Source organism: Pyrus communis, chromosome 16, assembly GCF_963583255.1.
Source record: "Pyrus communis chromosome 16, drPyrComm1.1, whole genome shotgun sequence".
NCBI classification, from domain to species: Eukaryota; Viridiplantae; Streptophyta; class Magnoliopsida; order Rosales; family Rosaceae; genus Pyrus; species Pyrus communis.
In genome coordinates this window covers 14,237,134-14,309,222 of record NC_084818.1, presented here as the reverse complement: position 1 = coordinate 14,309,222, position 72,089 = coordinate 14,237,134, and the positions used below count along the sequence as shown (strand labels likewise).

The 72,089-nt window shown below is 37.7% G+C and overlaps 4 protein-coding genes across 4 annotated transcripts; 1 reads left to right on the top strand and 3 right to left on the bottom strand.

Annotated features, from left to right (window-relative positions):
• Positions 1-15,861: 15,861 nt before the first annotated feature.
• LOC137719858 (uncharacterized) lies at positions 15,862-16,269 on the bottom strand. The gene has a single exon (XM_068458858.1). It carries the CDS (start codon positions 16,267-16,269, stop codon positions 15,862-15,864), a length of 408 nt encoding a protein of 135 aa, XP_068314959.1.
• Positions 16,270-42,379: 26,110 nt separating this feature from the next.
• LOC137720606 (AP2-like ethylene-responsive transcription factor AIL6) lies at positions 42,380-47,139 on the top strand. Its single transcript, XM_068459694.1, has 9 exons — positions 42,380-42,586; positions 42,916-43,513; positions 43,820-43,902; positions 45,194-45,202; positions 45,306-45,394; positions 45,512-45,585; positions 45,673-45,723; positions 45,856-45,932; positions 46,231-47,139. Exons 1-9 carry the CDS (start codon positions 42,433-42,435, stop codon positions 46,680-46,682), a joined length of 1,587 nt encoding a protein of 528 aa, XP_068315795.1. The 5' UTR covers positions 42,380-42,432; the 3' UTR covers positions 46,683-47,139.
• Positions 47,140-47,567: 428 nt separating this feature from the next.
• Positions 47,568-48,209, bottom strand: LOC137719857 (uncharacterized). Its single transcript, XM_068458857.1, has one exon. The coding sequence runs from the start codon at positions 48,207-48,209 to the stop codon at positions 47,568-47,570; it is 642 nt and encodes a 213-aa protein (XP_068314958.1).
• A 259-nt stretch (positions 48,210-48,468) lies between these two features.
• Positions 48,469-51,687, bottom strand: LOC137720607 (receptor-like cytosolic serine/threonine-protein kinase RBK1). Its single transcript, XM_068459695.1, has 8 exons — positions 51,306-51,687; positions 50,437-50,895; positions 50,096-50,359; positions 49,845-49,999; positions 49,668-49,747; positions 49,438-49,573; positions 49,130-49,279; positions 48,469-49,044 (listed from the first exon to the last, which is right to left on the bottom strand). Exons 1-8 carry the CDS (start codon positions 51,316-51,318, stop codon positions 48,880-48,882), a joined length of 1,422 nt encoding a protein of 473 aa, XP_068315796.1. The 5' UTR covers positions 51,319-51,687; the 3' UTR covers positions 48,469-48,879.
• Positions 51,688-72,089: the final 20,402 nt, after the last annotated feature.

Genomic DNA, 72,089 nt, shown 5'->3' with positions numbered 1-72,089 from the left:
ATAATCGGAACCAATCAATATCTTGTCTTCATTTGAAGATCATCCTTACAAAATAATCATTCAAATCAGATATCGTTTAGTCATTCAAATTTATCAAATAAATCAACGGTATAGGTAGAAAGTAGCTATTCATGATGAACCGCTATTTTATTCTATATATTTAGATGACTAATACACGATTCGAATAATTTTTTGTAGCAATGAAATTCTAATAAAGACTAGAAAATTGAACAGTTCCCAATTGTAAAAACTTACAATGAAGATACATTACAAGTAAGTGGGAGAATAAGCTCATTCCTTAGATGGGAATGTAAGCATTATCCTTAGAATAATGAACTAAGATGTTAAACAAGTTTTCTTTTTTTTTCGAACTTAGAATCTCGAGTGCATTGGTAAAAAAATTTAACAAACTAAGTTATAAGAGAATGTTAAGGAGACTCTCTCAAAGTGATACTCTTCATGGATTGGACGACTAAACCTTATACTTCTGCTGAAAAATGAGGTGCCAAAAAAGTTCATGGAGAGTCCCACTTTTGAGAGAGTCTCCTTAGCATTTCCCAAGTTACAAAACTCTTGCGTTGTTAAAAAATTGTTAGTTTGCTTTCATTTGAAAACTTAAAAAGTTGCCCAAAAAGAAATGAAAACATAATAGTTAACATATGCACCTTAGAGCATCTCCAAATAAGATGTCAAATTGTTCAAATCAGCAACAATGGTAACAAAAGACAACATTAATGTTTTCCAACCGAGAAGCCAAATCTGATGTGGCATGACATGGATTGATATCTCTCCCCCTTGTTGCCAAATTTGACAGCACCTTTAGATTTTTTTTTAATTAATTATTAAATGCATTTTATTAATTTTTTATTAGTTTAAAGCATTATCCTTTTGTTTATTTTCATTCCCAATGCAAAGAAAGTACATGAATTATTATTTTATGTTTAAAATTTGATATATCGGTTGGAGAACAAAAGTTTAAAAATGTCAAAGTGCCATGTAAGCCTTCAAATTTAAATTTTAGGATTAAAATTTGACATCTCCTTTGGAGATGATCTTAATTAATAAACAAATTTATCTGGTTTCGTATTATTATTCCTAGGATGGTACTTGTAACCCATCCATGCGAAAATGTACATATCACATCCCTTGCGAATTGCCTTATTTACCATACAAATTTCATAATCGAAACGGTTTAATTTTCATCATTTAAAAGATCATTCTTACAAAAAATTATTTGAATTGGAGATTATTTAATAATTTAAATGCATAAAATAATTGGACAGTGCATCATGAATATGTTATTTAGAACTCACACTGTCAATTTGTTTCATCCATTTGAATAACTAACCCATCTTTGATTCGAACATTTTTTACGAAGATAATTTTGAAATAAAGATTAAGAAATTAAATGGTTTCAATTATAGAATTCATATAATAAAAAGATTTTATTCAAAAAATATGGAAGAAGTGCAATCTCTTATTGGTGGAAAGCAAGTATTACCTTCGTTCCCATCCAGTGCTTTATTCCGTGTGCCAAACTAGGCCTTAATGGCGCGTTTACGTAACCATAATGAAAAGATGAGGAATTGAATTGAGGAGGAATTGGAATGAGGAGAAGTCAGAATCGGAATCCTGCTGAAACTGTTTACTTAAATGTTCTGGAATCGGAATAGAATTCCATAAAGCTGTTTACTAATTCAGCAGAATCGGAATATAAACCAGTATGATTACTAAATTGCCCTTGTCCCAAATCAAATATGTATTAATGCTAGCCAAGATAGTGTAAGCCACGATGAATTGCGTATATTGTTTATAACCTGCTCTTTGTGCTCGATGTTACTTGAGCTATGCTTAGGCGTGCTCATTTTGTTCTTAGGATTGTGTATGTCATGAACAGTTTGAAATTCCACATGGTGGAATGATACATTTTTATAAATGTGTTAGACAACATAACAACTATTCAGCTTATGTTTTAGAGAGTGAACTGATGAAAATTTTCCATATCTTTGGTGGTATCAGGGCAGTCTCAGCCACCATGCCACATTTCAGTGTTTCTTGAAGTTACTGATTCACAAAATACTTCCAATGACTAGAGTTATTTTGTGAGCCATCATTTGTCAGTTGTTAACCAGAAGATAGAGGAGAAGTCTGTGACAAATGAGTCTCAGAACAGTTACTCCAAAGCTGTGAACGACTGGGGCTGGCATGAATTTTTTATAATAGTAAATAAATGAAGGAAAAACATTAGGAACAAACAAAGAGTAGGAAATAACTTCATTTTAAGTTAATATTTTACATCAAAGTACATCTATCTAACCATCATAACCAACCTAAACAAACTAGTCATACCCTGCCTAGGCATCATATTATAAACAAAATATTCATAACCTGCCTACACATCAGATTGTCAACAAAATATTCCTAACCTGCCTAAACATCATAATATCAACAAAAAGTAGTTCTTCACCATCATGGTGTCATCTAATCAGTCATTAGATTTACAAAACGTTTACAATTTCCCCTGATATGTCATTATGGTAGCAAGCATGTCATAGCATTAGCAAAAAACTAGCATTCACATTCTTTGGAACATCACTTAGACGTCATTATGCACCCAAGTCTGCAACAAAGTAGTCACATATGCACTCTACCTTTCATCAGACATGTTGAAAAAGACCCTCAGAAGGTCATGTTCTTTGGCCAAGAAGTTGGTGACTTGAAATAATTCTATGGGAGCCAAAAACTCCATTTTGCTCAACTCACCGTCAAGTTTTTGTTGCATTTCTGTTAGGTTTATATCGGTTGACAGTGCATGAGCTAGACCATCAAGCTTAGGTCCCACATCGGCTATAGCTTTCGCCATAATAGAGAATTGCTTAGCCATTTCATCCCCTACTCTTGCCCTCTTGCGACTACTGTTTGATGTGTTACTTTTTGCATTCCTTTGTTGTTGGGTATTTGGTACTGAGAAAGAAGTATCAAAATCATATCCACTTTCATCCTCACCTTCATTTTGATTGACATTGGCATCTTCAAGTCTAACTTCTTCTTCATCGTCATCAGCATTACCAGCATTTGCACCCACAACACGATCTTTTGCATAAATCTCTCCCAAACTGTGGTAGTGCGGAAAAGGCTTATCGTACAATCCACTTGCATCCTTTTTATCCTACAAACAAAAAACACAAAATACAAGGCACATAAGAAATGCAACCTTGTGTTTAAAACTTAGTTTTCATGATTAAAGCATTTTTTCTCAAGTTTCAGTTTTCTCGCTTCTCGATTCTTTTAAGGCCACAACTGTCATTGGAATGTGTAGGATGTTTGTGTGTCATCTCCCAGAGTTGCTTTGGAGTTCTATCGGGCTGCTAGGGATGCTCTACTTCTATATGAAGTTGTGGTTCCTGTCAAGGTTAGTACATGGAAACCAGTTGTAAACTTTACCTACTGACCTTTTTATACATTTGCTAAGCCAATCTAAAAAGGTGCAGGTGGGATGGTTATGTCTATCCTATTGCGCTGTCTATTGTACTAAATTTTTTGAGAATCCGAACCCGGCTACCTTCTCTATGTCCCTTTCTAAGTTTTATTCATCAAAGATGCAAAAGATGTCACTGACGACAGTTGATGTTATAGTATCATTATGATTTTTATGTCATTTTTCTGATGAACAACCACGAAAATCATTCTAATATTTCCATATGGTATAATCTTAAATTAGCAAGGGCATACATATGCATACCTTCGTAGTCTCATCATACACACTTTTCTCACAAGCCAACATCATTTTCTCTTCATTCCACTCAAACCTACTAAGAGCTAGCAATTCAGTTAAGGCAAACTATTTTGCCTTCAACGTCTTGATGCATGATTCAATGTGGGGAGACGTCTTTAATCTGCATCCTGGGAGTTTGGCTTCCATCATAGCTTCTATCCTCCCCAAATAAACATTTTTGAACCCAGTGTCAACTCACCAAGTCAGGTCATTATGCAACTCAAGCAAGGATTTAACCAATATTGTATCCTCAATAGTTGTCCAATAATATTTCTGTTGTCCTCTTCCTCGTTTCGCAGATGAAGCAGACACCATTCTACATAACAATATTAGAAATCATAAGCATTCCAAATGATTTCAATTACAAATAGGATGTCTTTCTTAACTTAGAAACAAATACAACATTCCAAATGTTATTACACAAACAATATTTTGATTACAAATACTGATGTCTTTCTTAACTTAGAAACAAATAAACCATTCCAATGTCATTACACAAACAGTGATGTCTTTCTTAACTTAAAAACAAAAGAAGCATTCCAAACGTTATTACAAACATTATAATATAAAAAGACATACTAATGTCTTCATTAAATGAAAGGACATATCAAACACCCACTCAATAAATCGCCCTATTGTTCCACATTTCTTGGGCAAGGTTATCCCTCCATGCAGTCCACTCATCTGAGGACTCAACAGTGGTAATATAGTTATTCGCATCTGAATTCCCATCTTGAAATTGCCCGTTCGCTTTAGCTTCTATAGGATCGACAACCATCTCCCTCCTTATAAAATTATGGAGCATACAACACACTGAAATTATACGACAATGTGTCCTAAAGTCGTAAAAGGATGGGCTCCTAAGAATTCCCCAACGCATTTTCAATAGCCCAAAACACCTTTCAATGACATTTCAAGCACTTAAGTGTTTCATATTAAAAAACTCAGCCGGTGTTGTAAGACAATAACCATCTCTCCACTCATTCAGATGATAATGGGTTCCTCTATAAGGTGCAAGAAAACCTTTTCCGTTTGTGTAGCCACCATCAACTAAATAGTAACAACCTATTGTTGACAAAGAATTAAATTGTCAAACTTACAACTCTATATCACTTGCAATTCAAAAGCTAAGAATTTTAATTACTAAAAAAAGTTGTGAGTGTTACCATTAGGGACTTTCAATCGATTTCTCCTAATCACAGCATCTCTAAGAACTCGACCATCATGTGCGAACCCTTCCCATCCAGGTAAAACATATATAAACTGCATGTCTGGAGTGCAGACTCCCAAAACATTCGTTGCTATTTCATTTTTCCTTGTTCTGTACTTTGGTTTATCACATTCTGGTACATGCACCTTAACCGATGTTCCATCTAGTGCACCTAAGCAATTCTACAGTATATAGGCCACTAAATTAACAAACTAAACTATGAAATAAAAAACTAGTAATTACTAAGTAGTGTAGGCATGTAGATACTACATACCTTAAACCATTTCCACTTTGGGTCAGTTGATTTCTCAGGGATAGGCTCAGGTGTTTGCCAGAAATCATTTTGGTATCGAATCATTGCTTTAATACACTCATGGAAATACTTACTAATTGTTCGACCAGACCTTCTAAAGTGGTGGTTAATTGTGCGATTCTTAAGATGGTGTGCAAGAATGTATAGAAAAAATGCAACCATCTCCTGTATAGACACATTTCGAGTAGCTCGTAGCTGTCCTCTAGTCACAAGAACTTGACATAATCTATGAAAGGATCATCTATCCATTCGTAGTCCAGCAATACATGTCACATCACTCTCATAAATTAAACCATGTAAGTATTCTAATTGCTTGTAAACTCTTATAACTGTTTGAGAAGTTGAGGGACTTCTAAGGCGCTTTTGGAAACGATACCAAGAATAGAAACAAGAAGTAGCACATGCAACAAATATAGTTCGAAGATAGACAATCAATACATTCAACGTAGTATGTAATTTCTTCTTTGTGGACAAACTTAGACGAGCCATTGGTCTACTCAAAATAATGAAGAAAAAAAAATGTCATGAAGGACTTCAATTAACAAGTTAATAAATATATCGGCAAACTAAAATAAATTAACATTACAGAACACAATCAGTCACAAAAATTTATATTTTTTTTCCTCCATACCTAGTCTCACAATTAATGGAAAAATAATAACATAAATCATAGTATACCTGCAACCAGTGAAGAGAGCTCAACCCACAACCTTGTCCTCACTCTTCCTAATTTCATAAAGATGATGAATATTTGATTAATAAACATTTGTGAGCATAAAGAATTAGGGATAAAATACTCTTCCTAATCAATACAACATTTGTGAGCATAAAGAATTAGGGATAAATTACTCTTCCTAAACAATACAACATTTCAAAGATCACATGTACTCAATAAGTTCCCAACAACCAAATAATTCAAGTAAATTACATAAATTTAGAACATGCAACAAAACAATAGATGTCCAAAAAGACCAATCATAGTGATTTGCATTAGAATGATTGCAACGAGAACATAATGATTGATATAAGGCCAATATTGTCCACACGTATCATAAAAAGTCTTATAAACATTTTCAATCTGCAAAAGAGCTGAAGTTTATAACACATGCCATTGATATCAAAGTGCACAAAATGCTCAGCTCTGGTGCAAAATAAATTATAGCAATTAAGTTTTTAAAGACAGAGATAGTAATTAGTAATTTATAACATTTTATAATTGAACACAAGCGTCTAACCCCCAGGGCAAACCTCAACCAAAGGCACAAGACAAACTACCTGTTTTGATAACCCATATTCCCCAGACCTCAACCAAAGGCGCAAGCCAAACTCCCTGTTTTGACGACCCATATTCCCTATTTTGACGACCCATATTCCCTGTTTTGACAACCCATATTACCTAGACCTCAACCAAAGACGCAAGACAGACTGCCTGTTTTGACGACCCATATTCCCCTTCTCACCTCAGATTCCAGAAAATGTCTACTTTTTTCCAGCTACATTCTCATGCAATCATTCACTTATTGGACTGAAATCAAACCCAATTCACAAATCCAAAAACCAATAACAAAGTTTTCAACTTATTGAAATTCTTAAAAAACTTAGAAGAACTAGTGGGCAAGAATCAACTCAGCCTCTCTCTCTCTCTCTTTCTTTTTCTCTCTCTCTAACAAGTGAAGTGAAGTGAAGGAAGCAATGAAAGATTCAGCAAGATGCGAAAAATATTGGAATTGGATTCCAATTCAGCCAAATATTGGAATTGGATTCCAAAATTTGTGTGGGACCCACTAAATTTTGATTCCTCCAGATTTGGTAAACACCGGAGTATGCCGTAATTGGAATTCAATTCCGTTTCTTGATTCCGATTACCTTTACGTAAACGTGCCATAATAGTATACTATTTCCTATTGAATAACTAAATGAGAAAATGATGAGGACATTGACCCACTTTATACTAGGCCAATGGACTTTGATGAAGTAAATTTCACCAGCCTTTGGGTAAGAAAGGCTGCTGCTAGCAAAGGCCAATGATATTTCTGTCGATCTTCTACTGGTCATCGGCTTTGGACAGGTCATAATCATCAACCAAATTTTGGAGCAGTCCAAACCCAATCCCAATACATGTTACAAAAACACTTCTAGGCCTGGCTATTATATATGCCTGCCAACTGCCTAGCCTGCCATCCTATAAATTATGAGGTTGGAATCGGATAGCATCTCCAGCGGTTTATCTAATGAATCTATTTGGCTATTTTAATATATAAAATAATGTATAAAAATCAAGCTGTAACAGAAAGAAATTAAATTTTTGTTGTTAAGTTTAGGAGAAAACAATATTAAACTATTTTAACTTAAGCATAGATGTTAGTATTGTTGGAAGTGATGGCTAGCTAAAGTAACATTTGAATTATTTATTTAGCTATAATAATAATATAAAATAGCTAGTATTGTTGGAGATGTTCTTAGGGGTGAATTCGGTTTCTTTCAGTTCTGTATTTTTGCCAAAATCGAAAACCAAACCGAAATATTGTTTGGTTCGATTCAGTTCAATTTTTTTTTTTTATTCGATTCGGTTTTTATTTCGATTAGGTCAAGAGTCCCAAGGGGAAAGGATTTCTCAACCAACGGCGAAGGGTCGATCGAAAGGAGGTGAACAAGGATGACAAAGAGGCATGTTCACCGTCATCCCCGTCCTCTCTACCGTCGTCATTGTCGATGCAAATTTCCGTCGTCTCTAACTTTGATGAAAATGCACCAACAAAACAATCAACACCTTTGATCAATGACCTAAGCCTCATTCACCCACGAGGTGGGTGAGGTTAGGCCAATGGATCTCTGATGCCTAAGTTAGTTTCTCTAAGAAAAGTAAAGTGTTTACGGCTTTTTAGGGTAGCAAAAGCTGACCGAAATTTGGTAGAATAAGGGGTATATAATATATATATAGGGGAATGGCCGAACATGGTGTTAGGGTTTTAGCTACCCATGGCGGCATCCTATTGGCCAAGGTTTTACGGAGAAATATTCTCAATATATAATATCTTGAGATAATGGAGCAATTATCCCTAATTGATTTAAATAGGGATTACTTACTTGAATGGAATCAATCTTCAATTAGGAATGTATTAAAGATAAGATTTGGGTAATTAATCCTTATCTTTAATGCTTTGACTTTTCCTTGCCAACGGCAAGTGAGCTGTGGGAATTTGTATTCAACTACTTGGACCTTCAGGGGTGTAAGCTGCGCGTGGGAGTATCTGAGGAGCCTGCCCATTTAATGAGGGCAATCTTGTCTTTCTTAAGCAAAGATCCACGTGTCGCCTCTAGAATTTTTAGGATTATTTTAGGCTCCACAAATGCCCTCACACCTGCTGAGCCACGTAGAAAAATGGCAGTAGGTGTAGAAATCCTAAGCTGCGTAGGCCTGTAGAGTTGTTTAATTTTGCCTTACTTGATGGCAAACTTGATCTCTTTACTTGATTTGGAGACAAACTTCTTCTAGGAAAAGGAAACCAATTGCCCCCAATACCTATTTAATTTTTCCTTAAGTAGGGGATTAAATAAATTTGGAGAATAATCATCATTCTAAAAAGGAAGAGAGAAACCAAAGGAAGTTTGTTCTCCCTCCCTTAGCTTTCTTCTTATCTTGCCCTTGCAAAGAGTTGTTCTACTGCTTCGTGCTTCACCAAGGTAAGAAAAATTTGAATTTTCTTCTTCTTAATTTTTTTGGAACTCCAGGGCTTGAAAAATTAGTTCGGCAAGGGCCAAGGGGACGTAAGAAACGTGGTAGGGGTGCCACGGGGCTGCTGCGCTGTAGTGGGCAACATGGGCTGCTAGTGGTGGGTGCCGGAATCGATTCAGCTTGAATCGAGATGCTAGAGGCGCGAGTAAGGCTCGGTGCGCAGCTAGCATGGGCCAGGTGATGACTCGGCATTTACCGAGAGCGTAGGGGCGCAGAGTTGGGCTGGGCCTGCTAGAGCTTGGAAGAAAGGGAGAGAAGCGCGGGGCGCTCGCCCCTCTTATTGGTGGACTGGGCCAAGAAGCCCTTGGACCGGTAGTGGCGTGCTGGGCGTGAGAGAGAATGAGAGCTGGGGTCCAAGCCATGGGGTCTGGCATGCTGCTGGGATCATGCGATTCGGGCCCACATTGGAGGAGAGAGAAAGAAATATAGAGTAAGGGCTAGGCCCTCTTATGGCCTAGCCGTGTAGGTGAGCTGGGTCGTAGGGCTTAGCACTTGGGCGTTGGGCTTTGCGGTCCTCTCATTTTTATTATTATTTTTTGTTTCTCTTCTCGCGAGCTACCTTCCAAATATTTTTCTTTGTACTTTTTGCAGGGATTTTGAGATGTCTTCCTCCGATCGCAAAAGTGACGAATACCTTCCATCTTTTACCGTCACAGTGGTTCTTCAGGCAAGGTAGGCTACTTCAAGGCTGCACATGTCAAGATCAATTTCGATGAGCTATTTCGGGATTTTCTTGAGAAGTACAAGCATGCGATTCCATTAAGGGTTTGCGTCAAGCGGGTGAAGGATGATAGTGGCCATAAAACGTGTGGCGAGGGTGCCACAACTAGGATGAGGGCTATCAAATTCCATCCGTATTACTTTGTGCTAAGATTTACTTTTCCCATGCCGTATATTTTTTAAGAGGTGATTTGCTACATGAAATGGGCGCTTGCTCAATGTTCCCCAAATGCAATTCGTGCGATGATAGGGTTATCGAACTTGGGCAAGTTCTTTGATATTGGCTTGACCATAATGAGTTATGGTACTTCTTTGAATTTGGCCACAAGGAAGGCATGGGGCAACTGAGGTCTCGCCATAGGCTACTTGATGCTTCCTGCAAAGGCGATCATGAGTGGGCAAGAAATACCTTGGAGTTAAATGGAGAGTAAGAGTCTGACTCCTCTCTTGAGCTGCGTGTTTCGACTGTCTTTATCAGTGGTAAGTGAACTGCTTCATTCCTGGCTTGCTTGAATTTTTGATGAGCTGCTTCATGACTTCAGTTTATTGATCGTCATTTTTACTTTATGTAGATTTAGAATTTGACTCAACTTCAAGAACTTGGTGAATATGAAGAAAGTGCACATCACCTTAGGCATTCCTGCTAAGTACCATGAGTGGCACTGGCTGCTCAGTCATCTTCATTGAGAGAAAGGCAGTTTACCTCTGAAGGAAGAGATAAAGTGGATAAAGGATTAGGCACTTGCTCGCCCGATCGCTATTGTAGAGCCTGCTGCCAATAAGGGTGGAAAAAATAGATCTTCCTCACCTTCTTGTGAGCCTTCAGCTGAGAAGAAGCCAATGACTTCTTCTGCTACTCATGAGGGCTCGTCTATTGCTGAGAAGCTTGTCATCGATCTGACTTCTCCCAAATCCGAAGGTAGCCATGACCATTGCTGAGAGGATTGCCCAGCAGAAAGGTTCAGTGGTGCCCCTAGTGTCTCGGTTTGCGTTAAAACGCTCATCGGGAGCTAAGTATGGTTCGGCTTCTGAGAGGCTCGCCACTATGGAAAGCGGGAATATGGATTATGCTACTAAGGTGGCATCTGGGCCTATTTCTTCTTCTGTTGCGTTTGATTCGTCTGCTGAGAAAGGGAAGTCTACTCGCACGGGTAGTTGTGAGAAATCTACCGAGTCTAAAGCTAGGGAGTTTCCCAAGGTTTATGCACTGCTGAAGGCTGACCTGCTTAAAGACATTGATGTATACACCAAGTTTTGTTGATAGTGTTGTGAAAAGTTTCGTCCACTCAGGCTCTTTTGCGAAATATCCTGCATACTCGATGAGGTCCACCTTGATTGCTACAATGTATAAGACTTTGATCCTGGTAGCTGAGTCTATGCACGTCAATCAGAATGTTGTCGAGTATGCTAAAGAGGCCAAAGTGGCATTAACGACTCAACTTCGCTTGGCTGCTGAAAAGATTGAGAAGCTCGAATCTAAAATTGCCATTTTGAATGGGTCTGATGTGTCTACCCTCACTTCTATGCAGCTGGAAACCATTTATTAGGAGGTCATCAATTTGAAGGCTAAGCTTTGTGCAACTCAGGCGATGTTAGAAGCTCCAGAGAAGGAAGTCAGTCGTGTTGCACCGGTGATCAAAGGCCTTGAGCGTATCAATTCGGAGCTGCGATCTACTTGTTTCACCAAGGACAATGATCTTTTCTTCATGCATGTTGAAGTGTCTTGTCTCAAGGATGTTGCCAGTAAGCTTGAGTCCAAAGAAGTGGATCAGCAAGGTGCGCTGTCTACTAACAAGAACCTGAAAAAGGAATTGGGTAAGCTGCAAAATGCTCACACTAGGCTTGTTGGGGAGAATGTACAGCTAAGAATGAAAAGGTCAGTTACGAAGTGGCGCTTGCTTCTTGTTAGGCCAATTTTTACAAGCTTGGCTATGTAGACCATCTTCAGGGCATGCCGTCGGATTATGAGTTTTCTAAGAAGGACTTCGAGACTTTCTCTATTTCTCCAGTTGATCTGCTTGACTTTTCGTTTAAGGCTGCCTTTGGTCGAGCAGCTGAGGGTCAGGCAATTCAAGTAAGGGCGACTAAGGATGAGTTGATAAAAGCTTGCTGCTGAAGGCGTGGCAGTCGAGGGACCAGTGGTTACCCAGACTGCCGATAAGTAATCTTTTTACTTAAACTTCAGAATTTTCTTCTTTTCCTTTTCGTTCTGCTTTATTTGAACTTTGTTGGCCTTCGGGCCGATTTATCAATTTGTTAGAAATTTAATAAACAGTTTTCCTTGCCTTGCTTCATCTTTCTATTTTGCCATGTCTTTTACACAACTTTACCGTATGACAAGCGGCTCGGTGAGCTGCTTCAATGAAGCGGCCAATCCCACGTCGTCACTTAGGTTTTAGTTTCGAATTTCATGCTCAATTAGCTTTACCTGTATGAAGAAAAAAAATGCAAGATTTCGAACTTATAGAGTCAGCAGCCAAACTCGTAGCCTCTGAAAGAAGCAGGCGAGTCTAAGTAGCTGTTATAGTCGTGAATCTTGACTTTAGCGGCTACATGAACCTTGGCCCTCCCGAGGCATGCTGCGAAACTTTTAACTTATAGAGCTGGTGGTCGGATACGTGTTTCTCGTAGAAAGCAGAGGAGTCATCATAACTATTATAGTTGTACATTTCAGATTTAACGGCTGCATAAGCCTTGGCCCTCCCAGGGCATGTTGCTATATTTTTACTTATAGAGCTGGCGGACAAAAACATGTTTCTCATAGAAAGCAAAGGAGTCCGCGAAGCTGTTATAGTCGTACATTTCAGCTTTAGCAGTTGCACGAGCTTTGGCCCTTCCGGGGCATGTTGCGAAATTTTTAAGTTATAGAGCCGGCAGTCGAACATATGTTTTTCGTAAAAAGCAAAGGAGTCCGTGTATCAATTATAGTCGTACATTTCAGCTTTAACGGATGCACGAGCCTTTTAGCCCTCCCAGGGCATGTTGCAAAATTTTTAACTTGTAGAGCAGAACATGTGCTTCTTGTAGAAAGCAGAAGAGTTCGCATAGCTACTATAGTCATACATTTTAGCTTTAGCTTTTGCAATACTTAAATCATAGACCGTTGGTCGGAGACACTACTTTTTAGATAAGCAGACGGGTTCGCGTAATCATCGCAGGTGTAAGTCTCGGCTTACGGATTGCCTAGGGCCGCCAACCGTTGTGTGGTCGGTCAGGCGTCTTACTTACAAAAGCAGACAACCCGCGTGATGACTTTATGCATCGTTCCTAGCTCTTTGAGGCATTTTAGGCTTAAGGTGTAGGCAAAATCGCGCCCCAAAGGCCATATCCTTTCGGGTTGTTGATCCATTGATCTTTTAAGTTGCACGCAGCTCGATATGGATCTTTTAGGCATCACTTGTAACTGATTCTGTAGGTCGCTTAACTTGTATTGCAACACTTTATAATCGAGTTACGTTCATAAAGACTTGCACGTTGAGGACAAACCATCTAGTCATGCGAATTCTTTCATGGGCAGGGATCTTACACTTAGTGTCTCTTCTAGTTAGAGACATGGGCTCCCGCGAAATTGAATCCTTCAGTCGGCTAAGTCTTTTTAGGAAAAAGTCTATTTGGCCAATTCTAGGAGCAGTCCGACACAAGTAGTATATGCATTTAAGGGGACTGAGTAGTCGAACAACCCATCCACGTCTGGATCCAGACCAGTTTACTCTCTCGCGCTAGAGAGCAGACCCAGATGGGTGTTAAGGAATTAGTTTACCTTCTCGCACTGGAGAGAATTCTATATGGGTGTCGGGAATTAGTTTAGCCTCTCTCACTGAAGAGCATGGAAGAGTATACCCAGATAAGTGTAAAGGAATTAGTTTACCCTATCGCACTGAAGTGCATAGGTTGATGTGGTGGGGAGCCTCAATACAAGTTTGGCACGGCTAGGAGCCGTAGAGTTGAGGTCGACTAGGGTCTTGTTACGCGGGGCAGAAGGTAGTGCTCAATTGCCAGTATTGGGCCATTCTAGGAATCATCCAAGTAATGAAGACTGGGCATGTTTTTGATCCCTAGTAATTGCACTAAAGAGCATGGGTTGATGTGGCGGGGAGCCTCGATACAAGTTTGGCACTGCTAGGAGCTGCAAAGTTGAGGTCGACTAGGGTCTTGTTACGCGAGGCAGACGGCAGTGCTCAATTGCCAGTATTAGGCCATTCTAGGAATCGTCCAGGTAATGAAGACTAGGCATGTTTTTTATCCCTAGTAATTGGAGGAAATCTCCTGCAGATTAAGTTGATGCATCATTCTAGTGCTCATTTATCCCTCCATCATGGCTTTGGGCTAAGTTGTTGCGTTCGTTAGAATGTCTACCAATGTCTGCGCCTTTAACATTGTGCATCTGGATTATGCGAAATATCGAGTCATGATGATGATTGCGTACGTCCGAATGTACGGCTTAAGCTTCCAGGTTGCAACAACTAGTGCCAAAATCAAAGTTTTGATTTTCGAGTATATGGTTTTCTCATTGAGAAGAGTTTTTGAACTGTGAAATACAAGTGGTCAGGCCCCCAACTCTTCTCATATGAGGGTATAGCTCATTGCTGGTATAAATACTGCCATATAGATACATAGGTCCTCCGCTGCTTCTGGCTTGGATAGTAGGGGAAATGATGTCAGGTACTTCTTCAAGTTCGATAATGCTTTCTCGCACTTCGTCATTCCATTTGTCTCGTTATGTGTCATGATAGCCTTGAAAAAAGCTTGCACTGATCGGTAGGTTGCAAAAAAAATTGGTTAAGTGCAGTTGCTTGTTAGGTCAGACATTGGATCTCCTTCAGAGTAGTGGGGGACTTCATATCCAAGATCGCGCACATCTTCTTTGGCTATGCATTTTGCATGGTCTGACCGCCGCTTAAGGTTAAGGGACATGTGTTCGGCGTCTTTTTCAGGTTTTCATCCTGATTTATCTACCAGGGCATTGTTAACCTTGACATCTTCTTGAACCCTTTTACTGCGATTGTTATTTAGTGGAGGTAGAATCGTCTTTCTACACTTTAGTTGCTACTGCTAGGGCAAAAGATTTCTTCTTCGACTCCTGGAAAACTTGTACATTGCATCACCGAGATATGGCCAAGTCACCTTTAATCTCTCCGACTGCTTCTCGCGGGATGCAAAATCGGATCTTCTGATACTCGATCGAGGTCACAACTCCAATCTTCACTAACCAAGGTCGACCAAATATTCCGTTACAGGGTGATAGGTCACTAATAATCATGAAGATCTATGATGAGATAATTGGAGGGCTGTTTTTGTCAAGTGTGATTGTGCCAATGGCAATTGAGGTAAGTCCGTTGAATTCAGTCAAGACCTCTACTTTACATTTGATCGTGCTTTCCAGGTCTACCTTCTGGATGAGTAACAATTGTAGGATATTGACTGAGTTGCTGTTGTCCACCATAATTCTATATACGATGGCATGGGCTAGTTAAGCAGAAATCACCAAGGCATCGTCGTGGGGAAAGTTTACTCCCTCAGCGTCCTACTTAGTGAAGCCGACGATTAGTCTAGGTACATCATATATGGCTTGAATCTGAAAAACTGATATCGTCTGCTGGATCTTCCTATTCTTGGGACTATTGGTGACCCCTAAATGCTCGAATTCGGCAAAGATGTCGTTGATTCGGATCGTTTTGGCTGGGGGTTCTGCATTAGCGTTTGCTTTTCGCCTTGGTCAGGCAGTTGGCTTGTCAACATACTAGTCGCACTTACCTTCCTTCGCGAGATTCTTAAGGTACCTCATCCATGTGATGCAGTCACTGGTTACATGCCCCAGACCTCTATGGAATGCACAGTACTTTGTCTGGTCCATCTTGGAGGTACCTCCCATCATGGGTTGCGGCATCTTGAACCACGGCTTATCCTTAAGGTCAAGAATGATCTGGTTGATCGAGACTAGGAACTTGGTGTACGTCTTGGGATCTGAGCTTCCATTCGCCCAAGATTGATCCCTGCATCTACTTCCTGGCTTGTTTTTGTCATTGAGCGGTTTATCGCTCACCTTCTTCTAAGTTTGCTCAACATCTTTGCACAGCTGCTCAGACGGCTTTTGGAAGCGCTTGGCTTCATCCTATATGGAATGTTTTTGTGCCAAAGTATAAGAATCTGCCAGGGTTAAGTTCTAGCCTATGATCAGCTCTCCGAAAAGTGGGTGATCTACTGGGAGCCTCTTTACAGAAGGCTGAGCTTACAATGCTATCATCGCATCTGATGATTTTTTCCTTCTCTACTTTGAACCTCTTGATGTACATGCAAAATGACTCATTCAGTTCCTTCTTCATGTTGAAGAGGTGGTCAGACTTCTTCTTGATCGAGTTGTAGGACGAATATTCCTTAGTGAAAACCAAGGAAAGTTCGCTGAAGTTCCGAATTGAGCATGGCGGCAGGGTATGGAACCAACCTTGGGTCTCGCGTTGGAGCGTCGTGGTAAAGATCTTGCACATGAGAGCGTCATTGTTGCCGTAGAGGGTCATGGCGCTTCGGTAGTGCATCAGGTGTTTGTTCGGATTTTCATCTCCTTTGAACAAGGTGAAATATGGCAAGCTAAACTTCTATGATGGCTCCGCCTGCTCAATCTCGTCTGTAAACAGTGCCCTGTTCATGTTGGCCACGTCTCTAAGAAAGGCATCGTCAGTAATCTCAATGTGCTGGAATCCACACAGTTGCTTTGCTATGAGCTTTTGTACTTCCTCTTGGACTGCCCCCGATATTAACTTGTTGGTCCATGTTGCTCTTCAGCATGTCATGTTCGTCTGTGCAGCCATCGCGGTGCACATGGTTCATTCTGTGATGCTTACCTTCACGCTTGGTTGGGGCTGCAAGTGGAACTTGAGCTAAACTGCTCTCGTGCTCCCTTTGGTCCATCATATGGCTATCTACGGTGCCTCGCAAGAGGATCTTCTTGGAATGTCCTAAGTGCTTATAGGAGTGTGGACCCAACCTCAAATACGCACTGACTCGTGAGCCGAGTTGAGAATAAACATTTCTCTATGTACTAAGGCGGGAGAAAATGTTTTCCTGACAGCTTAAATAAGAGTGCACACTACCCGAACACATGGTTTGTAACGAGCTGAACGGCTCTTTGCCGAGATGTCGCTAGAATAAGTCACGTTATTCTGTCCTTATTCTACTTTGGGACACCTCATCTGGGCACGTGCTGTGTCTCGATGCGCTCAAGAAGTTGGTTCACCAAGGTGGTCTGCAGTGTAAGGGCACTTATCAAATTGGCGACCTTGTGGGGCAGGTGGTGCTTGCCATATGGATTAGAAAAGTCTGGATAATGGGCATCTCCATGTGTAGTGGACTGTATATACAAAGCTTAAGCCCAGAGCAGGCATTCTTGCATAAAAGTGGGGTGAAATAACCCTGGGTCGATCATGGGACCGATCGTCGAAATTTGGATTGCCGGAAGTAGCCTCAGATTGGATTGAGCAGAGGGCCGAGTTGTTAAAACAGGTTGTGGGGTAGGCCAACCCAGCTGGGTGGTTATAGCGTGCGTGGGTGCATGCTGGGGTTAATCGTGGACTGGCTGATGTTGGGCCTACGTTATGCATTGGGACGCTACTTGCTCATCTCGAGCTTGGGCTCGGTTTGTAGTGGGTTGGGCTCGACTGACAGCAAGCTGGGCCTGAGTCGCCTACCTGTGGGTTGCTCCTGCTGGCTGGGCCAGCTATGTTGGGTTCCCGTGGGCCTGGGCTTGCTAGATGGTAGCTACGGCTGCTGTAGTGGGCTTGGCCTCATGCCCTGGGCCTGTTGTGGGCCTCCTGGCCTTGGGCCATGGGCTCCTGTGCAGCACAGTGGGTTGCTGTAGCATACGTTTAGGCTCTGGCTTGGGCTGTTGCGGCTGCGGTAATCATTGTCGTGGGCTGCGATAGTGGTGTGGCTTCGCGACGATGAGGCTCCTCCTGTCATCGCATTAAGTCTTGAGGATCGCCATCTCGGGGCTATGTCATCGTCTCCACTTACCAGTCTGAATCCTTGTACGTACGGGGTTCCATTCGTAATGGTTTCTGAATTTCCTACCATTGTATCCCTTTCTCTAGGAATTGATCAAGAAACTTTTCTAGGAAAAATTAATTGATACAACATGTGAGAAATTCAACGTAACCGAAAATTCAAGAAACCAAATGCAAGAGGCTTCTTCGAGTATTTAAATTGGCTCTCAATGAAAGCACCAATTTGTTGATGCAAATTTCCACCGTCTCTTGCTTTGACGAAAATGCACCTACAAAACAATCAACACCTTTGATCAAGGACCTAAGCCTCACACGCCCACAAGGTGGGGGGGTGGTTAGGCCAATGGATCTCCGATGCTTAAGTTAGTTTCTTTGAGAACAGTAAAGATTTTAAGGCTTTTTAGGGTAGCAAAAGCTTACCGAAATTTGGTATAATAAGGGGTATATATAGGGGAGTGGCTGGCCATGGTGTTAGGGTTTTACCCTACCCATGGCGGCATCCTATTGGCCAAGGTTTTATGGAGAAATATTCTTAAGATATTAAATAGGAAATAATATCTTGAGATAATAGAGTAATTATCCCTAATTGATTTAAATAGGGATTATTTACTTGAATGAAGTCAATCTTCAATTGGGAATGTATTAAAGATAGGATTTGGGTAATTAATCCTTATCTTTAATGCTTTGATTTTTCCTTACCATGGGCAGGTGAGCTATGGGCATTCGTATTCAGCTATTAGAACCTTCAGGGGTGTGAGTTGCTCGTGTATCTGAGGAGTATGCCCATTTAATGAGGGCAGTCTTGTCTTTCTTGAGTAAAAGTCCATGTGTCGTCTCTAGAATTTTTGGAATTATTTTAGGGTCCATAGTCTTCTTTCCCAAATGGATGGAAAGCTGCAATTTTCCCCAAATCAAAATAGAACCCATTTACAAAATATGAAATTGAACCCTTAAAATCAAATGAAATCGCATGAATAATTAGAAAGATTGGAAATCGGAAGGGAGAGGAATGGTGCGTGCCTTTGGAGTTACAATTGTTAACAATTAAGAGAAAATGAGAAAGAGAGAGAGAGAGAGAGATTGCAAGAGAGAAAATGGGAGAGAAAGGAAGAGAGCCAAGATGCGGCAACTGTAGGTGATATGTGTCACATCCCGTCTTAAACTTTATTTTATTTTATCCTCCGATTATAAAATTATGAAAATGCCCTTAATAGGTTAACAAAAAATCCTACGTGTACATCTGAGTTCTTTTCACCTTTAATTATTTTCTCGTCTTATTTAAATATTACTTGTCCTTACGAACATGTGAGTGTGAACGAGAAGTAAATCGGACATACATCGAATGTTTTACACACATTTCACGTAGATGGGCAAAATGGTATGCACCATAGAGACTATGGTACTATTGGTTTACTTGTTGGCCTTGTTCAACAAGTGAGCAAGACTAGCCCATTTATCAGAGAAGTGTTAACATGCAGGCTAGCCGAGGCAACCAGGGCCAAGGGAATCAGAATTGAGGAAGCAGAGGAACAGGCGGTGCAGGAGGACAACAAATTCATGATTGTGTCAACAATATCAACCACCAGGATGCTCAGAACATTTCTCACTTGACCATTGGTACGTTAAACACCTTGGTCCTTTGCTGGAGTTTTCATTGATCCAGGTGCCACCTATTCTGTCATATAATCTTTGTTTGCTCAAATGGCTCAACTACGAGGTACAGTTGTCAACTACAATATGGGAACTGCAATGCCACGAGGCAAAATCTGTTACGTTTAGTAGCAATACAGAGGATGCCCCGTTCTCATTGCTAATCAGATGATGCCAATCTCATTCTGTTGGATATTGTGGACTTCGACATGATCTCAAGGATGGATTGACTGCATCAAAATCATGCCTTGGTAGACTGTCGACAAAGAGTGGTCACTTTCCGATGACCAGGCATGATGTAGTCACATAGGCAAACATAGGAAACTCAAGCACGAATTAATCTCCGTCATAAAGACAAAACTAATGCTGAGAAAAGGTTGTGAAGGCTTCTTAGGTCATGTCGTAGTGGAAGAAGGCAATCCGGTATGACTTGAAGATGTGCATGTATTCAACCAAATGTTTTTCCGAAGATTTACCTATGATAGCCCCAAATCGAGAAGTGGAATTCACCATCGACCTACTTCTTGGTATCTCTCTTGCACGAATTAATCGCCTTTTGTCTGTCTTAGCTTTTTGTGTACGGCTCTCTTTCCTTGTATGTTTTCTCTGGGCCGGGCTCTCTTTTAATGATAAGCAGCTATATTCGGACCAAAAAAATGGATTTTAATTAATTATCTTCCATTTTAAGTTAGTTGAAACCTGTTTTGGATCAGACAATTAAAATCGTTCATTCATTCATTCTATTTATATACAAAACTCCACAGTCTTTGCTCCTAAAATCTAAACCTCCTCAGTGTGTAATAAACGTATATCAAGACTAGGTATGTTATGGAAATGTTCTTTTAAGGGATTAGTTACATGTTAGTTATCATATACATATAATATCAGTTTAAAATTTTCACAAGATGATGAACTTTTAGTTAAATTTATATTATGAACTAACAATTTAATAAACTTAGGTTCAACATAACTCATCACAATCGTCACCAATATCACCGATATTATCACAACTTTAATAACATATTATTAGACGTAGAGTTTTATTACAAAAGATTGGCCAGTGACCATAGAAGTGAACATCTCACACTTCATTTCTTTTGGTCAATAAAATGTCTTCTTATAGTGTTTTTGAACTAAATGATCACGAACACGTGTCATACTATCATGCAATAGAACAAACTGTTATTATCATTGTTTATACTAAATGTTGGATTAACTTAATTATGTGGGATAGCAAATTACATAAACACACGATCTATTGTGGTTCATCTGAATTTGGATTACGTCCACACTGAAGTTGTTTTTTTGTTTTCCATGTATAAAATGAGGAGGATGGCATTGGCAGAGCTACACTCACAGCTAAGGTGTGATGTAGCCTAGGTAAGTTTTTTGCGTATTTCTACTATATTAGGTTATTGGCATATCAATTCGGTTACTGCAGCCTATTGCCATCATATAGAGCCCATTCAATTCCACTATTATCATATGTATGTAGTGCATCATAAGTAATAAATAATATTTTAACCAACTTGATATATCTATTTTCTTTTTAAAAAAAATTAGAGTGCTGGTTTTTTTTTACACCTTTTTGTGGATTAATAGAGGGCCAAAATGAAACTTTAACCATAATTCAACAAATTATACACCAAATAATTTGATTGTATCAGAAAAGTCAGAGATTCAGATGTCGCCATGAAATGGAGTTCAAGTGAGCATGGGACAAACCCAAAAACCCAAAGTGATGAATGTGAAACCCTAACTTCAAAGAAATCTAAGTATAATTTGGTCTTAGATCATGTGTAAAGTAGGCACCATTCTGATCACTGTCAGAAAATGTGTTAGAACCTTTATAAAATAAACTTGAGCACATGCACGGTAAACAAAATTTGTATTAGACTCCCACCCAGGCAACGTGGAAGTCGAATATCATATTTCAGAAGTACTCCACCAAATCGGCGCCTTATTAAAATAAATTATTTACATGATTGAAATATAAAGTGGTACATTATATGTTAAAATATAAGTAGACACAGTATTAGTGTATTTCACTTTATAATATAATTAAATGTTAAATTAGTAAGTCGATAGGTTTGAACCAACATCGTAGTACAAGAATAGCATTCATTTTCACTTTTATTGTAGAGAATTACTTTGTTTAAAAACTATCTATTATTAAACTGAGAAGAGAATGAATAAAGTAATGGGAAAAAAAAAAAAAGAGGAGATGTGATTATGTCAGTGAAAATTGAAAAAGAGAATTTTAACATTTAAGGCATGATTATGTTAAGTTAATAGAAGCTTGTCGGGGTTAGGAGACAGAGGGAATGCACGTGCGTCACCGAAATCACCGAGATATATTTCGAACGCAAAGATGCCGTGCACGTGCTTTTCCTGGTCAAAGGTCAAAAGTAGTGATTACCCGAGTTTATCAAGGATCTTTAGTTTTTAATAAAGAAGGGACGGGAAAGAACCCTGGCTAAGATAAGAACGATGATGATCATCATCACCATTCAACTCAATTATTTGCGACATGATACAGTTCAAGTGGATGATATTGTTCAAGTGTTCTTTTGTATAGTTCTTTTCTAGATATGATCTTCAAAATCTCAGATTTTCTTAATTTATTTTTTTAATAAATTGGCATTGATATTTTTAAAATCTCACTTTATTTTAAACTTATAATTAAAAAGAAAATTACACTTGTAAGAAGTACAAAGTGAGATTTTTAGAATAATAATAATAATTCATTTTCTTTATTATTTTACTTAATTCTTAGGCTAGAAAAAAAGAGGATCTGTGACAAGAAATTCACATTGGCAACTTTGGTATTTAAGTGTTCACTACTTTCAAACCACGTCTTCATGTTATTCCAACTTAATCACATAGACCTAAATTCTAGATGGTACAACCGCTACAAGGTGACCCAGTGGTTCGTGACGAATTCAAACTCGTATTTTATACGGCACGTCTTAAGTTTGATTTCTGGTACTGGTAAATCACACGATGGTGCCCAGAAAGAGTCTGTAATACCTTTGTGAGTCTTCCTGACCCCTAGAATGATGAACTGTCGTGGCAAAGCTACTAACTAATCCTTTTTTTTAAATAATAATAATAATAATAATAATAATATTCTAGATAGTACGTACCTTAACAAATTTGTGGAGTATCATGTCGAGCCAATACACATTAACAACATTAGTGTTTTAGATATCACATTGTTCATCAATTAAATTGCCTAAACGATTTCTGAGTAGCATACATTTTTACACAATAGACATGAATGAGAACGGAGAAAGTGGAAGAGGATTTGGCAGAGGAGTTAAGAATTGTACGTATATGCTATCTGTGAATCTTTGATTTATCTGCTAGTCACACTGCCACGTATGTTTACGTGGCTCAATACTCAGGGTTGAGATGGAGGGTATAGGAAATCGCATGGTTTTATTCTACTACAACTACTACCCTTTTTTAAAGGATTTGTATCATTTCCTGAGCAGAGGATCTGAATCCTACTGACCAAGCAATACGAACCGTTAAAATTTATAATAATTGTAATTGTTGAATTTTGATCCAACGGTTCATATAGTTTGGTCAGCAGATTTTGAACCCTCTGCTCAAGAGAGGATTCAAATCCTTTTTTTAATTGCATACAAGGAAACGATAGTGTAAATCGGGTTGGGGAGACGTGTACTTTAAGTGCATGCAAATGTCGCTTGTTTATATATATATATTTAGGGTTTTCACATTCCTTTTGTCTGGTGCAGCACGTGTGATGTAACATGCCGTTTCAAAAGGATGAGCAAGGATATATATATATATATATATAATATGCAAACAAAATTTCAACTTGTTCAGCTGAGGTATGGCCTCGAACCATATTGCTGACTGCTTGTGGGACGAATCAGATCTAATATGTTTTTCTTTTGTTCTCACATATTTTTCGACTAGTTTAATATTGTTAACGAGTCCGAAGTCTGGTTCATTTTTATAATTTTTATATTATTCAGAAATGCAATTTGTTCCACGCATAAAGTCCTCTTTGTTGCTATTTAAAGGCATTGCTTTTTTAGAACAATATTATTCAGAGATATACTTGCTGCTGGATAGGTGACATTTTGTGACCAACCTCCTTAAAAAGGTGGCCAGTCTGAGACACGTCCGTTATTTCGTGGGTGGAGACTTTGAATTAGTTCACTGGAACCAAAAGGTTAACAATAGTTAGCGATAATTTGACTCAGAAATATTACACGTTATGAAAAAGAGAGTGAGCACTTTGGATATGTCAATAAATCATCATGTCATCCCAAACAAGACCCCTTTTGATGTATGAAATTTTTAGCACACATTAGGTAATCATTTTGTTTTAAAGTTTTATTTTTTATTTTTATGGTTGAGGTAGAAGAGAAATGGATTAGAAAAAAAGAGCTCTGCTAAAAAGAAAAACACTTATTGGCAGCATCGTAATAAGTGCAACCATGGACGTGGTGCCAATATTGTATATAAGTTGAAGTTTGGTGCACCATGTTTGGGCTTGAAATCGTAGATCTTGACCGAGAGGTGGTAGTAAGTCTATGAAGGAGGTTGAAAGTCTAATGTATTGTTGATGGTATGGCCGAATCCTAGGCGATGTGGGATTGCATAGAGATCATGATTGGTTTCTGCTATGGCCAAATCCTAAACGAAATAGGATAGGCTAAGGATCATGATGGGTTTCTGATAATATTTGGATTAACTACCCAATGATTAGGATTGGTTTCTGAATAAAACCCGAATTCATAACAAAATACGACCAAGTTATGAGTCCTAGTTCGAGTCAAAGAAGGTGAGACTCGGTTACAATAGAGTTCTGGTGGAAAAAGATCTTCGAAGAGACTGAGGCAATTCTAACTATATCAGGATAATATTTCAAGAAATGAGATGGATGCGACAGTAAGAAACTTTTTCAACCAATGTTTGAAAGGGGGCGCGAGTTTGAGTAAGATACAAACTGGGTCAATTGAAGGGTCATCGACTGTTCATATGCACCTCTTCATGATATTCATCCATATAATCCTCATCCAGGTCACTAGGACACCATAAAAGAGAGAATATGCTACAATGTTTGATACATTCATAGGAATTGTAGATTTAAAATTGTGCTTAATTATGACCTCAACCAAAAGTCATCACCAACACAATTTGGTGTTGAACATGTTAGGCAATATCAGTGTGAGTCTTTGGAAGGGAAGAAGAGAAAAATACTCATTGTTTCAGTATTTATTACGTGTACTGAAGAAGAAAAAAAAAAATTCATTCGAGTAACTTGGTATAGGGAAAAAGTTTGGCTTACAACCATGGGAAATGCAGTATCAAGGTAATATAGACATAAAGGCAATTAATGTGTTGCTTAAGGAAATCTTAACCCAAATTGGCTGCACGACAACCTGGGTCAGCATTCTTAAAATTAGCCATAATAGTGTCTTCTTGGATCCCTAGACTTGACTTAACTAACTGAAGGATTTTGGCCTATGACCTAATCCACGAGAACCCAAGCTTCTTTACCAGAAGAAGCACAAAGTGCACTACGTTCCCTGAACTACTGCCCACTAAGATCCATACAACTACGCACTTTTGCTACAACTAGTTAGAACTCTAACAGCTGCTGACAAGCTACGCAGCCTACAAGTTCCATAAACTCATAAGCGCATAACACCCCCTGGATTACTAACCATGAATTTCCGAACAACTACATACTTTTGGTGTGACCAGTTTGCGACTTTTGTGTTTCACATATCTTTATTATGTTGTGATGCAGGCCACACAGCTCAAAGGATCGGTGACTTAAGGACAAATGAAGTAGCGACACACGGTCAAGGGCAGCAACTCACGATGAACTCAGCTATTTAACACTCCACCAAGCCAAAACTCACGGCCTAGACACGCTTGGTAAGATCGCCTACTTTTATTAAAATTGCGTGAATAGTTCGCAACTCTATGGCTAAACGTTTTGCAAGACACTTCAAACAAGCAAAATTTCAAGAACATTCAAGGCAATTGAATAACGAAGATGGAGCTAAAGCAAAAGAGTAGCTCACAAAATTTCTGGCAATTGATAAAACTAGCACGAAGGCCACCAAAATCTGACACAAGCTAAACAACTTTTGGTTAGCCTACACAACTTGGGAATTTTATACCTTTTGCCCTTTACGGTACGTAGCATAGCAAGTATAGAGGCATTTGTGAAACCAAAAATAATCTGAACAATCTTGAAGCTGACACATGAACTTTTATGAAATGATGAAAGTAGTAAACACTAACAAAATAGTACAATGTCAAAGTAAATATGGGTGGCCTTATTCCTACATATGCAATGACACCAAAACGCACCCAAAAAGCACACGCAAACACCTTCAACTCCTTTGTTCTCCTCAATCCCCTGTTCAATTCTCATCATCCATTTGAGAGAGTTAGAAGCTATATCAAGGCTAGAGAGGAGAGAAAATAATAGTTAGAGTTATCTTTGTATTCTTATTATTTCATATAATGAGAAAAACCACTAGTGTTACCCTGAATACGTAGACATACTTGCTGAACCTTATAAATATTGTGTCTTATTTACTTTATATGTTACTGCGAACATATCGTCGGTTTTACAATAGAACCTCATCAAGTTCTCCTGCCCATGATGAGAAGAAAAATTAAAAATAAAAATTCGTCAAGATTGGAACCTCGGATTTTTGTTACCACGAGAACCATTTGAAATTCAACGTATTTTCTCCAAACTTGGTTTATTTAGGAATGTGTATACTACTTCTCATTTTTGCAAGTAATTACCTACGAAAAAAGGTTGTGATTGCCGCTGAGGATGTATAGAATTAGTTTGCTCAACGGAAATACTGTCATGGCCATGCAAATGGATCCCCACCTCCATATTATATAGAGAAACAATTTACAACTTGCATGGTTGCATATAATTGTCACAATTGAAAGCAGCCAAACAGCGTACATGCATGTCCGAAAACCAAAAGAAAAAGCTAATTTAATTATTGTTTTGTAGGACTCAAGAGTCCAGAAGCAGGCGTCCCTCTTACAATAATGGTCATACATCTTATGCTCCAACAGATTAATGAACGCAGTGAGAGAAGGCGACGTCTCATGCAAAATCAGCGGGGTTTCCCATTTACTTAATTAAGTAAATTTATTTATTATAATAAAATGAAACAAAACGTCAAAACCTACTTTGCTCTACTTTACTGTCTTGCTTGCGCAGGTTTTAGATGGTGGCATCAAAGTCCCAACAAATAGTTCAACTCTACGTGCTACGTAGTTCGTGTGTCGTATTGTATTTTTAATGGTCGAAGTCTTCATGCTCTATGCGTAAATATGTTTAATTCAAATAAACCAGTCCTAAACCCTAGCTTCCTAAGCTAGAAAGAGACAGCAAAGCAAGCTTAGTTAGCTCCTCAGTCAGTCTTCAAGAGCTAAATACAGTCAAACAAGAACAAACCTAATATGAAAAAACTAACTACGTAATTTGGTTAGTTATCGTCCTTTAGTTTAACAATGGTTTTTGTGAAACATTCTCAAACAATATATATATATATATATATATATATATATATATATATATGTGCGCGTGTGTGTGTGTTCCATATCTATCGTGGCTTTTATTGCATGACAAGGCAAAGAATTACTAGCAATGCTTGTACATGAGTAATGTTGGTGCCAAAACTCAGATAGCGTTTATGCACGATGTTCAACACGTATTTGTCCCAAGTATTGTTTTCGATCTCAGTGCCATGAGATGGCTCAAGAAAAAAAAAGAATAGACGTGCCACTATTGAAGGATGTCAACAGACAATGTTTGTGTGAGTAAGTGTGAAAGTTACGCGCCAATGACGTCTTAACCAAACAAATGTTCACTGAGTGGGACGCTTATTCTACTATATTCTTTTTGGTTCCTTGAGCAAACAAGGGCTTAAAATTCAGTAATTTCGTGTATACTTGCCTAAAAAGTAAATACAAGCAAAATGAAACTACAATGAGAAATAATATGTAATCATTTCATGGAGTCGAAATTACAAACATTATAAAAGTAAAATCTAGGCCGATGGGCTGGACTACATAACTTGAAATGTTAATTAACTTATTTCAATGTAAAGAAAGCAATAAAACTCTAAGAAATTAAGGCCATGAAGGACAAGATAATGCTAGAGAAGTTCGTGAGATTGTTGGTGTTAGATTGAACTTAGTACAAAACATGAGCCTCAAAAAGGAAATCAGAGTGGTAAGATTGCACATCTACCGAATCATACAGGGTGGCAATTTGGCAGAGTTGTAAAAGTATGTTTGCTTGAATGGAGATTTTGAGATTGTAGCTGAAGAGCTAAGATAGTTTTGTTGAAGAGCAATTGAGTTTGTGTTGAAAAGCAATTAGGTTGATTGAAGAATCACTCAAGGTTTTGTTTAATTGTAGCGATTGAATCTCCAAAATGATCAAGTCAGCAAGATAATATTTTACTTTAGGGTTTAGAAAATTATAATCAATATCATAATACTTTACTTTAGCTCATACAGTACTCCATCAAAAAGAATAATAAAAATTAATTAATTAAAAACATTTTATTAAAGGGAATTGTTATTGGCATTCTAAAAATCACATTCTACACTCCAAACTTTCTATATTTGGAAGAAAAAAAATACACTTGTGAGGAGTGTATAATGAAAATTTTAAAGTACCAATAACACTTCTCTAATTAAAATACACGAAGCGTGATTTGAGTATTTTACCTTGAGTTGCTAACTTACAACGAACCCTACGCCCATAAAATCCTAAAACTATTGCGGTATTGCCACTGCACACAACAAAACCCACTAATTCCTATGGCCATTTTACCAAGAGACAACTAAAAAAAAAAAAAAATACAATTAATCAAAACAAAGTAATTGCAAATAAATAACAGATTTATTGAGATAGATTGACTGACTACATTATAGGTTTTGCTATTTATATAGCACAGTCTCGAGGGACATATGATGATCTACAGACACGTGTACTGCATGCTTTAAACAAAATTTCCAGAATCACTTGGCATAAAGACAAGGATTGTCTGCCCTTCCACTTTTGGTGCTTTCCTGTGCCCTTATGTTTTGTGTGGTTATGGTTAAACCACGTCAACATTTTATATTACTATTCATTTTTGTCTTATTATCTCTATAAAAAAAATAATATAAAATGTTGACGTGGCTTAACCGTGACCACACAAAACAGAAGAGCACGGGAGGGCATCGGAAGTGGAAGTGCAGACAATTCTTGTCCATGGCATAAAAGCTAGGGAGGGGTTTTCCAAAAAAAAAAAAAAAGAAAAAGAAAAAAATGCTGGGGAGGGAGCCTTGTATTAATTTTGTAGTGGAAAACCCCAAATGATCAGGCTTCCTGTTTCCGGTATTCCCAGTCACTGGTCGCGCACTGGATCTGATTTCCAGCCAAAACACAAAAATGCTTTTCTAGCCTTGTTTGCTGCTTTTCACAGCAGAAAAAGGGTGCTTAAATCGGCTATATTTACAGGCTACTGCATTGTTGTTGCTCATTTGACTAATTAAACAGGGGCTGTGAGTCCTATGACTCGTAAAAAGTATTTTCTCCCTGGTTTCGTTTGCTTTTGTTTGTCTTCTTTCTTCCTTAAATGGTAAAAAGAAATCGCAATTCGGTGAAGGAATATTGTCAATCGTCTATAGTAGAACTTGCCCCTAATGCTACACCTGTAATGGAAGGGCGCTAAAGAATAGCAACTTCATTGGCTTGGTTCACAGTTATGCAGCGTTTATATTTAATAATATAATGTTATGTATTAAAAAATTCACATGCATGCAATTAATTTATTAGAATAGGACACATGATGATGGTGAACTTATTCTATATAAATCTTTATAGCGCTAAATAACTTATGTTATATTTTAAAGGGTTTTTACCACAAATGGTCCTTGAAATTGACCTTTACCATCAAGATGGTCCATGAAATTGAAAATTAATCAATGCAGTCCCTGAAAATAGGTGTCGCAAATCAATGTGGTCATTTTGTCACAATTCTGTTAAAATTTTTGTTAAGTGTTAATGTGGCACATAAATGGGTCTCATAAGTCATTTTTTCTCACAAATGGTCCTTGAAATTGACCCGCGATATTAAAATGGTCCCTGAAATTGACATGCGACATCAAAATAGTCCCTGAAATTGAAAATCGATCAATGTAGTCCTACAAGTAAGTGCCCCAAATCAATGTAGACATTTCGTCACAATTCTGACAAAAATTCTGTTATGTGCTGATGTGACACATAAATGAATCATACAAGTCTAATTAAATTAAAAAAAAAAGGGTTTTTATCACAATCATCCCTAAAATTTGCCCCCACCATCAAGATGGTCCCTGAAATTGAAAATCAATCAATGTAGTCCCTAAAAATAGATGTCGCAAATCAATGTGGTATTTCCATCAGTTTTCTGTTAAAATTTTCTTTAAGTGCTGATGTGGTACATAAATGAGCCCCATAAGATTTACGGGTTTTTATCACAAACGGTCCCTAAAATTGACTCACACCATCAAGATAATTCTTGAAATTGACCCACACCATCAAGATGGTCCCTAAATTGAAAATCGATGAATGTAGTCCTCGAAAATAGGTGTCGTAAATTAATATGATCATTCTGCCACAATTCTGTAAAAAAATTTTGTTATGTGGGTTTAATAATTAATTAAAAAAGTTGTCTAAATAATTTTTGCACAAAAGAATTTTTTTTCTTATAGTAGGACCTACTCCGAATGGAGATCCCTTTCATAAATTCTCAAAGGCACAAGGCTTAACCAAGGCCTAAAAGGGGGTTTGGAAATAGTTTTCAACCAACAATAGACGCACCTCGGTTATAATCTCATTATCTCAAGGTAGACCTAGCCGTTCTTTGAGTCACCAGACCATTAGGGAAGTGCCGAACAAGCTCTCCAAGATTAAGGTTGTGAGGATGTTGATCGCTAAATGTTAATGGTGATGTCCCAGAAGTCGTTGCCAATCAGCCAAGCCGTCACCAAAGGTGATATGAATCCATGTTCAACTCGATGAATGGTGTTGAAGTGTGTAAATATAGGTGTCTTGAGATTTTTTTTAGAGAATAGACAGAAGTAGAGGAATGTGTACTGGAGGACTGGATTTTTGGTTTCACAACTTTTTATTAACTGTTAAATTATTAAACCTATTTGTAATTTTTTTTCAATTTAATTAGACTTGTGTGATCCATTTATGTGTCATATTAGCACATAACAGAATTTTTGATAGAACTGTGACGAAAGGACTACATTGATTTGGGGCACTCACATACGGGACTACATTGATCGATTTTCAATTTCAGGGACCATTTTTATGTCGCAAGTCAATTTTAGGGATCATTTTGATGTTGCAGGTCAATTTCAAGGAGCATTTGTGAGAAAAAAGAAGACCTATGGGACCTCTTTATGTGCCACATCAGCACTTAGAGGAATTTTTAACAGAATTGTGACGAGACGACCACATTGATTTGCGACACCTATTTTCATGGACTACTTTGATTGATTTTCAATTTCAGGGACCATCTTAATGGTGAGGGTCAATTTTAGGGACCAATTGTGATAAAAAGCTTTAAAAAAATTACAAATAGGTTTAATAATTTAATAATTAATAAAAAGTTGTGAAACCAAAAACCCAGTCCTCCCGTCCACATTCCTTTACCTCTGCCTATTCTCTAAAAAAATCTCAATACACCCATCTTTACACACTTTGACACCCTTCATCGAATTGAACCTGGATCCATATCACCTTTGGTAACAGCTTGGCTAATTGGCAACGACTTCTGGAACATCACCATTAACATTTAGGCGATCAACAATTTCACAACCTTAATCTTGGAGAGTTTGTTCGGCGCTTCCCTGGTGGTCTGGTGACTCAAAGAACGACGAGGTCTGCCTTGAGATAATGAGGTTATAACCGAGGTACATCTATTGTTGGTTGAAAACTATTTCCAACCCCTTCTTAGGCCTTGGTTAAGCCTTGTGCCTTTAAGAATTTATGGAAGGGATCTCTCTTCCGAGTAGATCCTACTATAACAAAAAATTCTCTTGTGCAAAAAGGTATTTAGACAACTTTTTTAATTAATTATTAAACCCACATAACAAATTTTTTTACATAATTATGGCGGAAATATTATATTGATTTGCGACGCCTATTTTCAAGGACTACATTCATCGATTTTCGATTTTAGGGATTATCTTGATGGTGTAGGTCAATTTCAATGACCATCTTGATGGTGTGAGTCAATTTTAGGGACCATTTATGATAAAAACTCGTAAATCTTGTGTGGCCTATTTATGTGTCACATCAACACTTAACGAAATGTTTCACAGAATTGCGACAGAAGGGCCACAGTGATTTGCGACACCTATTTTCAGGGACTACATTGATTGATTTTTAATTTCAGGGACCATCTTGATGATAAGGGTAAATTTTGAAGACCATTTGTGATAAAAATCTTATTTTTAATTTGCTTTCCACCACGCTTCTGTAGTTGCACAACATCTCTGTTCGGCCACTCTATCTACCTTGGGTTCTTTGTAATCCTTTCTTCGTCCTTAAGCTGGCTTTAATACCAATTATTAAGAACTCATGGATAGAACTTGCCTTGCAAATCAATTTGTAAGGGAAAGTCCAAGAGTTATTAACTCGCTCAGCATATGTTATTTTTCTGATATGGAAGAACTAGGGCCTAAGGCCATCTCCAACCGAAGGGTCCAGAGGGCCATAGGGCCAAAAATAGCCTGAAAACCTTCTTCAACCGAGGGCTATGCCATAGGGCTCATGGGCCCCACAGAATTTGAAAGGGCCAAAGGGCCAACCAGTTGGCCTAATCCAACCAGCCAGCCCCGGGCGGGGCTGGATTTTGCATTATACCTATCGGTTATATCCGACAGGATTGTTTTGTTTAGTGTCGGTTATATCCAACAGGAATGGTAGGAGAATTTTGAATCCAACGGTTAACTGACGTCAGCTAGTCGTTGAATTCAAAAATTTATTTTTTATTTATTTTTTATGAATTTAAAAAATTCCTTTTTTTCTTCTATAAATACTTAAGCCATTCCTACACCATCTCACATAATTTTCACCATTCCATACTATCTCACTTTATTCTATTTCAATTCTTCACATTATATTTTCTTAACTCTTCCAATAATCTTTCCTTCAATTTTTTCAATAATTTTCAAATGGCCTCATCTGCAATAAAAGGTACGGCTTAGACTCGAAAGGAAGATGCAGCTCTTTGCAAGGCTTATAGATGGGTGTCGGAAGATAATGTGAGGGGGAATTCTCAAACAAGTGAAGGTGTTTGGACTCATGTGTCCAAAAAATATTTAGAGTTCTACAAATACACCACTCCACCGAATACCCGAAACCACGAGAGTTGTTCTTCAAGATGGAAGAAACATCTTCAGCCAAGTTTGAACAAATGGCATTAAGCACTGTTAGCAGATGCATGTAGAATCAAGCACTGTTAGCAGCTACATGTAGATATGAAATCGGTGCTAATTATTATGACGAAGTAAGTGTTTTCACAATTTATTTTAAATATTTATTATATTGCATTTAATTTCATAAATTAATTTCCTTTCATTTTTGTAATTATATTTTCTAGGTACGCCAAGTGGAGAAATTGTATATGGAGGGCAGCTCGAAACCCTTTTAGTTTCACAGTTGTTGGGAAATTTGTAAAGGGTGGGTGTCATTTAAAGATCCACCTCAACATAGAGTAGGTCCTACGCCGGTGTTCGAATCTGCATACTTAGCTGCAGATATGAATGAAGATAGATCTCCTACCATTCAACAAACAAGGGTAGAAAATCCGTCTTCGGGTAAAGGTTCCATACCTAGGGCTATGGGACGAAACAAGGCATAAAGGTTGAAGGAAAAGGGTAAGGCAAATGATGATTACGCTGCTCAACAGGAAGTGGCGGTCTCATTGCGATTAATGGCGGAGCAAATTTCCCTTGAGGCGGAAGAAAGGAACTGTAGGCATGAAGAACGGGGCCAAACAAATACAAAAAGAAATGGATGATAAGAATATGGAAAGGAACACTTTGAATTACACTCCAATGAGTATGGCCTATTTTGATAGGAAAAAAAAAATGAAATTATGACCCAGCGGCAATTGTTTACCTCTGACTATACTCCTACAATAGCAAATGATGAAGATGATGTTGATTATGGATATTAAATTTAAGTTGTTGTAGTTTTTAAATTTAAGTTAATGTTGTCTTTAAATTTAATTTGTAGTTTTTAAATTTAATTTTTTGTTTTTAAATTTAAGTTGTAGTTTTTAAATATAAGTTGTAATTTTTAAATTTAAGTTGTTGTTGTTTTTAAATTTAAATAATAAATTATGTTTGGCCCTATATGACCCTTTGACCCTCAATTGAAGATGGAGGCAAATATGGCCATATACTGTTCATTAAAATATTAATTTTTTGGAGGACCATAGTGCTAAAATGAGCCCTCTGGCCAGCCTTAGGTTGAAGATAGCCTAACAAATTTGCACCCAAAATTTCCAAACCAATATGATTAGATCGAATGACATATTTTCTAAATAATATTTTAAAGATGGTTAGTCTTTGGTTTAGTGTATTCTCTACAATGATTGAAATACAATCTATCATTTGCGATCTATTCCATACACCTAGTTGTGGGTAGCCTTGTCATAATATAGTATTTTTGTTATTGAGGCATGTTGCCCTTGTAAAACTATCCTAATAAATATCCCAGAGTTCATAAATTAAAAGGAAATAAAAAAAATTTCATGCTTCTTTGATTTATAAGCATTTTAAACAAGGGAACGTTAACTAAAAGCTCCCGGTACTGTTTACTTTAACGAAAAATCACATTTTTACACTAAAAAGTCAATTCTAGTACTATTCACTTTACCCTTTATTTTGTCATTTTTCGTTAAAACTCAAAGTTTTCAAGCCATTTTCATTAGTTTTCCTTTTAAACAAAGAATTTATTGGTTATTTTTTTATTAGTGACGATATTATTTGTCTAAGTTACATTAGAGGTAGGTATAAATAGACTCTAGTGAAAAATAATAATGAAAATAGAACCCTCTAGAAACAATGAAAATCTTCAAATTGTTAGAAATAAACTACATGAAATAAAGGGAGTAGAGAGACAAGAGAAAGTGGAGGAGAAATCAGTGTGTATTTTCTTCTGATCAGTGTGCCTATTTATAGGTTTAGGATTTACGTACATAGAAAATGTTCTAACTAATTACATGTGACATATTGACCCAAAATGAACAATCCGTAATAAATATTCTTAGATGTTTGAATGTTCACCAATCAAGAAATGCGGTGATTTGAAAGTTGTGATAATTCTTTGAAATGTCGACAGTTTTTATTTTTTAATTTATTAAATTATATTATTTGCTATTATAGCCTTGATTCTTTTCTTAAACACAGATTAAAATCCCTTGGTTGTAAGGATTATAACCTAAATTTAACCTTTATTAGTTGACAAAGTGAATTTTGATGTGATATAAAAAAGCACACAAACTTAAACCCTCTTTTTGATAGTTGTAGTATATGAAAGTAGGGATCGTTCTAGGCTGGGGATTAGGAGGGCTGCTAATCTACACAAATTGAACTCTAAATCATTAAACTAGACTCGAAAACAGAAAACTAAACTTAAACTACTCAAAATAAGCTAAACTGATTCAAAACACACAAACTAAAAATTGACTCGAAACAGGAACTAAAGGGAAGTTTGGACGAATATTAAACTAAAAAGACTCAAAATACTAAATGGGGGGTTGTTTTGACGAATTTAAGATTTAAACAAACAAACTTGTAGAAACAAACTAAAGGGCACAAAATTGGGCGAATTAAGGGGGTGAAAGGCTAGCTAGAGGGTCATTCTCCACACATAACACGTATGCATACAAATCGATTTCCAGTTATTCTTCCTATAAACCATAAATGATAATGCCCCAAGTTAACCATGAACTGCACAAATTAACCATAAGATTTTCCTAAATTCTTTGAATTGGACTCAACGATGCAACCAAATTATTCTTATCAAGTTCCCTACATGAACTGCATAATAGAGATACATATCAAAGATCATTAAGTCATGCGAAAATCAGAAGCATTGACATATCATTCGTAACTATGAACTGCATGATACTCCTACCAAGAATTTACTTAACCCAATCGTGACTAGCAACCTCCACTACTTGTAAATATAAGTTCATAACTATTAGGTGAAACTCCCTTATATTTTAGCATCAAATTCATGCATGCAGACTAAGTGGGCCCCCTTAATCAACACACAAGAATAAGTTATCAATCAAACAGATAAGTAAATTGCATTCACGATTTATGAAACAATAACTGGATGTAATCAATTCATATTACATATATGTTCATGGTTTTGAATTCACCTCTAGCTAAAACGAAATTAGATCCACATGTCTATCGTAACTAAATAAAAAAAATCTAATTTAAACATTGAAACTAAAACTAAGGATAGAATACACCTAGAAATGCTCCAGCAATCCAAAGGCCTTGGATGGCAAGCACGGCTCCAAACTTTCCTTCTTTGCAAGCTGCGACACTCTTTATATTTTATCTTTGAAATTCTCTCTAAAGCTCTCTCTCCCTAAATTGCGGCACAATGTGTGAATATATAGGGTAAGGTTCGGCAAAAACCAAGGAGGAAAAGGATAGGGTCTTTGCATTGCTTTAGGACTCCTTGAATCAAATAGGAAGGATTTAGAATAGGATAAGGACTCCTTTTGTAGCTGGAAATAATCTGAGATAATGTTGGATAAATTGGGATAATGTTTAGATAAGATGAGATAAGATAGGATTAGATAAGGTTAGTTTGGATAAGATTGGATAAAATTCCTTCTTTTCAACTGATTCCTTGTCTTCCAAGCTTCCAAATTTGATTCTCCAAATTGTAGGACATATTTAGCACATGTAAAACTCCAAAAACGTCCATCCATTATGCTCCACACGCATGCTAACCAATCTAAGCCCAAAACTGCTCCAAAATGCTCCATTTAGCCCTTTATGTCATTTTCACCAATTGGACCTACAATAATACGAAAATAAACTAAATCACTATAATAAATAGAAACTAACTCACTAAATGCAAGAAAACAAGCTAACAAAGTCGCATAAATATACTCCTATCAAATTCTCTAAGCAAAAAGTAGGAAAGCTATAACAAAATAAGAGAATGTAGTAGAAAAATGAAACATATAAACCTGATTGTTTTGGCTTAATTGCAACAGCATCAAAGTGTTACGCTAGCTAGAAATTATAATTTGAAATAATTAAAATTAGTTTAAGTTTTAACTAGCTTACCATTGGGAGTCTTGCTCTCCTAAGGTTCTCATTTTGAGAACCTGTGAGGACCAAATGTACATTAGTCACAAGATTATATTAGTTTTGATTCAAAGGCTTAAGATATTCGACAATTTAATTATTAAAAAAAAAAAAAAAAAGGTTTTCTAATGGTTTATGGATTTTAAGTTAGTTTTGCTTTATTAAGTTGTCAATATTTTAAACCTTTGGATCTAAATTAATATAATCTTGTAGCTAATATACATTTGGTTCTCACATGTCCTCAAAATGAGGATGTTAAGAGAGCATGATTGTACTAATGGAGTCCACTTGAAAGAAGGAAAATCCTCTAATTTAAATAACATAAGTATACCTCATGAATTATTGAGTTTTTTGCTACAGTCAAGTTTTTTAATTTTCAGCTTTACATACCCATAAAATTTTGTCTTACTTTCGTACTTGTACATCAAATTTTTTACCACTTGCATACGTCTGTTAGTCTAGCCCGTTATGCATAGGGTGTGCAAGTGAGAATTTTGAAATTTTAATTGAGAGAAAGATAATTTTTGATATTTTGAATGTTTTACTTATCCCTTTATATATATATATATATATATATATATATATTGTGATGATCCGTTCCTAATTTTTCAGGTAATTTTTTTTCTGAGTGTGAAAAATGATGATTTTTAATTTATTTTGGCAAAGTGGCACCTGACGTGGATGTAGTTATTCGACTTTTAATTTATTTTGACTATTATCGTAATTAAATAATATTCGTTGTTACGAATGCGTAAGCGAGAGTTAGGCCCGAATCAGATTTGTAATGAAAAAGTTGTGCTTAGTTAAAGTGCGTCAACAACGGGTAGAATTGTACACGTGTATGTTCATTATTTAGTGTTAGAATTACTATTTTTGATAATGTGAGCCGGATTGTATAATTTTAAAGTGCACCAAATCTTATCACTTCTCTCTTTAAATTTGTCTCATGACCTGCTCTCCCACACCAACCAATCAATCACTCTCCTCATTTCTCTCACCCAATCAGACAGCTTCCCTATCCCTTTTGTCCAATCAGAAAACCCCTATCTTTTTTTCTTATCTCCTTCACACTGAGCCTCTTTCTTCCCTCTGCAACACAAACACCATGATCAAACCTCACATATTGGACCTCAAACCACCACCATCATACTTTCCTCATCACCACGAGTCCATCCGTATGAACCGATTAAAAAATGATTGAGTTTTGAGCATCCAACTCGGAGGAACTCAGAGCTTCGACTTGGGTGTGAGTTCTCTGATGATTTTCCATTCGAGTTGCAAGGTTTGGAAAGTCTGGAAACATCTACACAACTCCCTAAAGTCACTAGCTAAGTTTGAAGTCGAGCCAATGTGAAAACACACAGTTTTGAGACGACGAAAATAGGTCTGAGACCTTCGAGGCTTTTTCAGTCCATTTTTGTCCACTTTTTGGACTTTTAAAAGGTACAAACTTGTTCTTCTCTTCCCAAGCTTCATTTCCATATGAAGTGTGTCAAAAATGGTTGAGAAATGAGAAAGTTATGGAGTTTTAAAGTTTTTACAAAAATCTGGCCAAATTTTCAAAATTCCGGCGAACTAGATGGCGGTGGAGCTCTATCGGAGAAGAAGGAGGAATATTTTGTTAGGCTAACATAATATTCTGACATCGTTAGATATAACGGAATATTTCGTCAAATTTAACGAAATATTTCCTGAGGATTCTGCCGCACATGTGGCCGCGACCTAGCGGCGCGTCTGACCTTCAGGTGGCACATGGTTGACATGTATGGGTTCGTGACATCGTGTAGAATGTTTTCGCATATTTAAACCCTTCGTTTGAGCAAACTATGGGGGATTTTCCTAGCCTTTAAGTGTATGTCCTAATTAATTAATTACTATAGCTGTTTCACATAGATGAGAGAACTATCCCGAGGAGGTATGAGGTCAAGCAACGCTAGAAGGCTACGATCCAACTACGCATCAATGAGTGGGTATTTGTTTTTATATATTATACATAAAGTTTTATAGTTTCCACAAGTGCTTTTGGATTGATTTTATGCCTATCATGCCATGTTTTATTTAATTTTAAAAATGCCATTATATTGTTGGGATTTATATATTGTCATGACATGTTCATATACATTATACTTGCTCATCATGCATGCTTGCACCGGTGTAGTACTTGCCTCGGGCCAGGGCCAGGCTTCACGTGTATGTTCACATTGCACCGCACGCGCACCTTGGATTCATTGTAGGTACCAATTATCTCCTAGGTTGCAATAGGCAACTAGGGCTTGTATATGATGTGCCTAGCGCTAGTCTTCATGTGATTGTAGTACTAGAGCGTATATTATGATTACACCCAGTCATGTTCATGTTAGAATCCTTCTCCATGAACTCGTGTGTTAACATAGATTGATGAGCACCTGATTTTCTTATGCTACGATTGAGATGTTATGATTGGCGTATTTATGGAATTATTGTTGATTTACATTTGATTTCATACTTATACGTAGTATGATTTTCTGGAAACTATACATGTTTTACGGTGAGGGGTTAGTATGTTCAGAAAATAAATGTGTTTTATAAACCTTTTTTTTTTGCCCACTCACCTTTCTGTTTTTCGCCTCTCCAGGACTTAATTAGCTAAATTCTTTGTGGCGTACTAGGGGTCTCTGGCGGTTCTAACATTTCCATAAATAAATGTAGGAGCTTATTTCCGATTGTGTAATAAGTACCTTAACTAGATTTGACTGCTTTATTCATGTTGTAATGTCATCTATGCTCTGAACACTTGTGTTTTGTGGGTTCTTCTCACTACTGTGCACTCTCTGTGTCACATCCCAGACCGGCTCCGTTGTCGCATGAAATTGTCCACTTTGGATCCTAGCCACGCCCTCACGATTTTGTTTCTAGGAACTCACGAGCAACTTCCCAGTGGGTCACCCATCCTTGGATTGCTCTAGCCCAAACTTGCTTAACTTCAGAGTTCCGATGGAACCCAAAACCAGTGAGTTCCCTAAAGGTCTCATGCTATAGGGAGGGGAGTATGTACATATAAGGCACATCACCCCTTCTCCGTTGATTGATGTGGGATCTTACACTCTGTATTAGTTTAAATAAATGTTAGCTTTGGTTTAAATTTATCCATATTTTATGCATCACCTTCCTTTTTGGTTACGTCACCTTCGGGTGTTGGCCAGAATACCTTGACTTCGGTCGGGGTGTGTCATATATATTTAATTTATTTACCTTTATATTATCTTATTTTGAAATTTTAATTGAGAGGACATTTTTTAATGTTTTACTTATCCCTTAATATATATATATATATATATATCTTTATATATAAAACCAACATCCTCTTTTTGGATCACGGGCTTCACCAAAATGTTTTGGACAAAAATGCCCTCCAAACAAAAATGTTAAAAAATATCCCAAATTAATGCAGGGGTATTTTCACCATAGAAACATTGTTTTTTAATAATTAATTTTTTTGTACAATTTTTTTTTTCAATAATTAATACCTCACAATAGGCTTGAAATAATGTGATTCAATCAAAGAAAACAAAAATTAAAAAGACAAATAAGAGAAAAAAATTCTAACAAAATTGCTCATTGCTCCACATTGTGATAAGTTTAAAAACTAATACTCAACATTGTACTTAAAATGTTTGCACTTACGCATGAAACACAAATCGGCAAGTTTACGATTCCCTCCAAATCTAACATAAATACTTTAATCTACAAACAATTCATAGTGCACAGTTTGAGTGCTATAAGTTCACTTCTTTAATTCAACTTAATGACATTTACAAACTTCAAATTAGAGGACCATTGGCCGGCAAAACTAGTGCCTCTCTTCGCCGGAGGTTTGTTACATTTCGGGTTGCAATTGTGTTTTCGCTTATTGGAGATTTTCTACCCAACATGATCCATTATTTTAAAAAGCGCACTGACTTTTTTAGAAAATTGCAAGTGTTTCATAAAGCTTATTCGAAAAGCATTTCAAGTGTTTTTACAACCCAAAGCACTTTTCATTTTTTATTGCTAAACACTATATGAGGCATTTTTGGTGAATTAAATATTTTTTTTTTGAACAAACGATATTATCTACATTAAGGGAGAGGGGATGAGCTTAACCTTACAATGAATTATCAATAATATGGTTCAAATTCGCTTTTGACGATAATCGAACCTAAGACCTCTTACTTACAAGTGAAGAGGAATGCCACTAAACCGTAGTACTAAGTGCATCATTAAACGATAATGTTAGTTTATGATTGCATAACCTATATACTAGAGCACCATACACCTCATCATTTGTCATGTGTCATTTCACTTAATTTTGATTAATATTTTTCAAATTTGAAAACAAAAACATTTAATACGAAATTTAACCAAAATTAAGCAAAAGGACACGTGACAGATGGTGAGATGTATAGTAAACATGCAACATAATTTATAGTGGTGAACAAAAATACTTTCTACTAAAATTGTCATTTTAGTATCCTCAATAGGGAAATCATTAAATTCGATTGCTTTGTTTATTTATGTTTTGTGTGGTAAATTCTCATAAATTCCATTACTAAAATCGTGTTCATTAGTCATTTAGTACTATTGTTTAATAGTATTTTTCTGTATTTATAAGTGAAAGGTCTTAGATTCTATTTTCGTAAAAAATAAATTTAAACCATATTATTACTAACTTATTATAAAACTTAATCCTTGTCACTTCTTCCGTCTCTTTAGTTAGATAACATCGTCTATTAAAAAAAATTGGTAATTCTGAGTAATTAAAGTTGAAAAGAAAAAGTAAAAAGTTAAAAAGTTAAGTATTGAATTCTTAATGAGGAGCGGGTGTAAAAAGAATTTGAACTTGGTGGCGGGTCTATAAAGACTGGAAGCGGGTGCAGATGGACTATAGATCTGACATGATAGACTAACAAAGTAAAGCTGCATGTGAGACAAGTGTTAGAACTTTTGGAGTAGAGTGATAAGATTGAAAGGCCAGTTTGGTAAAAATAATAAAAAATTGAATTATTTTAAAGTTACTAACAAACCAACCCTAACAAATTTTGTCATATTTCCCAGCCAGCCCAAAAGCCCAGCCCGGATCTTCCGCAACTTGTTTCAGACAAAATTTCTTCCCCCGCCCCCATTATTTATTTATTTATTTATTTTTCTCCTTATATTAACCCACAACTTCCTCGTTTGCGTCTCTCTTCCTTCACCTTCTCTCTCTTCAACTTTCAACTTCTCTATCTAAAACCCAGCTCAACTTTGAAGCATTTGAGCTAGAACCCAAATGGGTTTTGCATGCATGTGCTTACAAGTCCTTAATCAAGCTTAATTAGCCAGCTTAATCAACCTAACCTCGTGAGTATCGTACTTCAGTAACGCTCGAGGCAGTTTCAGTTTTTTGGGTGAGTGGGAGAAAAATTAGAAAATAAAAAATTGAAGTTGGTTTTTTCTTTCAAGTGGCTGTTTGTTTGCTGAGAAAATTTAATTAATTATTTTCTTTTTGTGACGATCCTTCCATTTTTTGGTTCCTCAGATTTATTACAAGCTGACAAAAAGCAAACCCCAAACGTCTATTAGTCGAATACAAATACAATGGCTCCAGCGAGCAATTGGTTGTCCTTCTCTCTCATGTCTCCCATGGAAATGTTGAGGTCCTCTGAGTCCGATCAATCTCCCTTCGTCCCCTACGACGCGTCCTCCACCGCCTCCCCCCACTACTTCCTCGACAACTTCTATGCCAGCAACGGTAAGTGGGTGCTCTCTTTTGACCGATCGAGATTTCTTTGTGCTCTGTTTGGTTGCCGAGAAAATAGTTTACTACCTATTTGTGGTGAGTCTTCACTGGGAAAATATGATTAAAAATTTTTTTGTGTTTTTGGGGTTTTAATCGCCTACTCAAATCTTACTTTTGGGTCACGTGAAAATCCGAGTAACTTGTAATCTGTTTGGCTGACGAGGGAGGTGAATCGGAGCAAAACTACAAGAAATTTCTGTTTGGTTGGCAAGAAAATATAAATGCTCTCTATATCTCTAACTGCATGTGCGTAATAATAACAGTTTTCGTTTTTTTTTAAGGGTGGCCGACGAACCCAAAATCCCAAGTGTTTTTCGCAGACGGTGAGGACCAAAGCAAGCAGCAGGGCCAGTCCGGTTCACCAAATCCGTCACCGTTCGTCGACCCACAGAACCACACCCAGCATATCCCGAAGCTCGAGGACTTTCTCGGCGATTCGTCATCGATGGTGCGCTATTCTGATAGCCAAACAGAGACCCAAGGCTCGTCGTCCATGACTCACATCTACGACCAGAGCTCCGCCTACTTCGGCGGCGACCAGCACCAGCACCAGCACCAGGAAGATCTCAAGGCGATTACTGGGTTCCAAGCGTTTTCGACCAACTCGGGTTCGGAGGTGGAGGACTCGGCGTCCATGGCCCGGACGACTCAGCAGCAGCAGCTCGCTTGCGCCGAGTTCGCGGGTCATTCTATTGAGTCGACCGGGAACGAGTTAGGGGTGTACAACTCGAGCTGCGCGGCGAATGCTTTGTCGCTTGGTGTCACCACCACTCAGAGCTCTTCTGATCAGAAGGCCATTGTTGCCGTCGACAACGACGGCTCTAAGAAGATTGCTGATACTTTTGGCCAGAGGACTTCAATTTACAGAGGGGTCACTAGGTCAGAAGAATAAATCCATCCCATAATCCCATTTTTTCCTCGGTTAATTAATTGATTGATTATTGATATAATGTTGATATTTTTAGTTTTTAGTTAATAGGGTTTTTGATTAATGTTGGTGGGAATGCATGCATCTGGTGGGAATAATTAAAGGGAGTTGGGCTTTTAAGTCGACTTTCTGTGTAAATTGCGGGGTTTGAGGATTTGACTGAATAGTTTAACTAATGAGAGATAAATAAATATTGATTTTAAAAGGTAGAAAGAGTATCTCTGACTCTGAGTCTCTTTGTTGTATTTTTGGTGCAGACACCGGTGGACGGGTAGATATGAAGCGCATCTATGGGATAACAGCTGTAGAAGAGAGGGTCAGGCCCGGAAGGGGCGTCAAGGTCCGTCTCTCTCTCTCTCTCTCCCTCTCTTATTTTCTGCATTTTGTGTGTACAGTTCTAAAACATATATTATTGTGTGCGTATGGATACGTACATGGGGATTTTCTAGGGTTCTTATACATCGGGATTTTTTGCCGTTATATATCTTCAGTGATATATTCTGAAGCATAATAAAATTTTTGTACGTAAGATATTTTTAGAGTAGAATATAATTTTTGTACGTACAACATACGTAATGCATAGAGAAACAACTGTAGCACTGAAAAGAAGATTGCATGCAATATACAAAGGGAAAGCCAATGGGTCAAATTTATAGAGGGGGAAGGGTTTCCTTTTTCATTAGTCACACATGATTGATTGAATGCTGCTATCTGTGTACCACAGATTACTGTTTTCTGAGTCTCCCATCATTTCTTTCCTTTTCATTTCTCTGAATATATTTCTTTCTTTCAATCAGTTTTTGATTTGATCGGATGGGCCGCCATTTTTTCATCTGGGTTTTTTTATATTTCCATTCTTTCTTACGTCTCTTTGTTCTCTCATCCGCAAATTTACTGGATTGCAGAGCTCAATGACTGATATTTTTCTGACCACCTTCACCTTTGGCTTTTGCTTTTGCTTTCATCTCCCTCTCTACAGTTTTGGGTTTGACCAAAGCACCCACTTGAATAAATTATTTTATTATTATACTCCTTTATTAACGCCAGAACTTGTTGAGAGTGACTTCCCTGGACTGGACCCTGATAAAAGTGCCAGACCGAGATTCTGGTCCATACTTCATAAACTTCATATGCGTAGTTGTAGTATATACCTACCAGTGATTGGGACTCACATCCGTACTTTGATAAATAATCAACACTAATTTTATCTGTACCACGGTAAGCAGGATTCGAACTTGAGTACAAAGCATGGAGCATATGTATTCTAGTAAACTTGGCTAAATCCAAGTCTATGTATGCGGGTCATTATTTAGATTAGGTCTCACTTTTTGGCAGCTATCACAAGCAATTCACGGCTCCTTATTTTGGAAAATAAGTGAGGGTAGGGTCCACCATTATGAGTGAGGGTTTTTGGTGTACCCGGTACACCGAAAAATCTCTCCTTATTTTGACAAATTCACTTACCTTTTTTTCAGAAATAATTATTGTTTATTAGTTAGATCAAGGGCTAGTCTACTTAGCTGATAATTTTGACTGCTGTTTAAGCTGATGTTGAAATCTTTTTGCTTTTTGCATAAAATGTGGGATTCTGGAAATCTTGCTGTCATTCAATATCTGATCCGATTCCACAGTTTACTTGGGTAAGATTTTTATCCTTTTTATTTACATTGGAACAAAAAGAAATTTACTTTTAATTTTGTAACTTGCTTTTTTGAGTTAATAAACTTGCTGTAATTGTTTCAGGTGGATACGACAAGGAAGATAAGGCAGCAAGGGCTTATGATTTGGCTGCTCTGAAATACTGGGGTCCTACTGCAACAACCAACTTTCCTGTAATGCATATATTGTTAATTCTAATATATTTAGAATATTCTTTTGTTCTTGCAATGAAAATATCTGACAGAGAAGTGGACTGCAAAGTACTTAGCATTTGGTTTTTGAATTCTCAGGTTTCAACTTACAGCAAAGAACTGGAAGATATGAAGCATGTGACCAAGCAAGAATTCATCGCCTCTCTCAGAAGGTTTGCTCCGACCGACCCCTTTGGATTTTTTTTTTTCCGTCTGTTATGCGGTTAATTAAATATTTCTCCCCAACTTTTCACTTGCAGGAAAAGCAGTGGTTTTTCAAGAGGAGCTTCTATTTACAGGGGAGTTACAAGGTCAGTACGTCTATTTTCAAATCATTCCTTGTCAATATTTGCTGTATATTGTGTTTATTAAAACCTGGATTGTTATATATGTTGCATAAACTAGTATATTCATCCATGCACGGTTCAATTTAATATTTGCAGGCATCATCAACAAGGACGATGGCAAGCAAGAATAGGCCGTGTGGCCGGGAACAAAGACCTATACCTGGGAACATTTGGTAACACCTTTACCTTACATGTTTTATTCAAACCTTTTATATAGTTCTGCTTTTGGCTTAAACGTTACTGCAGGGAGACGTACTCATTAATTGACACCATTCAAGACTTCCAAGTTCATCTTAATTTTTATTTTCAAGCATGAAAGCTGTATATACTCGGTTTATCGTTTAGTTTTTCTCTGGATTAGTCTGATAACGTACCACATATTGAATTGGATGCTTCCATGGATGCTTCTTGGTCTTTGGAAGAGAGTTAATGTGCACATTTTGATAATCCATGACCATTTATTGTCGACAGCTACTGAAGAGGAAGCAGCAGAGGCGTATGATATAGCGGCCATAAAGTTTAGGGGCATTAATGCAGTTACAAATTTTGAGATGAACCGATATGACGTTGAAGCTATTGGCAAGAGTTCTCTTCCTGTTGGTGGGGCAGCGAAGCGCTTAAAGCTCTCACTCGAAGCTGAAGAGCAGAAACCATCTGTGAATCATGATCAGCAGCATCCTCAATGCAGCAGTGGCAACATCAATTTCACTGCCATGCAGCCAGTTCATTCCATACCATGCGGGATTCCATACGATGCTGCAGCTGCCAACGCTTATTATCACAACCTCTTCCACCAATTTCAGCCAAACTACTATGGCGCTTTGGATTCTGGTGGACTAAACCCTAACATTGCAACTCAGATGAACATGATGCCGCAGCAGCCAGCTGAGTTTTACATTTGGCCTAATCACCAATCCCATTAATAGGAGTACCACAGTACTCGTCAGCGATGGGACTAACAGTACTTGTTGTTTTGGCATGTTAGCCCGGTCTGACTAAACAGTACTTGTTTTGGCATGTTAGCCGCTAACATTATCTGGCTGACCAACATCTGACCCTCACTCCAATCCACCTCTCAACCTTAGGATTTAGGATTTAGGAAGGGCATAGGAGGTTTTTTGTTTGGAGGTTAAAGTTCTGGATAGAGTAGGAAGCTGGGTTTTGTATCTAAGGTGGGAAATATTGAATCGTGTTATCTGTTACTTTATTAAGAATTTTTCCTTTTGGATGTCTTTTCACGCTTCATATTTTAATATGTGAAATCAGATCGGATAAGGGGCAGATTTTCGCATCGTTTCGGACGTCGGTGTTACAGCCTTGACCAACTTGCCTTGATCTCAGCTTGCTACGACAAGATGATATTTTAACGAATGTGATGTTGGAGAGATTATATTTGTGGATAAAATCTTGAAAATTAAATGACACGACAATTGATTAAATTATTACTTAAACATTAATGAATGTGTTTATTTTTATTAGTGATATATCATTTAATTTACAAATTTTTAGTCTTCCTAGTATTACTGTTATTACTGTTTTATCGAGTATGAAACTACATCAGAATGATTTAAACTTGAATATGGCGTGCGCTAGCCAACTTGCCTAATCTAAGTTTTTTAAGTGGGACTACTTAAACAGCTTGGAACTATAAGGAGACGCTAACCAATTTGCCTAATCTACGTCGGCTACGACAGAGGTCTCTAGTAAATATATAAAATATTGGAAGGAAACCTAGCTAAATACTGCCTTGTTGGGCTTTTAAACACGAAGACGTAATACAATCTACTAAATTATACCAAGTTCATGGGCTAGGGTCCTAACCGATCCAAGCCCTGACAGGCCAAATCCGACCCGGGATTAACCCTCAAGGCCCGCTCAAATTCCTCTCTGGTTTCCTTCCTCATCCTCTTCCACTCGTAACACTGACCCAACAGACAAAACGCCGTCGCATCCCCCTCCGCCCGACCCAGCCTGACCGCATGCACCAGGTCTTCAACCGCCGAGTCCACCCGCCGCCTCCGGTTCAGCCCGAGCTTTAACTCGGCCCTCTTCACCAGAGCGTCCCCGCGCTCCTTCTCAGAGAGCGTCTTCACGCACGGCGTCGACAGGGCCGCGTCAAGCGATTTCGGCGCGGAGGTCTTGTGCCCCAAGAGATCGAGTGATAGGGCTTTGAGGATGTGTGGGCCCGGATCCCTGGGCGAGAGAGACAGCGCCTTCTGGGCCTCCATCAAGGCGTTTTTGGCGTGGGCCTGGGATTGGGCCTTGTGGGGAGTGGACCGTGCTCGGTACAGGAGCTGCGACCCGTGGATGAAGTGGCGGGTCGATTGGAGGTTGGCTCGGTTGTTGGTTCGGAGCTTGGTGAGGGCGTTTCTGGAGAGTTTGTGTATGGCGAAGAACACCGCTAGGGTTAGGATCAGAAGGCAGACCCGCAGCACCACCTCTGGTGTCATTAGATTGAACGGTTGTGATTGAAACAGTGATAGGTTGATTGTTATCCAATTGGATCTGGGTCGTTGATTTGAGTTTGTCGCAGAGAACAGAGGCGAACTGAACCTTGGTGGCTAACTTAGCGGTTGGTGTTTGTGCATAATGATGTGCATGGTGCTTTTACAAATATTTATTTTCTTTTTGGTCCCAAATTTGTCCTTTTTTACATTAATGAACCAGTGCAAAGATGGAGAAACAAATTGATCAAGGAAGACTTTCAACTTGATTCGGAACTGTTTACTTGATGAGAGAACATAAATACAACCATCATGGGGTACACCTTGTTCTAACAAAAGTAACTTCCTTTTGAGATATTACGACATGTTATGTTGCCAGGTTATCAATCACGATCGTTCAACTAGTGAAGCATTGATGGCGTTCAACGTTTGAATGTACAATGTTCCAATTGATCGTTTGGTAACATAACATACCATGCCGCAACGATAACAGAATGCCACTTTTCCTAGTATTCTCTACAAATATGTAGCAATCAATCAACAATTGCTTCAATTTGAGAGCCTGAGGAGATACACAGCAAGGGGTACTACAATCCCAAAACTTCCACACTAACAGCTGACAATGCAACAACAACAAGAGGCTGCAGGAGAAAGAGGAATGGAAAGCAAAGGCAGTCTACTGATCCAACACGAGTTGCCGGTGGCGGTTGAGATCGCTGAGGTAATTCGAACAAGTGTAGTCTTCCAAGTCACAAGACTCTAGGACCAGTGATCTCACTGCTGTAGACCTCTGTCTCAACTGATCTGCGACGCCATCCTCGCCCTTTAGCATCTGCACTGCCTGCACTCTCACCAATTTGCATCGTTAGTCCATCTTGCGTAACGGTTGGAAAACAAATTAACCGGAAACAAGAAACTGATCATACCCGATTCATATACGGACGCCTTGTGGATTGATGACTGATGCACATTGAAGCCGTCACCATGGCTCTTTTCATCTCAATCGGATCATATGCATCTTCTAACAGAGGATCTGCTAGCTCCTTCATATTACTTGCATCTAGAAGCGGCTTTGCCTGTGTATAACACAAGAAAAATTGGCTATTGAACTTGAGATTTAATGATACAATGACGTTGCTGTCCTAATTCTAACCCTTTTTGGCACCCGTAAGCATTTGGCAAAGGCAAAAGTGGGGATAAAAATGCTATTTAGTTTTACATAACAGATGCTCACCCAGGTCACAAGGCTTTGCTGAGTTGAATCAACTGCACGGCGACCTGTTATGAGCTCCAGTAATAAAACCCCATATGCAAACACATCAGTCTTCTCGTCGACAATTCCATGCATGAAGTACTCTGGAGACAAGTACCTGAAACAATTTGAAGGTCTGTTAGCCTAAAAATCTCTACGACAGATGAAAGTTAGCAATCATAACTGACGGACAATTGAAACTGTGCCCTAACCCGAATGTGCCTTCAATAGGGAATACAACATGGTGAGTCCATTTCTCTGGGAGCCACTTTGCTAGTCCGAAATCAGATATCTGCAGTAACAGTAAAATAGAACTCCGATTACATTTAGAAAATCCATTAAGAAGCATATATGAGAAGTTAACCAGACCGGAAGAACACAAAGAATACTTGAGCTTCATAATCTTCGGTTAGTAATATATTAGAGGCCTTGATGTCCCGGTGAATGATGCGCCTGTGGCATTCGTGATGGAGATATCGCAAACCTTCTGCTATCCCAATTGCTACCTTAAACCTGATCTTCCAATCCATACATTCTGCTGTACCTGATACGCAGAATATCTTCTCATCAGCGAAACTGAAATACGATACTGGAAGGAAAAAAAAAACAGATTAAGAAACTTAGAAGACAAATCCGGTACCAAAGAGTAGAGAAGCTAAGCTGCCGTGTGGGGAAAATTGCAGGACAAGGTGCAAACCACTGTCGATGCCAAAGCCAAGTAGGCGAGCAGCATTCGGGTGTCTTATGTGTGCAATAATCCCAACCTCAGCCAAAAAATCGCCAACTCGATCCTCGTTTTCTTTCTCTTTCTCTTTCTTCATTAGCCTCTTGACTGCTACAATTGTACCATTGGATAAGAACCCCTTGTAAACTTCTGCTTGCCCACCTTTGCCAATCAGGTTCTCTGCCGAGTACCATGCAATCACAACTCAATAAGAATTCTATTCACAAGCGAATAACAAAATCGAAAATAAGGCTCACCAGGTTTGAAATTGGCAGTAGCAGCAGCAAGCTCAGCATAATCAAAGTTCCTCCATGACGGCTTCGTAACGGACATCCCATCAGCTCCTTCCTCCTCCTCATCCTCGGCGTTCCAAATCCGAGCCAGTCTCCTCCTCAAGTTCCTCCTGGAAAGTTCATAGCTGGCACCCAATATGGGAATGGTCGAAAACCGCCACGCTGACTTCTTCTTCAAGGCATCGAACATTCCCTTGCCTCTCATCTGCAACCCAATGCTGATGTCTCGCATTAGCGTCTGGCCCATCGTCTTTTCGGAACAAGAAGATGTGCCGCAGCTGCTGCCGCTGTAGTCCGAGTCCGTAATGGGGATTTCCAACACGCCCCTCGGCGACGGCTCGTCTTCACACGACTCGATCTTCCTCGGATCGCCTTGTGACTCTGATTCCATTTCTGGGTTTCCTTTCGTTTCTCCTAAGGTCTCTGCCATTGCAATGCCCCACCAAATCGTTACTAAATGAACAAAAAGAAAAAAAAAAGAGCAAAAACAAAGACAAAAATGACAATGAATGATTAGACTATGTATTGGCTAAAACAGCGTGTTCCTCCTTCTGCAGCCCAATTTTGAACCATCATTCTCGTAATTTAAATGAGATTAATTAGAACATCCCTCGAGTCAATAAATACAACAATGTTGGAAAAAAAATGTATGTAACAATGAAAGATTGCAAAATATCAAAACTTTTCGCCTTAGATTTTTCTTTTGCTTTTTCAGGTTGATATACCAAAAATTCCCATTCATTTTTCGCAGCCGGGCCCCAGTGTCCTTGCAACCCACCCGCCGCCGCAAACACACAAAAAAAACCTGAAAACAGAGGAGGAGCAGAGCATACCTTCCGCCGTCATGGTTCAGGCTTGGCAGAGTTTCCCAAATTACTAAACCAGAAGAAGAGAGAAGAGGCCTTCCTGAAAACAAAAGGAGGAAAAGACTCCACTACATTGGGTTGTGGAGGGAGAAAGAGATGGAAGAAGAAGAAGAAGAAGGAAGGAGAAGAAGGAAGAAAAATGCAGAGGGCAAATTTCTAGAGAGAGAGAATTTGAAAAATGGGATATCTTTAGAAGGTGGTTATTCTTTGAGGATCAATACAGGGCACCCAAAATTCCCCCCCAATTACCAACTTAGGTGTCATTGGAATATATACGTACACACACACATATATACACACACGCATATGTGTGTGTATATGCATATATTTTGCTATATTTATACACCTGCTCTACTGTGCATTTGGATATGTTGTACCCAAAACATGTTGATTATTAATTCAAATGATTTTTTTATTTTTGTTGGGGTGGTGATGTAATCGCAGCCGTTGCTTTTAGGGCTCGTGATTTTTGCCGTGATGAGAGGATGGACTGGGGATTTAACGAGCCAAAGGGCAACTGCCAACGGATGTAAATTGTAATCTGGCTTTTTTAGGAGCAAGTTAAATGAGTTTCCTTTTTTGTTAATTCTTATCCATAATTGTCTGTTGGACAAAGAAGAAGAGAAACGGTCTCACGTATGTCAACTCACGCAAGGGCGTGTATACTCATCTGTCTTTGTAATATCAACACAAAAATATCTACCAAACTTCGACGAATTCCTCCCAAACGTAAAATTATATTAAATTTAAATAATAAAATCCTGATATATGTAAAAAGGAAATCAAAAATTTTTTGTATGGATTTTTCAAGAATTTACAACTAATATGACTATATGAGTGTAGGTTAAATTGTGTGGTTATGTCATCAGGTGGTAATTGGAATAATCTTTTCACATGTTATTATATGAGTGAGTTTTATTGATATTGTTCTCTAAAAGTAAAAAATATAGATTAATCTTTTCACATGTTATATATTAACACATAAACTGATAAAATTTATCAAATAAAATGATCAAATTTCAAATGTTATATATACAATATAACTAGTAAAATGATCAAATTTCGATATTGCACGGCAAGTTTTCGAGATGTACTTGGCATTTCTTACTTATATATAATTTTCATTCTAAATTAATCTTTTTTTTTTTTTTTTTTTTTTTTTTTTGGCTTTTAGCTAAAATGGTTCCTGAGATTTGCATAACTCCTCACTTTGGTCCCTGGGATTTGAAATCAATAGAAGTGGTCTCTGAGATTGTCACATCCCGGCCCGGGGCGGATCACTTCCTGGGCCCACTCCACCACCGTAGCATGATATTGTCCGCTTTGAGCTTACCATTCCCTCACGGTTTTGTTTTTGGGAACTCATGAGCAACTTTCCAGTGGGTCACCCATCATGGGATTGCTCTAGCCCCCTTCTCTCTTAACTTCGGAGTTCTTACGGAACTCGAAGCCAGTGAGCTCCCAAAAAGCCTCATGCTAGGTAGGGATGAGAATATACATATAAGGATCACTCCCCTGGGCAATGTGGGATGTTACAATCCACCCCCCTCATAGGCCCGACGTCCTCGTCGGCACACACGCGACCAGGGTTAGACTCTGATACCAATTATCACATCCCAGCCCAGGGTGGATCACTTCCCGGGCCCGCTCCACCACCGTAGCACGATATTGTCCGCTTTGGGCTTACCATTCCCTCATGGTTTTATTTTTTGGGAACTCACGAGCAACTTTCCAGTAGGTCACCCATCATGGGATTGCTCTAGCCCTCTTCTCGCTTAACTTCGGAGTTCCTACGGAACCCGAAGCCAGTGAGCTCCCAAAATGCCTCATGCTAGTTAGGGATGGGAATATACATATAAGGATCACTCCCCTGGGCGATGTGAGATGTTATAGAGATTGTCCACCATCAATCATTTTGGTCATTCGGTGAAAAATGATGTTAAATAAGGATCAAAATGACAAAATTATCCTCAATTTACTAAACAATAAGCCAAAATGATTAGACAAAAAATAAGGGCATTTTTATCATTTTAACCTTATTTTATGGAGATTTTTCATTGAATGACCAAAATCATTAAATGTGGACAAACTCAGGGACCAATTCTATCGATTTCAAATCACAGGGACCAAAGTGAGGAGTTATGTAAATCTTAGAGACCAATTTGGCTAAAAAAACATTTTTATTTTTTTTTATCAAGGTCCTTTGACTTTTGTCCACGTCATATGTTAATTTTAAAAATGGAAAACTTATTAATCATTTTCATATATTTCTAGGGTTTAGGTACATTATTTTTTTGTTAGAACTATGTAAAGAACAATATTACTTGGCCAATTTTTTTTCATGGTCCTTGTGGTGACATTGCATTTTTAATGTGACCCTTGTGGTGAAAAGGCTTTTAATTAAATTCTCATGGTGAGCCTTATTAGCTATTGAGGTCCAAATCCAAACTTTTGTTAGTCTTCCATTAAATAAACTCACATGACTATCACACTGAGGGTCAAATTCGCCATTTCAATTCAAATTACATCCCATTCCATGGACATCTAGTATGAGTTAGTGTTCAACGGAAATTAGATTTCATAGAAAAAAGCTTGAATGTAAAGAGTGAAACTAAACCTGTAAAACCATGTCAATGGCTAGGAGAAGAGGTGAAGGTGAAGCCGTGTATAATTTCTTTGGTATGATTTAATTTCGTTTGGAAATCATAATACTTCTAATAAACCATTGTTTTTTTCAATGCCAACACGTCTTTGATCATGAGTTAGAGTCTTAGTCTTAGTTGAATTTTCATTCTTGTATCAATTTGTACCAGTCCGAATACATATATGCCTTTCAATTTTGTCTTTAACCAGTAGTGCGGTTTGATGCATGCCGTAGTTGGCTAGTACACAACCTTTCAATTTTTTTCTTAATCTTCTTTGAATTTTAATTATTTAAGTTTCTTATGCTCCTGAATATGCAGAGGGCAGACGTGAAAATTGAATTTTCTGCACTACCTTTTACCCATTGTCTTCAATTCTTTAATTCTACAATGCTTTTCACTCGTCTGAATGCATAAACTGAAATGTCGTTCACCCGTTGTTTTTAATTCTTTATGTTATTCTTGTAAATTATCTCTCATTTTCACTTGGTTCAATTTGCTTTGTGCACTAGAATCAGATGCCAACTTTTTAACTCACAAGAAAAACAATTGTATGTCATAACTCACCTAGAAAGAACAAGCGTATACCTAAGTCATACTAGATGTCTATGGAATAGGATATAATTTGGATTGAAATGATGTATTTGACCAATCCATGTGATAGTCACATGAGTGTTTTTAACGAAGGACTAATGGAAGTTTGGATTTGGACCTCAATTACTAACAGGGCTTACCACGGGAGTTTAATTAACAGCTTTTTCATCACAAGGGTAACATTGAAAGTTGTGTGTCACCACAGGGACCACAAAATTTTTTTGGCCATATTACTTTATTATTGATTTTTAAGTAATTATTATATTAAAAAAAATATTATTTGAATTTGTCTAATTTTCATAATTTGTGAGATATTGAGTGTATAAATGGAGGGTTTAAATTCTTTAAATGATGCTGAAGACCTCTACCAAAATATTTTAACAAATAAAATTTCAATTCAACAATTAAGTTAATTAGAGATCGAAATCAAAATGACGGTAAAGTAAATATGTGCGCATGCGAGAAGAAAAGTAATAGCATGAGGTGGTTGAATCATGTATTAGCCGAAAAAGGCATTTTATTCTATCACAATATTCCAACAAGAGAAAGGTTTTGATTTTAAGAGATGTTCTCATGCTCAAGCCTCCTAAGGTCACATTGTCCTCCAGTTAATATTTACACGTGATATGTGACAAATCACGTATTGGTGTTGGAAGCCAAAAGTAGGTTCTCCATGACCCATCTGAAGGTCAAGTGGTGCAGCCTAACAACATAATTACAAGAGATTGATTATTTTTTTCTATTGATCTTATTACCAACGTTGTCACAACGTAAACGAGGAACTATTATATGTTAATATTGACTTCTTTGAAAGTATGATTAATTGTAGTTTCAGTATGTTAAATAAAAGAAATAACTACCACTTAGTACTACGTTTTAGTGATATTTCTATTCTTTTGTAAGTAAGAAGTTTTAGGTTCAATTTTCGCCATAGGTGAATTTGAACCACATTATTGCTAGCCCATTGTGAGGCTAAGCCTAACCACCCCTCCCTTAGTGTAGATAATATCGATTGTTCCAAAAAAAAAAAAAAAAAAAAAGAGCCTGAAGGAAATGAACCTATCATAATTGTAACCACCACGGAGTAGTCCAGTGGTTGGGGATGAATTTCAGGCTTGTATTCCACACGACACGTCTTGGGTTCGATTCCCACCATTGGTGAATCGCACAATGATGATCAAGAGGAGGTTGAAATGCCTCTGTTAGTCTTCTCAGTCCCCGAAATAATGGACTACCATGGGAAAGCTACTAACTGGTCATTTTTTATTTTTAAAGAAAAACTCTCATAATTGTATTACCGGAAGAATTTCTAATTAAGAAATCAGCAAAAGAATCACCATTGGTTTTAATACTATCATTAAAATTAATTTGTACAAAATCTCCATTTAGAGGTTTCAAGCCATACTCTTGTTAATTTAATGAATAAAAAAAAAAAACCAGCCGAGCAAAAATCAAAGAAAAAAAAATCGCTTCTGCTAGCCCTTGCTTTTGGCTTTGGGGTCCACGACAATTTTCTTGGCAATAATTTTTGGTCCCTCACCTCTCTTCCTTTTCGTTTACTTTATTCAATGAAAAATCGTTTTTTAACCTACGCACATACGAACACAAGGTTTGGATCTAGTTATCATCTTCACCTTCGATGTGAGGTTGAAGCTAGATGTCAGATTGCATTCATTTAGCTAGTACAACATTATAGCCGGTGCAGTGCTATGGCTCTCAGATATCCAAAGGATGTGGAACAATGACATGATTTTATCTTTTTATTTTGTACACTGTTTAATAATTTTCAGGAATTGTGTTGAAGATTTGGTTTTGATTTTTCTCTTTAGGAGAGTTGGTTCAGTTTGATTTTTGTTTTTGTGTGCTACCTTTCTTTTGGATTTATGTGTGAAGGGTAGAGCTGTTTGATTTGCTAGATCTACTTGGTTTTCCAGGATCATGGTGGTGATTAGGTGATGCGATTAGACTAATGGGCATCGTACTCTCTGTCCCATTATGATTTGAGATTTTTGTTTTCACATAATCTCAATATAACACGAGATTTAACGATTTTATTGATTTATATAATCTTGCGGTTTCAGATGATCTTATCTTTCCATGAGTACTTGAAGTTTACTCATTACTTTATTACTAGTGATGTTTCATAACATGTATTTCTAATGTCTATTAATGAATGAATAGAATATCGTACTTTAAAAAAGAAAAAATTTAGTATTATTGTATGGTTTTAAAATTTTAATTAACTTTTGCTGGCCTCAAATTGTCCAACACACAGTAATAAATAATTCTAAAAACAGACAAGTACTTGAACCCACCAGTTGTCAGGTTAGGTAAGAACTGTCCGACTTGGTTAAACAAGCGGTATAAAATATTTCATTCTTTGTAAACCAAGGCCTTCCATATTTCTAGATTTGCAAACTGTGTCCTATGACATTGGAGGAACCTTATAATTGTTAATGCTGCAAAAAAGTGAAAATATGACAGATTATAGGTTCGATCTCATTTCATATGTCAAAGGAAAAAAAAGGCGTAAGTAATCCTCTCATTTTTTTTCCTAATAGAAACTAAATGTTTAAATTTTTAGAAATTTTATTTAAATATCATAAAGAGAAGTAACACCGTATTAATCAAGGCCGTCACAAAATTTAAACAACTCAAAAACATAAATTAAATCAGTTTGCTATAGCAGTAAGTCCATTCTTTCGTGATATGAGTAAGCATAATGTATTGTAATTTTAATAGATATGTGAAATGATGATGTCGCTATCATAAGCATAAGCACAAAGATTATAGTTAAGTGGGTGAACTAAACCGTTAGTATGACTCAATTGGGAAATTACTTTATATTAGACATGACATACATTTGTGGCCATAACCCAAGACTGACCAACCTCACCAAGTAAGTGGGGAATGTCTTTTGATATCAAGATAAATAATGTAATCCAAAAACCAGATTTTTATATGATTCCCTCGATCATACGAGATTTCTTTGTATTTTAAAGGGTTTAAGAAACACGGGAGTGAGTGAAACAGATTTATATGATTTCTAACCTCAACTTTCACTTGATATATAGTTTCTGACCGGTTTTGGTGCTCCAAAGTTCAAAGTGGGAGACCAATCCAGATAAAATCATAAAGAAAAGAGAGAGGATTTCAAGGATGATACCAATGTGCGTGGTTTGGTTAAGGGATGCCTAGCATGGCTTCCTAGTAGTTTTAGGCATTTCGCAACAGCGTAAGTGAGTTTAACTTTTACATACAAGAATAAGACACATTTAGTTTGATTCTTATATTATTTTTTTATTTTTTGGAAAACCTGAACGGTATAAGGGAGATTTTTTTTATAGCAAAAAAAGAAGTTACACCTAGCTAGAGGGAATATAAACCTCACTCTTCATAAAACAAAGACAATAAAAGAAGGGGGGAGATATGAAACCTATCCCCTATAAAACCAAATCTAAAAGTCTAAACTTACAAAACAAGCTGAGCAACACCGCAAAGTTAGGAAAAAATCTGGATGTTGAGATGCACAATAATTTGAGAAGCGGTAGTTGAGCAAGCCAACATAGTCCGAAAACAAAGCAACACGAGCTGCCGATGGAGGAGAATCATGCCAAGTTAAAGTTGGAGAAGTCAAACTCATGTTTGCAAAATTATCTACAACAAAATTTCATTCGCGATATGTGAGATGTGTAGAAAGTCATTTTCCGAATGCGGACCTAACAATTAAACCATTGTGTACGAAGAGGCAAAGGAGGATCAAAATCAAATGATTGAAGAGCAAAAATAACACTAGAGCTGTCACTGTCCAACCAAAGACAATGCTAACCCCGCTGATATGCAACTCTACACCAATAATAATTGCAGATAATTTTGCAAAAAAAGAGTTGTGATGACCAACCATTAACAGAAACCACCAAGAAAACTACCATGACAATTCCTAAAAAACTCATCCACAAGCAGCAGGATCAGGTTTCCTTTAGACAAACCATTTGTATTAAGTTTAATCCAAGGAAATCAAGGAGGAGACCAAGGGACAAGAAGGATGGTAGGCGCCTTGTGAGAGATAGGTTGGATCCTTAAAGAAGAGATGATTCGAGTGTCAAAACCTTGAGAGTGACCAAGAATAAATTTCCCACCATGAACAATCACAGAATTGATTGACATGTAGAGACGATGAAAATAGATTGGTAGACCTTAAAAAATAAACCTATTTCGAGCCTTCCAAATAGTTGTAATAGTAGAAAGACCCGCAAAAATCCAGATATTGTGCAACTGTAGGAAAAAGGGCTTGTGAACGTAGATATCCTAAAACACAGCCAACAAATCTGAAAGAGGCAAAAGGTACCAAATTGGCATGCTAACCACCTCCAAAGCTGTCTAGATATCTAACAGCCGAAGAAAAGATGAGTAGTATATTCTTCAGCATTATGACATAAATAACAAATGGATGCTAAAGAAGTGCCACCTCATTACAGCGCACCCTCAGTATGAAGTTTATCATGAAAGCCGTCAAGCCAAAATAGATAGTTGTGGTGGAATAAAATGTTGCCAAATAACCTTAACCCAAACACAATCACTATGTTTCCTTTGAATAAGCTAATAACCAGAAGAAAAGGAAAACTTCCCTGTAGGCGAAGGTTCCCAAATAAATTTGTCATCCTCGACATTTAAAGGCAAATGTAGACGTAAAATCTGTTGCACTACAGAAGGGAATAAAGTTATAAAATAATCTGGCAAAGACCAACTCTATGCTTCAATAACATCTGTAACTCGAGGAAAAACCTTAGGTGAAATGATCGAAGATAAAGAAGGGATAATAGTAGTTTCATCTAACCATTTGTTGAACCAAAAGGAAACTAACCTCCCATCATTAATAATCTAACGACTATTATTATTCAAAATTTGCACGCTTCAAATCATGCCACACAGAAGATTGTGAATAGATATTTTGGTTTTCGTAAGGTGAAAAAGAAAAATACTGATGAGTGAAGGAACTCCACAGAAAAGAGGATTGTAAAGCATCCCATCCAAAACTAAGCAAAGACGCCAAATTCAATGAAGCTAAATCCCCAAGATCAAGCCCACCTTCATGTGTAGGTATCATGCCCCGATCCCGACATACGTCCAAGATTAACATGTGACGTCTTCACAACCCTGTTTATTTATCATGTCTTGTATTTGAGACAAGACCAAAACTAATCAATGATTTAGCCACACATTCATTTACTTTTATTTCATGGCTACATCTAACCTTAGTGTTAGATTGCCTACGTAACCCAAGAAGGGATCAAGCTATTTGTAGTTCATCATTCACTAAACTCAGACATTTATCCTAGTGCATTCTAACAGGAAGGCATAGCATTCCTCAAGCAATTATTGGGACTTGACAAGCATAAATTACTAGATTCAGGGCTACATAACAAACCCAAATGACAATCAAGATTTCCATTTCATCCATCGCATAACTCACTATGTTTCAACTTAATACCGCAATCTATAGCATGTAACATATCAAAGAACCAACGAAGCACAATATTATTCTCTAGCCACATTGGTCAAATAATCAAATCATAATAAAAATAATCATATCCAACATCATTCCACAATCACTCCAATTAATCAATTCCATGAATCACAGATGCACGATATTAACATTTAACCACATTAATCAATCAAGAAGATCACATATCAATTCACGAAATTTAATAAAGGAATTCTACATAATTCCCTACCCGGATTCCAAGTAAAAACATAACAAATCTAATTTATAAACACAATGTCCACTGTGAGCAATTCCTATTCACTCAAATCTAGGGGTCGGACTAACTTTATGGAAGTGAGCAAGAGTAGGGATTCCAGACCACTCAATGGAATCCAACTAAACTATGGTCGCCTATCGAAATGTACCAAGTACAACTAATCCTCATAACCCTAGGTAGGCAGTGATCATCCATCGCGGATATACCAAGCGTGATCACCCTTAGAATGCGTATGGTCCCCCATTGTGGATATACCAAGCAAAACTATAGGCATAATCTAAGCGTGCAGGCAGTGATCACCTATCGCAGATATATCAAGTATGATCGCCCCTAAAATACGTCTGGTCCCCCATCACGGATATACCAAGCAGGACCATATCCTAACACTAGGTAGTAATCACCCATTGCGGATATACCAAGCATGATCACTCCTAGAATGCGTATGGTCCCCCATTGCGGATAAACGAAGCAAAACCATATGCATAATCTAATAATGTAGGCAGTGATCACCCATCGCGGATATACCAAGCATGATCACCCCTAACAATCCGTCATCGTAGATATACCAAGCAGGACTGTATCTTATAGCTCTAGGTAGTGATCACCCATCGCAGATATACCAAGCATGATCACTCCTAGAATGCGTATGGTCCCTCATTGCAGATAAACCAAGCAGAACCATATGCATAGTCTATTGTGCAGGCAGTGATCACCCATTGCGAATATACCAAGCATGATTACCCCTGAAATACGTGTGGTCCCCTATCGTGAATATACCAAGCAGGGCCATCCATGTACCACCATGGTGCAGCCAGATCAACACACAACCTATCCCTACCTCATCCCTTATGATTTACAATGTAAGCACAAGCACTAACAATTTATGCATTTCCCAAATATAGGTTCCAAAGCATTGTTTTGAGTTATTAAAACAAGAAACCACCACATTGATCAACTCCTATTCACAAGTGTACACAATTACTAAATGCATCGCTTTCGACTCTAGTCTTAATTAGATTACTTGGGACTGCTAATTCACACCATCAGATCCAAGTATTATTTTGATTAACTTGAAATAGCATGATCAAAATAAATGAAACATTTGAATGAAAACACTTCTAGACAAAGTGAAGATGCTGTTTACAAATATAGATGTACCTGTATATATAAGTTGTGGCAATTGGTACGTACATATTTCCAGAGATATAAGTAAGTTCATTGGAATATACATACATAGACATATGTACACGGTTACTAAACAAGAAAACAATTTTATTCCTTTCAAATTTTATATGTATATATAAGTATTCATTCAACTTCAGACATATGCAAAAGTTCTGATAATGTTGTGCCAATGAGACCTTAATAAGATATTCAATACATATAACAATTACCATATTTGCTTACAACATTTATATCCATAAGGAACAAGGCTATTGCCAACAAAAATGTCTAAATCCAATAGCAACAATCTAAAAGAAAACCATACATGCATACAGAAACTGTACATACATGTCACACCATCACAGAACATGCATACCAGATCAAAGAAGGCAACAGACTCTTAGCACAATTATAACAACTAACACATGGTATGATTTTGTAAAAATACAACTATAATATTATGAGAGTAACCGTTGAAAGAAAGTCATGCATCCCTTAATTAAAGAGCCTCCCATATAAATGTTGAGTGCAACCGAATATATCTTTGTCTCTATTTCTCTCATTGCATGTCGATTTCACAGTATAGTCTCTATAGCAAGAACATTCACAAAATCAATACTATTAGAGGCTATATTACCAGGTACAACAAAAGAACACACAAAAGGAGAGAAAATAGATACCATTACATATTGGAATGCTATTGGTATAATGGCCTTGTGGTATTTTTCTCAAATCCTCTATAACATAAAAAATTATAAACTTTTGGAAGGTGGTTTTAGCTTATCAAATAAGCCTATTAGAGTCATAATTCAGCTCTACTTTTCATCATAATTACCAAATTTATGATTAAGAAAAATACATTAAAAGCATAATCATATATTTCATATTTTTACTAAAAACTTGAACATGTGGTATAAGACCATGCCACCCATTGGCCCCATTCCAGCAGCTTGAGGTTGAAGAATCACTATTTTGCAACCCCATGCAACTCCCTGGATTCCCATTGCTCTGATCATGCTCTGAGATTTTCGATTTTCTCCCCTTCCCTCCCTGAGACTTGGAGTTTATGAGATAATGTGGGAGTAGAAACAGGGAGAGTTCCTGCGAAAGAGAGTGAGGGTTTCTTCTCTCCTTCCCCCCGAAGCTGAGAGAGAACCCGGAACAAAAGAAGGGCGTGGACCCCAGTGAACCCAAATAAGCAATAGATTTTCCTAGAAATAGAGGAATTTTACAAAAAATGCCCTTGACTTTAAAGTCCCGTAAAAACTTCGTTCTAAAACCAAATCTCATTCCGCTTGGGCCTACAGTGTGACAGCACGTCCAGGATTTTTCATACCGTAGGGGTGAAATGACGATTTTACCCCTAGTGTTTTTGTTTCGTTGTGTGGTCATTTTTGGAAATTCGTTGGCTGCTTTTGGACCACACACACACACCCACACTCATTCTCATCCTTTCCCTGTCCCGTATCCCTGTATCTCTCTCCCTTTTCTTCATCATATACGTACGGACAAGACCAAAACACTCAAAAACATTGTAGATCGAGGAAGAAAATCATACCTTTGTGTTCGTGAGCTTCGTACGAGTGCAACCATACCCATTTCAGGTAAGGAAACCTTTGTTTTCATGTCAAACCCGAGTATTCAATTCGGGGTACTATTCATGCACACGTAAAATCATGTGTTTTTGGGAATTTCAGGGTTGTAGGAAGCTTGGTGAGGTCCTTAGGAAGCTCAGGGTGGTTCGTTTGAAGGTTTTGGACGTTGAGATCGTGAGTTGCAGGTTTGGCCGAACTTGGTGAAGTTTTTCCGGTGAGATTCCGTTGGTTTTAGTGCTTGGAAGTGGTAAGGTTTTGTTCCTCTAGTTGTAAGCTTCATTTTGGTACCAATTTCATGAAATTTGGGTGAAAAATGAGTGAGAAATGAAGTTTAGAAGTTTTTCCAATTTTCTTGTGACGGCGACGGCGCTGGAGGTTAGCCGGAGAAGATGACGGAATATTTCGTCAGTTTGGACGGAATATTCCTAACGGCGTTAGGTTAACTTTAACAGAATCTGTTAGATTTAACGGAATATTCCTGACGCCGTCAGTGTGCCAGGCACGTGCTTGCACGTGGGCGGCGCGTGTGGCCGTGCCTTGGCCGGTGCGTGGGGCCGCGTGCGACGTCAAAAAATTATTTTAAAAATATGAGGATGTTCGTGAGGTTGAGTAGATCACGTTGTTGTATTCATACACCCCCCATTTGAGCATTGTATGAGAAGTTATTACCTAGTTTGGGTTATGTGCTTTAAATTAACGTTTTTTTAGTTGTTTCGCATATAGGTGAGACCTATCCCAAGGATGAGCACAGTCACTCGAGGTAAAGGGGTTACGACCCTTCTACATACCAGTGAGTGGGCTTTTGGTTTTTCGTATATACCTATATATTTGTGATTTTCCCAGAAAATGAAAAGAAACGTTTATATGTTTTAAATGCCATGCATCGTGTTTGCCTATTTAATTATGCATTAGTAGTGGTATATATTTATATGTTGGATGCTGCGGACACACAGGTAAGTGACAGGTAAGTTATGGTTTATGTTTGTGATTTATAGTGATGTGAGATGCATAGAGAGCTCATAACCTGCACCCCCGCTGTTAGTGCTCCTGCCCAGAGTAGGGCACAGTCCTTCACGTGATGTTCACCTCCCACACCACACACTCATTCTGGATCCAAGTTAGGTGCACAGTCCTGTCATACAAACCACTATAGGTGGTTCTTACTTGTAGGTGACCTGCGATTATTCGCCCAGTCTTCACGTGATCGTAACACTTGAGCGTATTTATTTACACCCAGTCCTATCGTACAGACCACTTTAAGTGGTTCCGACTCGTGTGTAGGTATAGCTAGTGAGTTGGAGACTTGAGCTCTAGATTCAGCCGTACAGGTCACGTTAGGTGACTCCGGCTGACAGATTACATTTCATTGATTGGCATTACCTGGTTTTCTTACATTTTATGTAGAGGTATTCGACATGGCATATTTCTGAGCATGTTTCCTATATGTGCATATATTCTATTTTTTTGGGAAAACTATACAGGTTTTACGGCGAGGGGTTAGAACATTTGATATTAAAATGATTTTTGAAAAGCTTTGTTTTTGCCCACTCACACTTTCTGTTTTGCGCCCCTCCATGTTCTAGTTTGGATTGCACTTTTGGTGGCTCTCAAAGGATTCTTGACATATCTGACAGATTATCACCAGTGTAGGACCACCTCTGGGTGTGTTTCGTTAGTGTTTGTTCCTCTGGACTGCACTAGGTCTTTTGTGCTCTGAATATTATTTTTTTCACACTTACGCTTGCACATGCATGTTATCTACTCAGTGTATAGCTTGGTTTTTATTTATTCGTACTTTTATTATTATTCTTAGCTTCCGCACTGTGCACATGGTTACATCATCTCCGCGTGACGGCCAGCACACCCTAATTTCGGTCGGGGTGTCTCATATAGGTTCCTCGTGATGACTACTAAAATATTATACTTACTGTGACTTCGTAAGGTCTATGAATTTTTTAGCAATCAATGACCAAAATTCGAATTTTGTAATTAGTTTAAGTAAAATCTAAAATTAATAAAATTAAAATATATTCCAGAAAATAATATAAAGTGTTGCTAATACATAATATGTCAATTACAATAGTGAAATTCAGGAATGAGATTTCACATTAGGTCCACGCACCATACTCCAATCAACTGTCATAATTGTTACTAGTGTGAGTTTAATAGACATAAGTGTTAGATAAGAATCAACAATAAATCAAAATATGTATATATACATATGCGTGTGTGTGTGCGCGTGTTGCATAAATAAATTCGAGATATATATATATATATATATATATATATATATATATATATATATATATATAAATTATATGCTAATCATCAAATAAATTACAACCATGTATATTGACAGAATCTGAATTAAACCAACTACTATCAAACAAACAAAATAACGATCGAGACTTCCGTGCCGCAATGTCTTTGAAACAAACTTTCTCCCCTACTCTGTGCTTGTGGTTCAATGGGTATCTGCTTCACTAGGACTCAACAATCAAACTAAGATTCTAGCACCAGAAAACCTGGTTTCTGGCATATTTCTTTATGGTTCTCTCAATAGTATGAAGAAAAAAAAAATTTCTATGTTCTAAATGCAATGCATATTAACCTATATATAATATGCATGCCTTTTCGCAAAAGATATGGATTTGTGATGTATCTTATGGGAGGCATCTGCTCATAAAGGGTGTGTTTCTCTAGTTTTCTTTCGTCATCTCAGACTTATAGGAAGGGATGAGTCATTGAATTTAACCAAATACATAAATAAATAAAATTAATAAATAATTATTAGATTTAGGTAATACTAGGAGACTAAATTTGTAGACTAAATTTTGTAAACTAAATGACATAGAAGTTGATGATTGGATTTTTACTTAATCTTTGATAAACGTGATCATTCCTATTGGTGACACATAATTTAGTTTGTAAATATTGTCTATAAATTTAGTCTCCCTAACATTATCCTTAAATTTAACATTTGAGCCCGAATCCCAAGGCCCATCTTTTGATAATTTAATTATATATATAATTATCACACCCTAAAGTCCAAACTCAAAGTTCAAGCCCAATTTTGCTCTACATAGCCAATCTTTCCAATCACTTTGAAAAAAAGACCTTGGAAAGAGGGACTTGATGTTATAAAGTGCGAAACTTTCCAACTTGACCGATATGGGACAAATATTTAGAAGGGAATTTATACTCAAAACTGCAACAATAAGTTTTATGTATTAATTGTGAGATCCATCTAATTTCTACTCTACTATGTGGTTACTCTCTTTTCTTGCTAAAAAAGTGGGTCATCTATTGTATAGGAATCAATATGAGTTTAGTACGTTGAACTGAAAAATTTTGCATCACTCTCATAAAACTTAAACTTTTCAACTCACTGTAGAAGTTTGATTCCTATAAAATTTAAATCAAACTCAGCATTTCAGGCTTTTCAACCTATTGTGAAAGGCGCTAGATAATAATGCACACAAGCTTCACATTTCACATTCCTTGTGGCAAGGGCCTAAAGACAAATTGGCACTTTAGTTATTGGGTGGATGGTAGCAAAGGTCCTTGAATTTTACCTTATGTTTAGTTTTCGTCCCTAAACTCTCATATTAGTTACTTTTGTCCTCCAACTTAATTATGCGCTGTATGAGTGATCATTCCATTAAATTTGTCTTCTTTTCTATCAAATTTAATGTATAGTGGTCATTTCAAACGAAAAATGACACACCCCGATCGAGATCAGGGCATGCTGGCCGTCACGTGGAAGTAACGTAACCATGTGCACAGTACGGAAGCTAATAAAATAATAATAAAAGTACGAATAAATAAAAACCAGCTTTACACAACGTAAGAACATACATGTGCAAGCGAAAGTGTGAAAAACAAAGTTCAGAGCTCGAAGACCTAATGCAGTCCGGGAGAAATAATGCTACAAAAACACACCCGAAGGTGGTCATGCACTGGTAATAATCTGTCAGATGTGCCGGGGAAATCCTCTGGGAAGCCACCAAAAGTGCTAGCCAACTAGAACCTGGAGGGGCGCAAAACAAAAAGTGTGAGTGGGCAAAAATAAAGCTTTTCAAAAACCATTTCATAAATAAGTTCTAACCCCTCGCCGTAAAACCTGTATACTTCCCAGAAAAATAGAGTATACACACACACACACACACATATATATATATATATATATATATAAGTCATGCTCAAAAATATGCCATGTCAAATGTCTCTAAATAGAATGCAAGTGCTCAGGAATGTCAAATCAATGCCATGTAATCTGTCAGCTGAAGTCACCTAACGTGACCTGTACGGCTGAATCTAGAGCTCAAATCTCCATCTCACTAACTGTACTTGCACACGAGTCGGAACCACCTAAAGTGGTCTGTACGACAGGACTGGGTGTAATATAAGTACGCTTAAGTGCTACGATCACATGAAGGCTGGGCGAATAATCGTGGGTCACCTACGAGTCGGAACCACTTAAAATGGTCTGTACGACAGGACTGTGCACCTAACTTGGATCCAAGATGAGCGTGTGGTGCGGGAGGTGAACATCACGTGAAGGACTGTGCCCAACTCTGGGCGGGAACACTAACACCGGGGGTGCAGGTTATGAGCTCTATATGCATCTCAAACCACTACTGAATATAAGCATAAACCATACTCACCTGGCACTTACCTATGCGTCCGCAGCACTAAACATATATATATAGGCTATTAACAATGCGTAAACAAACGGCAACATAATGCATGACATAAAAATGTATAAATGTTTCAATTCATTTTCTGGGAAAAACATAAGTATATAGGTATATACGGAAAACCAAATGCCCACTCACTAGTATGTAGAAGGGTCGTAACCCCCTTGCCTTGAGTGACCGCGCTCGTCCTCGAGATAGGTCTCACCACTTTCAAGCACTAAAATCCACGGAATCTCGCTGGGAAAACACCACCAACTCCGGCCAAGCTTGTAACTCACGATCCCGACGTCCAAAACCTTCAAACAAACCACCCCGAGCCTCCTAAGGACCTCACCAAGCTTCCTACAAGCTGAAATGGGTATGGTTGAACTCCTACGGACCTCACGAGCATGAATATGTAATTTGTTTCCTCGATCTGTGAAGGTTTGGATGGTTTTGATTGTCGTCCGTACAAGAAGGATAGAAATGGGAGAGAGAAAGGGCTCGGGACAGGGATGCAGGACAGGGAAAAGGGTGAGGGGGGGTGTGGGAGAGTGTGTGTAGTCCAAAACCAGCCAAGCAACACCCAAAAACAACCACACAACGAAACAACCATGCTAGGGGCAAAATCGTCATTTCACCCCTACGGTACGAAAAGTCCAGGATGGGTTGTCACAGAAAAATGTAATTATTTTTAAAAAAGAAGAGCTTGGATCCCTTAAGGTTGAGGAGGAGTTCCTCCTCAAAATATTTTGTGTCCTATTCATAGAATTTCATGCTTATGATCGAAGCCGTTCATATTATAAATCACTTAAAGCTAAGATCATTTAGTCAATCCTTAAGGAGTTTCGATTAGAAGTACATAGTTTTGTGAATAGGCAACGAGGTATTTTAAGGAGGGTTCCTCCATAATCCTTGAGGAGGCAAGTCTTTCTCTTTAAAAAAAATTATTTTCTTATTTTTTGGATGAAATTCCTATTTTATCCCTCAACTTAATAAAAAAGTTGACGGAGTTAATGATAATGACTACTAGTGCAACAAATGACATAATTGAGGATGAAAAAATTATTAGTAGAATTCAGGAACGAAATCTAAATTTCTGGTATAAATTAGGGACATTTGCTACAATTTAGCCTTAATTATTTATCACCTACCATCATTCAATTAACAAAGAACTTTAAGAAAGAAGAATGATAGGAAATGATACTCCCACTTGCTCCTCTACACATTATTTTTATTTCTGGGTTATCAAAATAAAATTAAAGGACAAAATTAAGAGCAGGTTGTGTCTCAACTTTGATTCTTTTGTTGTTACCTTTTAGTTTATGTTGTTTATGATTTTTTTTTTGTTTTGTTTTTTTTTTTTTTTGGGTATAAAGGCATAGTTTTATTGGCAACAGAACTTTACATAACAGAGGCCCAAAACATATATACAAGGGAAATGTGGGCCATCCAAAACAAAACACCAAGAGCCCAATCATGAGATTAGGCTTAGAAACAAAAGCAAACCAAAAGAGCCTTCTGTAACTGTCGCCGCAGTAGCACCTCTCGATCATCTCGAACCACCAAACCCATCCAACGCCATAAATTCGACCAAACAACACCACAGAGATGGAAGGAAGGAAGGAAGACTCCATCATCCAACAAAAAACTCATCTCTGGTTGCAGCCACCAAGTAAAAGAAAACAAAGAAGTCGGTGGGATTCCCACTAGCGACCTTGCCAATGATGGCAGACCAAGAGAAGGAGGTGGTGCAAACACCCAAGCCAGTGTGATCACCGGAACTTTACACACCCTCTCGATGTACCACAAGAAATCGCGGTTAAAAGTGATTGCAAACCGGATTTGGAATGATATTGGTGAAAGATGAAGCCAAGTTAGAAAGAAGGGATGAGTGAAGATTGAGGGATATCATGAATTAGAGAAAAGAAGGAAATGGTTCTGAGGACATTGATGATTAGGATTTATGGTTTGTAGGTTGGAAAGATCATTCTGGAGGGAAAGGCTAGCAAGGGGGAAATTGTAGCAAAAGGTAACGAAGAGAAGAACAAATTGAGAGCATAAAGAAAAGGCTGCCACCGACCCTAGCCATAGCTAGGGGCCAACGGCTGAACGAAAAACCTTAATTGGAAACCTTCACACAAGTGGTGAGAACAACTCTCAGGGAGAGAAAAGTATTACTGTGGCCTAAATCACATGTTGTTTCTGGTTTGGAATTGCTTATTTCACTTATTTTACCCGCGCTAGACGTCAACTAATCATTATTGCCTTGCATCAAATTGATACCAAAGCTGAAGCAACACTTCGCTCCATATCGTGGTTGGCCGTGGTTGAAGTCGAGGACATGGAAACCAAACCCATAAATAACATAGATGGCTAAGATGCGGCGCCCTTCACATGTCATTCCCTCTCCGACAACTCCTTCCCCCATTCATTCCGAGTAACCCACTCTTGCCCTTATCCCCATAACTCACCCGCTCCCCACAAGCGGTCATAAAAATATACAAAACTTAACCGTTAATTTAGAGTCTGCTTGATAACACTTACATTTTTAGTTTTAGTTCATTTATCGTTGAAAAAATAGGACGTGAATGAGATAGAAACATACAAGGAAATGCATAAATAAGACAAAAAACTGGAATAAAAAAACAAAAAAACTATTTTAAGAAGTTTTCGCTTTACAATTTTTATTTCTACTCCTCTCCCATTACCCTTCATCCCACCTTATTTATCTCAAACAATTGCCCTTCTCCGACCTTTCTCTTTCACACTTTCTTAATGTATGTCAAGCACAAAAAATGAAATTCAAAAACTAAAATAAAAATAATTATCAAACAGCTTCAAAATGGATGAAAAGATGGGTTGGGTACAAAGTCCAACAAACATCTCTAATTTCTTTGTTATAACTCCGTTTTACGAACAATTTTCTCCTACACGCTCGTAGTATCGAACTTCATCCATATATGTCAAGAAATTCAATAAAATATACGAGGATAAAATACGTCCTCGTAAAATTACGTTCAATCAACCAGGAGCATTTTCCACTTATCGATAAATTTTCTACATTTTCATATATTTTAAATTTTCTAGGGTATTACATTCGACCCCCGTTAAAATAAATCTCGTCCTCGAGATTTCTACCCTCGAATAACTAAAAAGGAATTAACGCTAATTCCACCATTCCATGTATAGTGAATAAAATCATAACATCAGTCTACAATTTTATTCAAGCCCTAGAAATAAATACTTCCATGAAGTAATCATTTATACTCATGTTCCTACCATGCTCATTGGTAGAATAAATATTGGAAATTCTAGCCATACACATTGGCAAAATAATACCAAACATCAAGCCATAATTCTCAAGGCCTAAATAAATACTAGATTATCAACCACATCTACCGTTGGTTAGATAAATACTAGCATCATAATCACAATCATGGGTAAAATACTTACCATCATTGCCATATTCATGACAAAACAATTATCATAAATTCCTAGCCGTAACCATCGTCGGCCAAATAAATATCAAAATTTTAAGCCAAACTCATCAGTGGCTAAATAAATATCACAATTTCAAGCCAAACCTTTAGAATTGGCAAATCAAATATTAGAAATTCCACCCAAAATCATTGAAATTTCCAATCACAATTATTGGTAAAACCACTTACCATCATTGGCTATAAGTAGCCGTTACCATAATTCTTCCTCAAAATTTCTAGCCACAAACACTGGTGATACCAAACATCAGAAAATTTTGCCATATTCATCATTGGCAAAACAAATATCATAAATTCCAACCAAACCATCATCATTGACCAAATAAATACCAAAATACCAAGCCATAATCATCAATGGCTAAGTGAATATCACAATTTCAAGCCAAACCATTAAAATTGGCAAATCAAATATAAGAAATTCCCACCAAATCATTGGAATTTCAAATCACAATCACTGGTAAAATCACTTACCTTTATTGGCAATACACAGCCGTCACCACAATTCCTTCTCAGAACTCGGGTGCCAACATAATCCAACCTGATGATCGGTCTCGCAGCCGATTACCCTTACTTCAATATGACCACAATAGCATGAAGTAGGGTAACAAGAGTGTCCATTTAATCTTACACCATAGAACCAAGTACCCTCCCCACATGATATGGTACAAGTTCGGCCATGTAAGCCTCCAGAGGTTTAGGGGATCAAAACCTAAGGCAGCACGCAGTGCCCCTCACTCCTAGTAACTCTCAATCTAGGAGTGTCCATTTCCAATGGCAATACCACATGGACTATCCCTCAGGAGTAGTCCGGCCGT

Excerpts from the sequence above, each read along its gene's own strand:
- LOC137720607 (XM_068459695.1), bottom strand. Across the intron at positions 49,748-49,844 it reads CCGAAGATTATGAAGCTCAA|ATATCTGATTTCGGACTAGC; the intron begins GTATTCTTTGTG and ends CTGTTACTGCAG. Across the intron at positions 49,280-49,437 it reads AGCAAAGCCTTGTGACCTGG|GCAAAGCCGCTTCTAGATGC; the intron begins GTGAGCATCTGT and ends TGTTATACACAG.
- LOC137719857 (XM_068458857.1), bottom strand. The coding sequence starts at position 48,209 with ATGACACCAGAGGTGGTGCTGCGGGTCTGCCTTCTGATCCTAACCCTA.
- LOC137720606 (XM_068459694.1), top strand. The coding sequence starts at position 42,433 with ATGGCTCCAGCGAGCAATTGGTTGTCCTTCTCTCTCATGTCTCCCATG. Across the intron at positions 45,586-45,672 it reads TTCATCGCCTCTCTCAGAAG|GAAAAGCAGTGGTTTTTCAA; the intron begins GTTTGCTCCGAC and ends TTTCACTTGCAG. Across the intron at positions 45,724-45,855 it reads ATTTACAGGGGAGTTACAAG|GCATCATCAACAAGGACGAT; the intron begins GTCAGTACGTCT and ends TAATATTTGCAG.
- LOC137719858 (XM_068458858.1), bottom strand. The coding sequence starts at position 16,269 with ATGACCCTCTACGGCAACAATGACGCTCTCATGTGCAAGATCTTTACC.